The sequence below is a fragment of the Mytilus trossulus genome, chromosome 8 (assembly GCF_036588685.1).
Source record: "Mytilus trossulus isolate FHL-02 chromosome 8, PNRI_Mtr1.1.1.hap1, whole genome shotgun sequence".
NCBI lineage: Eukaryota > Metazoa > Mollusca > Bivalvia > Mytilida > Mytilidae > Mytilus > Mytilus trossulus.
In genome coordinates this window covers 31,135,378-31,207,466 of record NC_086380.1, presented here as the reverse complement: position 1 = coordinate 31,207,466, position 72,089 = coordinate 31,135,378, and the positions used below count along the sequence as shown (strand labels likewise).

General features: G+C 31.7%; 3 protein-coding genes across 5 annotated transcripts in view; 1 reads left to right on the top strand and 2 right to left on the bottom strand.

The window, feature by feature from the left end:
* LOC134680805 (protein suppressor of hairy wing-like) overlaps nucleotides 1-5,045 on the bottom strand; it is a 13,629-nt gene extending 8,584 nt beyond the window's left edge. Inside the window, exons 1-2 of one of the 3 annotated variants that reach the window (XM_063540041.1) lie at nucleotides 4,972-5,045; nucleotides 1-840 (exon numbers count right to left, since the gene is read on the bottom strand). The exon at nucleotides 1-840 is cut by the window's left edge and continues 569 nt beyond it. In XM_063540041.1, the coding sequence (XP_063396111.1) occupies nucleotides 1-817 (817 nt within the window). In that variant the 5' untranslated portion in view covers nucleotides 818-840; nucleotides 4,972-5,045. Of the gene's footprint in view, nucleotides 841-4,857 lie in introns of all 3 variants that reach the window. The other 2 variants (XM_063540040.1, XM_063540042.1) reach the window with 2 other exon arrangements.
* A 12,245-nt stretch (nucleotides 5,046-17,290) lies between these two features.
* On the top strand, nucleotides 17,291-24,491 carry LOC134727575 (putative uncharacterized protein DDB_G0286901). Its single transcript, XM_063591956.1, has 5 exons — nucleotides 17,291-17,295; nucleotides 19,056-19,114; nucleotides 20,505-20,595; nucleotides 21,075-23,468; nucleotides 24,488-24,491. The coding sequence occupies exons 1-5, from the start codon at nucleotides 17,291-17,293 to the stop codon at nucleotides 24,489-24,491; spliced, it is 2,553 nt and encodes an 850-aa protein (XP_063448026.1).
* Nucleotides 24,492-41,903: 17,412 nt separating this feature from the next.
* LOC134727574 (myb-like protein D) lies at nucleotides 41,904-43,759 on the bottom strand. The gene is made up of 2 exons (XM_063591955.1): nucleotides 43,671-43,759; nucleotides 41,904-42,933 (listed from the first exon to the last, which is right to left on the bottom strand). Exons 1-2 carry the CDS (start codon nucleotides 43,757-43,759, stop codon nucleotides 41,904-41,906), a joined length of 1,119 nt encoding a protein of 372 aa, XP_063448025.1.
* Between the last annotated feature and the right edge of the window lie 28,330 nt (nucleotides 43,760-72,089).

Here is a 72,089-nt window from a genome sequence, read left to right as displayed (position 1 = left end):
TATTTGTTTTTGACTGAGAGATGTTAACTTTAGGGTCAAACCCTTCTTGATTGTCCACTTTTATAATGGCTTGCTGCTTTGGTCCTTTATTCTTCATCAAGGTATCATATTCCGTTAAATCGACTGTATTTTCATCATCATCATCATCAAAACATGGGGGCGAATCCTGCATACTTTGATCATATGGTTTTTCATTCCCTGTATGTTCTATTTTCAATTCCTTTTCCTCACATTCTGATTTTTTCAATGTAGTGAAAGATTTATTAGATTTCATTGAAAGATCTAGCGATGTTCCTGATGAGACCATATCTGCTGCATCTGACAATGTTGACAAGTTATCACATGTACCCATGGAAACAGACAACTGGTGGTCATCTTGTCTTGCACTATTCAAAATGTTCTGTTGTATCATGTGACTAACAAATGCATCTACAGCCTTGTCCAGTTGGAATGATTGACAGAGCTTGGTGAATGCTTTAACATTCCTTTCTTCCACGTTTATCTCCCCTGTATATAAATAACGAACAAGTGACTCAACAACTTCCTTCGAGTAATCGCTGCAGTTGATATTTGTTTTTCCGAAAAATGAAACTTTGTCTGCCACATTTACGGACTCATGAAGCGCAGGACTTTCACATATGGCTAATATGACTTTATGTACATTAACTGTACCACTGTTTGTTGTTATTTCTACATCACAAAAACAATTCTTACGCTGAAGTTGGTATAATGATTGTATAATTGTGTCTCTGTATGATGACACTACACACCTCGACTCATTACCATGATTACTTGACATCCTCTTTCTTTTTTCCATTCTCCTTCCTTTTCAATTTCATCCTAGAAAACACAGAAAGAGTAAATTACAGCTAGGTCAAATCCTGAAAAATACTTATTTGAGAAAATTAAACCATGTTTACATTTAGATACTTAACCATGACTACAGTCAGTGTTAATAAATACTTATACATGTACATTTGTAGAAGTACATCCTATTTACCGGTACAGGTAAATTGCGTCAATGGTAAAGTTATTTACCTTATAGTTATTCAGATTTTTTTTATATATACATATATTTATCATTATAATTATCATAATTATATACATGTATACAAGCAAAAAAGTCACACTTTCTTCTTTTCTTCGATATCTCTGGACTAATTTGCTCTGATCCAGTTCTCATTGCAATTGTCTGTCCTTTGGAGATTTATGTCTTTATTGAACTATATGAACAATGAAAATCTATTTATTTGTATACCGTATATATATTCATGATAATCTTCAAAATACTGCTCATAATTACATAAATTATGACATTTGCAAGCATTTTTTGTACAAATGTCATGATCAACATGTTTATGCAATTACTATCATTGTTGAAATAGTGAAATGAAAGGTTAAACTCTAATTAAAAGATTTAAGCAAACCCCAGAAAAATTGTGCCAGGCAGGTTTAACGTACGTATCTCTCAAAACTTGAAAACTTAACATGTCAACATGCATGGTCAAATTTAAATTCTAAATTCAAATTTTATTTTAAAAGTTATCTGATGAAAATAAAATTTGTTTAGATTCTTTCATCTGAAGATTTAATTGTTACTTCAAACTAATCTTCAAAGTTTTAGCATTCCCTTTTTGAAGAATGAAACTCTTAGAAAATATAAATGTAGTTTGAAAAAATAGGGGAAAATATAATAAATCGATCAGGAGTTGTCTCCCATATGACAAGGACTAAACATTGATTATAAAATGTAATCTCTGCAGTGGCTTCCAAAATAACTTGTCTTGAGGTTTTGTCAATTAACTGAACATGGTTTATATTCATGTTACTTTGTTGGAATGTGTATTCATATTTGTGTTTAATTAAATGTACTTAAATAGTAATTCATTTGCTTGCATAATTATAGCTCAAATTGTGGGCAACATGATTTGTTCACAAAATAATTGTTATCTTCAAAATATTAAAAATTGTATAGCTTAATTTTTGGGCACCATGATCATGATCAGTTGAAAAAATAGTCTTATCTCAAAACCTGAGAATTTTAGGGGTTTTAAAATAGAATAACTATATGTATGCAAGTAAATTCTTGGAGAAGATAAGGGGAGATAATTCAAACACTGAAAAGAAAACACCAAATAATTTAAAAAAAATACTTATACAACAAACAAGCATTTATAGAATAACTAACATCTAATCTTCAAATAAATAAAAATGACTTATACAAGTACATGTATTATCACTGTCTGAACTGTTGGCAGTCATTTTTGTAGGGAGACATATTATTTTTTATGACTTGTAAAACATTTCCCATTTCTATTCTCAATTTTATCAATTATTGATGAGGATTTTAAAAATGTTCTGATACATTGTATCTGTCTTCTATTGCATGTATTTAAGGAGAAATTTTGTCATAGTATTATTTTGTCTGATTGATCTAAATACCATGATTTATACCCCACATCTCCTTTGATTATGTTTATTTAAACCTACAATGTACATACATGTATAAAGGTGAGGGCTTTGTTTAAATTCTAAAACAGTTCGGTATTTTTGCAATAGAAAGTAAGGACCAACAGATTTTTTCAACATATTTAACTTATTTAAGGACTGCAAGGAAGAAAATTTAGTAAACAAGTTACATATAATTTAAGGTAAAAAATAAATAAAAATAGAAACAACAACATTTCTTTTATTGTGCAAATGTTTATACTTTATCAATTTTTGTTTCAGAAATATCTTTCTTGCATTTTTTTTGTTCTTTTACATGCATGACATGTTACAGTTCCTGTACAAGGACTTGTAAAAAAAAACTAAGTTGAGTAAATTCTTTTGGATGCCCTCTCTCATGTACAGCTTCATTGTTTTGTTTTAAGATACAGTAAGAAATCTACACAACAATTGTTGATTTAAATGGTGTTATTACATGGAAAATAATAGATTAACAGCAGCATTGGCTCTTCCAGCCAGTTTCAAAAAGGGGGTTCCCAATTAACCTAGCATAAAGGGGGAATCCAACTATAAGATATGTCTCCATTCAATTGCATTGATGACTAAAAAAAAAGGGCTTCCGAACTGCAGAACTGTCCCTTGGATCTGCCATTGAGCAGGAACACAAAATATATAAACTCTTTAATTTAAAACACAAAATGCATTCAACTTTTCTATATTAAATGGAAGCTACATTCATTGTAGACCATTCCTTTCTTACTGCTCAGGTTAATTTTTTCTCTGAAAATAACGATAACGATTATAATATTTGAGAACTCTGAGAAAAAAGTAAAATCACAAAAATACTGAACTCAGAGGAAAATCAATACGGAAAGTCCATAATCACATGGCAAAACCAAATAACAAAACGCATCAAAAACGAATAGACATGCAAGAAAAGAAATATCTTGACTTGCCACAGTTAAATTTCAAAAATTTGACCCTAATGGTTGCTGAAAATGACTGTCAAACCGATTGATGTGAAAGGGTTTTTCTATTTTCTTAAACCAAGTACACCTTATTTAGTCCATTCCGGAAGAAACAGTCATTTATACAACTTCCTGTTTGGGTCACTGGCCGAAAAATGGAGGTCATCAGTAGTGAGCTGAGGGAGAAAAAACTTTAGAAAGTGATCACCAAGAAGCTTGGATATAGTATGATCCACTTTTTTAGAAATTAAAATTGAAGTAAAAAATATTTTGTTTGAAGTATTTACGGTAGTTAAAACAAGTCTCATTTTAAAAAAAGTATCATGCATGGTGAATACACCACTTTCGAGTTCATCCGTCACCGCCAAAAACTCGTCAATTATGCACGCCTTTATGACGTCATTTACCAGATAGAGGGGCTCACCTGTATCCCTGCACTATTTATGTTCATCAAGCGTCTTAGTGATCGTCTTTGTGCAGGATAAACTAGAAATAATGGTTGCTCTGTAGGTACTTACTGACAATTCCCTAATGACAGCAGTGTTGATTGTCAATTTTGAGAATTCAATATGCCGAATAATTCGTACAATATAGAATTATAGTTTTCCAACCACTCGCTCAACATTGGAAGATAGTGACGACGCCCCTAAATGCACAAATGACGGTGATAAAGGCGCGTATAATTGACGATTTTTTTTCCGGTGACAGATGAACTCGTGGTCTATTAGATGGATAGAATAATTGTTTAAACAGGGTCCTAGTCCAAATAATAATGACGTCTTGAAAGGCTATTATAATTTTTTTCTTTGATGCTTACTTCGACTCAGTGAGTAAGGCTTCAAAGAAAAAATTATAATAACCTTTCAAGACGTCATAATTATTTGGACTCAACAGGGTCCCAGATAGCTTCAACTGGATGAAAAAGTTGTACAATTTTAGAACTTATACGGAACGGAAAAAATAGCAATTAGGTGTATTAGAATTCATGGAATATGATAGTCCAAATAATTATGACGTCTTGAAAGGCTATTATAATTTTTTTCTTTGACGCCTTACATCAACGTCGAAGTAAGGCGTCAAAGAAAAAAATTGTAATAGCCTTTCAAGACGTCATAATTATTTGGACTAGGAATATCGAAGTAAGGCGTCAAAGAAAAAAATTATAATAGCCCTTCAAGACGTCATAATTATTTGGACTAGACTAGGAATATGACTGAGGTTTGTAATTTTTTTATGATAAATCTGAAATTGTCCTTTGTCATGTTTGTGATGGGAAATGATCCGATAGTGTTATCCTATTTGTGATTTAATACAGATAGGCAAACAAAATTAATGAATGTATTAAAATATTTCGATTGTCATGATTTCGTTCATATATATCTATATAAAAAAAATGGTGCCTTGTTCAGTACTTCAGTCTAGTCTGACATTTTGAACATACTCAGCAAAAAAAATCGCAGTTGGCATATAATTTGTCAAGTCTGAGAAAGACAACGGGTAATTGTTGAACCTGTGCTCCTTATGTTATAACTTAAATCGTTATGCGGACTCATACACAGAAGTATATATGAAAATAAACTCAGCAAAAAACAGAAAATGTTCGGTTAGATATTTGCCGGAAGTGAGGCCACATTTAAGTGACTCTGTCAAGATTATATCATGACAGGATCAGTAAAAATAAAGACATATACACTATAATGTTTTTAAGAAAGCAACGCACAACTAGTAAATTTACAATTATTTATTATCCTGGGGCTAGTCCAAATAATTATGACGTCTGGGACGGCTATTTTATTTTTTTTCTGGGACGCTTTCCTACGAGGAGGCGTCCCAGAAAAAAATTAAAATAGCCTTGCCAGACGTCATAATTATTTGGACTATCCTGGGGCCTGGTTTTCGAAAGTATCTTATGACTAAAACATGTCTTATGATGGTCTTATGACATGTCATAGTCGTAAGATATGTTTTCGAAAGTGTCCCAAGTTACGATTTGTCATAACTTTTGTCGTAAACTTAAGACCCCTCGCGACATGACTTATGATGGTCTTATGATTCTCAACTAAAATTTTAATCACTTTCATGTATAATTTCATATTAATTGCAATAAAAATATTTGTTGTGTTTCTCAGTAAGCTAAATAGTAAAGATTTAATTTTTCTCAACTACGTGAATTAGAATTTGAATCTCCTGCGACATATGATTTGGAATTATTTTTCTAACTCATGGATTTGTATAATAACTATACTATAGTTATGCTGTCAGTGATCATTATCCTGTTTGTGTAACAAGAAAACTTAACCCAAAAATATCTAAAATGGAGCACTTGTCCATAGAATATGGATCATTTAAACAATTTGATAAAAATAAATTTATTGAAAATTTAACAAATACTCCTTTTCATCTCATTGAATCGATTGGAGATGTTGATGAAGCAGCTAAATATTGGTACAATCTATTTCTAAGCACTCTAGAGAAACATGCTCCTAAGAAAATTAAAAGGGTAAAAAATATCCAACTACCAGAGTGGTGGACTTCTCAGTGATATAGATAGCGCTAGACACCAAAGAGATCATTTTCACAGAATTAATGATATATATAATTATAAGATTTGGCGTAATAAGGTTACATTTTTAGTAGAACAGGCAAGGAAAAAATATTTTCAAAATGCTATTTCAAATTGTAAAGATAGTAAAACTATTTGGAAGTATGTCAAAAGTCTTAATCCTAAAAAAATACATAATAATTAATATCACGCATTTAGAATATAAAAATAATGTAATTCAAAATGATGTTGATATAGCAAATACATTTAATTTGCATTTCACAAATATTGCTGAAGGTTTAGTTGATAACAAATTATGTAATAGTGATGATGGTGCCAATTTTGATACACTCAATAAATTTGTAAAATCAAAGTTACAAAGGGGTAGTGAAAAATTCATTATACCAGAAATGAGTATTTTAGATGTAAATATGTATTTAAAAAAACTTGACAAGTCGAAAGCAACTGGTTTAGATGATGTCGGACCAACTATTTTGAGTATGTGCAGCGATGTCATAGCACCAGCTTTGACATATATATTTAATCTAAGTATCAAATGTGGTAAATTTCCAAGTATTTTTAAAACTGCAAGAGTATGCCCAATTTTTAAAAGTGGCGATGCCTGTAATCCTGATAATTATAGACCAATAGCAGTTTTGCCTTGTCTCTCTAAAATCATAGAACGACATATAGCTAATAGTTTGTATATATTTTTAAATAGCAATGACCTTCTTAATACTACACAGTCAGGTTTCAGACCTAAGCATTCGTGTACTACTGCACTTACTAAATAAGTAGATGAATGGTTAGCAAATATAGATAATGGAGAGATAAACGGAGTTATATTTTTAGATTTAAAGAAAGCTTTTGATCTGGTTAATCATATAATTTTATTGAAAAAACTTGAATATTATAATGTTTCAAATAGTACACTAGACTGGTTTAAGTCATACTTGTTTAAACGAAGTCAACAAGTTAAGGTCAATAACGTCATGTCTAATACTAAATGCATAAAAACTGGTGTACCACAAGGTTCTATCCTGGGCCCTCTGTTATTTATTTTATATATCATTGATTTACCACTTAATATAGAACATTCATTAATAGATTTATATGCAGATGATTCTACATTACATTGTAGAGGTAATGATGTAATTCAGATAGCTTCTAACCTTCAAAATGATATTCATGTTATTGAAAACTGGTGTTTGCAAAATTGTATGAAATTAAATGCCAAAAAGTGTAAATGAATGATTATTGGTTCAAAACAAAGGCTTTGTTTAACTGGAAACAGTTTAGATATAAATATTTCAAATGAACAAATAGAAAATGTAGATTGTGAAAAACTACTTGGTTTATTTATTGACAAAAACTTAAATTGGAATCAGCAAATAGATAAAATGTCAATTACTATATCAAATAGAATCAACTTATTACAAAAGATAAGAAAATATTTACCTATGCATATACGTATTATCTATTTTAATGCTTATATTCTGCCATTATTTGATTATTGTTGCAATATATGGGGAAGTTGTTGTGAAAGTGGAATAAATAAACTTAATAAATTATTAAAGAAATCTGCTAGGGTTATAGTAGAAGCTGACATAATGACATCATCCAGTTTATTGTTTAAAAGTTTACACTGGTTAAATGTGGAAAAACGAATTCAATACCAAAAGGCAATACTTGTATTTAAATCAGTTAATGTCATGGTTCCTAACTATTTAGAAGAAAATTTTCATTTTACTAATAATCAAAACTATAACTTACGTTCAGCTGATGAAAAACTATTAAATCTTCCAAAACCAAAAACAAATTTTTTAAAGAAAACATTTACATATTCAGGTTCTCAAATATGGAACAGTTTACCAAATGAAATCAAAATGAGTGATACACTTGTATCTTTTAAAACAAAATGTTACAAATTTTTCATCAATTGTGCAAATTAATATGCATTTTCATTATTATTTCAATACAATTGTATATTGTGTATACTATAACTCTATTATACTGTTTGTACTTATAACTATGTTATTATTATTTTGAGGACTCTCAGGAAGATTAGTTTTAACTAATGGGATCATCCTCTTGAAATAAAGATTATTTATTTATTTATTTATTTATTTATACATATTATTTCGTTCCTAGTATATTTAATAGTACTATATTAACGTACATGTTCACGGGTATTTCGTTAAGCGGGTACTAGATCTACCGAATCTAAAAAGTATTCACAGTTAATTAACAATGCATGTATGGGGAGGGGAATGATATACGAAAGCGAAGATTTGTTATATATTCCAAACTAAATTTGAACAAGTCATATTTCAATTATTTTTTTTTGTATAAAATGAATGTTCATTATAATGAAATAAATAAAATATTCGTAAATATTAATTAGATATAGGAAGATGTGGTGTGAGTGCCAATGAGACAACTCTCCATCCAAATAACAATTTAAAAATTAAACCATTATAGGTTAAAGTACGGCCTTCAACACGGAGCCTTGGCTCACACCGAACAACAAGCTATAAAGGGCCCCAAAATTACTAGTGTAAAACCATTCAAACGGGAAAACCAACGGTCTAATCTATATAAACAAAACGAGAAACGAGAAACACGTATATATTACATAAACAAACGACAACTACTGTACATCAGATTCCTGACTTAGGACAGGTGCAAACATTTGCAGCGGGATTAAACGTTTTAATTGGCCCAAACCTTCTCCCTTTTTTCTGAAACAATAGCATAACATCACAACATATAAAAACATACGATAAAATATCAATTAGCAGACTTAACTCAATCAAAAAACGTATGATTACACAAAGAACGAATAAATTTGATCTGCGATATCTGAATACAAATGCACAGTTAATTAAATATTAGAGACAAACAGTCATGACCAAAAGGCTATCAAACAAATTCAAACACACTGAGAAATATTTAACCAATCAATGTTCACTTTAGAAAAAAACCCGGTTTTTTATAATCTTGAAGTTTATACAAATGTTGTAAGAATAAGTGAAAAATTGAAGATATTACAAATAATCAAAGCTGGTATACAGCCAAGATCCATATAAATAAAAAATGACAAAAAAGCATTATAAACAGTATCAACAGGTCGAATTAACAAGAAAATACGATTTGAGAGTACTCGCAGTTACTGACAGCTAGTTAAAAGCCAAAACCAATTAATAGTAAAAAATCATGCATCAGAGACTAAAATCGACTAAAACACATCACAGGGATTTAGTATTTTAACGTCATTAATAGTCAAAGAAGACATGACTTGTGCAATGCCAAAAATAAATGTATCGACAGGTAGTAGTATAGTGAAGAGCGACTTCTATAGAAATAAAAGTTAACGTGGCTGTGTCCCCTATACATCTCGCCTCAAAAGATAATGAAATTTAGTTATGTTTTAATTTGCTAATGACAAAATCAATATTAGTGCCAATGTGAACTATATTCAGAGATCTAATTACAATATTGGTACGATAACCCTTACTTATAAGTTTGTTTAAAGGTTCGATGAGTTTACAAGGATCACATAGTGATTTCCTCGCTTTAAGTACAATATTACCATAAAATTTAGGATGAGAAATACCATCTTTAATAAGCTTTCTACAGGTATAGCCAAATTTACTAATCAAATCTTTGTATCTATGAAAGAATTTAGTAAAAGTTTTAAGTAATTTATGGTATCGAAATCCCTGACACAACAATTTACCAGTGATGCATTGATTACGTTCGTTAAAATCTATGACATCAGAACACACACGGGCAAACCGAACGAGTTGCGATATATAAACACCGTATGATGGAACCAAAGGCACATCGCCGTCTAAAAAAGGAAAATTAACAATAGGAAATGAAAAATCGTCTCTTTTGTCGTAAATTTTAGTGTGAAGTTTCCCGTTTGAAATTGAAATGTCTAAATCTAGAAAAGGACAACTGCTGCTGTTTATGTTAGATTTAGTTAAAGTAAGTTCGTTTGGGTAAATTTCTGAAGTATATTTAGAGAACTCTGGATTATTCAACGAAAAAATATCATCCAGATAACGGTAGGTATTTTTGAATGTATCAACCAAATGTAACAATCATGGGTCTTTACTGAGTTTGGTCATAAACTGAGATTCATAGCAATATAGAAATAAATCTGCTATTAAAGGGGCACAGTTGGTGCCCATAGGAATACCTTCTACCTGACGATACACTTTATCGCCGAAACGTACATAAATGTTTTCAAGCAGAAAGTTTAAAGCTTCAATCATATCCTCACATTTCCAGTAAGTGTATCTAGCATACTTTCCTTTTTCGTTACAGAAAAAGGCCTTAAACGAGTTACAGCAAATAAAATTACAATGAGATTTTTCGAAAGACCATTTTATCAAATACAAAAACTTTTTCTTTATAAGATTGTGTGGAAGTGTAGTGTACAGAGTAGAAAAATCATAACTGTCAACAGAATTGTAAGGACCATTGAAAGCATGTATTTTATCTAAAACCTCTAAAGAATTTTTAACACTCCAAAAATAATTAATACCATTATTTTCATAAGCTTTATTACAAAAGTTAATAACCAGTTCTTTGATAGTAGTAAGGGAGGTGGTTAGAAGCACTGATAGATTAGTAGTAGAACACTTACTCGAAGCGGAGATGAAACGGAATTTAAATGGTTTTTTGTGTAATTTCGGTAACCAGTACATGGTAGGGACTTTCAAATGTTCGGAAGATGCTTTAAGCTGGGCAGTGGCAGTGGTATGCTTGTTAACGATTTGACTCTCTGTGGTGCGCACTGACCTGAATGTAGAGGAATTTATTATTTCGTTTTGAAGAACTTTCGTGTAGTATATGCGTCACACCACCACTACATTATTTGCTGCCTTGTCTGCCGGTACGAACACAGTAAGAATGGTTATAATTAAAATATTCATACTTTTCATTTTCATTTTTATAGATATCACTTTTTTATCATTATTTAGAATAATAGAAACCAATATTCACTTATGACAGTCATACGAGCATCATAGCTATGACTCTCTTAAGACAGCTTTGATTTACATCCTATGACATATCATACGATAGTCATAAGATGATCATAAAATATGTCATAAGATGTATCTTATGACATGTCTTATGATACTTTCGAAAACCAGGCCCCAGGTATCCATGTAATATGATGAGTTTATTTACATGTACAACGCACAACGCACAACTAGTAAATTTACAATTATTTATTATCCTGTATCTATGTATCAGGTATCTATGTAATATGATGAGTTTATTTACATGTAGATAAAAACTTAATTATATTGTCAATTATTGGGACAGCAGCAGCAGTTCACTAATATATGTTTTAAAGTACAAATCAAATCAAATATATTTATTCCTAATGGAAGGGTCCAGAATAGATTATTATTTGTCTGCTTGTCCATTTATTTTAAGCCATGGCGTTTTCAGTTTTAATTATTTTTGATCTATGAGATTGACTGTCCCTCTGGTACTGGTATATTTTCGACGGTCCCTCTTTTATCATAAAGATCACATGAATCAACATAATTGTGACCAAGGATTTGTAATATAACTGTTTCTTTGCTCACTGAAAATCTAAATTAGTCAATTTGACCAATTTAATTAGTCATTTTGACTGTCCTCTAGATGACAATGCACTTTAATCATTTTGACTATGCACTTAGTCATTTGACTAGACGCATTTTCAAGCCCTAACGCTCATATTCCTGGCCGCGGTGACCAGGGTACATATCCTAAGTTTGGTAGGTTGTACATGTTCTCTGTTGTGAAGTCCGATGAAAATTGTAAGTTCAAGATGTTCACCTTGATTTCACTGTCACTAAAACAGAGTTCATTTCATTTTAGTGGAGTCACCCCGCAGCTGTCATTCTTCTTATTCTTAGTGTATAGTTATATTTAGGATATCGTTTCTCTCAGAAAAAGTTGAGTACGGGATATTTAGGCGATGCCAAAGTTTGGGATTTACCGTAATTAGGTGTGTACAGTTCGCACCTTTGACCATCAAAACGTTGATGTAAAGGGGTGCGTATTATACATGTTCAACACAACTAAAGATGTTTTATTATTATTTTTTTTTAATTTTATAAATACAAATTATTAGCGTTTTTTCCTTCATTATTGTACATATTTAAGAGTTTTGTTTTTTTTGTTTGTAAATATTTTTCCCCCTTCTTTGATGAATACATAAGTACTGGTGTGACATCTTGAATGAGATAAAAGACAGATTTATCGATCATCTTATAGATGGAATGGATCGTCCAAAAAAGGCAATAGTAGTATACCACTGTTCAAAAAACATAAATCGATTGAGAGAAAACAAATGATTAAAAATTGTTTTATTATCTTGAAATGACGATTTGATTTCCTGTTTGTCCGTGAAACCCCTTTTTCAAAACTATATGACAATGACACATATTGCTTATATAAAACAGATGAGTTATAATGTTTGGGACTTATATATAAGGAATGACGACAAAGTAGCATGATGTCACAAATTTTGTAAACCAACAAAATAAAAAAATAAAATAACTCTGGCCTAAGTGATATAATGGGTATACGTTAAGCCAGTGTCCAGGTTAATTTTGCAATTCATGGAAATTTCAGAAACAGGTCCCATCTTGACACTCTTTAATCGGTATGATTGAATGAATGATTCGTTTATAGAAAAAACCTACATTTTCATCAGCTGGAAGGTTAAATTTAAACCAACTATGATAAAATTCAAATTACAACAAAAAACATAATGAAACCGGTAAGGTTCATGTCTTGTCATGTAAATAATTGCCAAGTAATAACTTTTTAAGGGGATTTTCGATTATGATTTCTTCGTGAGTTATTTGTCCCTGCACATATAGTAGCCTTGCAAATGTGTCACCCCATGGGAAATATAAACTATTGTTAAAATGACTCTGTATGATGAGTCTTTCACATGACTTTATCAACTGAAAAATATTTGTATTTAAAATTTATCGACATAAGTGTTGGAAATGCAAAACAAAACTAACTCTTGTTTAATAAATAAACTTTAAGGCAATAGTAGATAAAACAACGGGTCTATATGTAAGGAGGCTAAAGAGGCCCAAAAAAAAATCCAGATGTCTGCCTTTAATAGAAATGAGAACATTTTTGGGATAGATATATATTATAAGTTATCTTGGTGTAATCAGGGGTGTACATACTTTTACACTGTTGTTGAAAATTCATACATCCTGGGGCACAGCCGAATGGATTTATGAATTTTTAATAACGGTGTAAAATTCCGTATCCCAGATTACACCGACATAACGAATTGAATTCTTGTGAACAATTCGTTTGCTCATTTTTAAACGGGATGGAAAATATTAAAATAATAATGAAAAAATGCCAGTGTAATATTTTGGCAACGATGTTGCTGCGTATTGTCAAATAATTTTGTCTTTATTTTTTTGGAATTCAGAAGAATTTTTTTTTTTTTGAATTTTTGGGAATGTTTTTTTACAAATTTTTGTCTTCAGATTTATCTATTTTTTTATATTTTTGTCTTTAGTTTTGCAATTTTTTTATTTTTTTTTTATTTTTTTGCAACAATTTGTTTATCCCGGGTTGAACAAGGGTGGGGTGTTAATAACACCGGGGTTATAATAAGTTAACCAATCAGATTGCAGTATTTTTGCTGCATAAGAAATAAAATATATATATACTTTATTTTGTAACCGCATCGGTTTATCTTAATCTGATTCGAAACATATGAATTGAGACTAAATTGTAGCGTTTTCATTATGAAAATTGTGCTCTTAAATTAATATCATTGGTCCGAAAGTGTAGGGCCCATTTTGTATCGTTCAAGTACAAATCCGGTGATGTAATCACATTTATTGAAATGATTACAACTATGACACTATGTATTAAGGGATTCTGGTGAATAAAATAAAAAAGAGCTTCGAACGCATATTTATAAAGTATTTTTTGTTATTATGGAAGCACGCATGAAAATATATTAAGAGTTATCTATTGGTATTTTTCAGAACCATAAAAGCAATATAAAACACGATAACGGGACATAGATACAAAGTACAACTGTTGTGTGGAAATAGAAGTTCTCAACCAACCCCCATGTCAGTTTCTGGATGTGAGTCAATATATGAAAAAAGACCTTATTTTAGAAAAAATAAACGTTTATAACTGCCCTTTCCTAAGTTTAAATATTTTAGTTTAACACGGAAAAACTGTCATTTCTTAAATTTAGATATTCCAATTTAACACGGAAAACACTACTCTAAAATTCACGACAAAGGACATGAATGACAAGATTACAAAAATTATAATAACAATAACAAAAACACAACGGCGGGATGTATAAGTATTGAGCCACGTCATATGTATCCATGAAACACAAAAAGTCACACAGACAAAGCACATATTAAGCAAAAATAAAAGATAATATAAATAACACAATGACGAGATGCATAAATACAGAGCCACGTCAAATGGATATCACTAAAACAAACCAAACAGTAAAAGTGATGTTAATAAAGACAAATAAAAGAACACCATAACTCGTTATTTAGATGATAAACAACACCAGTACGCAGAATCTATAATTCAAGACCATCGTGTATTATTCGTGAAGTTGATACGAAATATTTTTCATGTCTGAGTAGGAGCAGCAAGCTCTTGAATACCGAATAAGTTAGGAAATGTATATTAAAAAAATGCAGGTGAAATTGGGTTATTGCTACTAAGGTGGGAGAAACAAAATTAAAATAGTCTCGTTTGTCATAGATTCTGGTACTGAGATGACTGTGTAAGTCAAATTCGATGTATAAGTCTAAAAATGAGACAGAGGAAGCCTTGTCTGTTTTTTGTTTTATTTTAGTTATTGGGGACTATGCCTAATGGTATTTCAAAGTGATAGATTTATAGCGTATGCTGCCATTTGTATGTTGAAAGGCATTGTGAATTATTTCGGTTAGGCGATTTTCCAATTTTACATGATATTAACAGGGTTAAAAGTAAAAACTTTATTTAGACTCAGATTTAAAATTACCCAGCAGTTTTTAAGATCCACATATGGTAAAGACCACTACGCGAGTAAACATATCAAATATTGCTGAATATACTAAAAATACATAAAAGCATATTAATCCATGGGAGGCGCTTTTCATATTGATTATTTTTCTATTTCATCTCAGATATAAAAAGCCACAGTATTTGTTGATGAAATGTCACAATCGTGCAAATGAAATTCAATAGAACAAAACCATTATCATAATTATTTGTCAACAACCTGCCATAAATAACAATTTTCTACTTTTCTTTATTTTTATATTTCAGTAAGTAACATGTAAGGAGACAAACATCAACAATTATTGTCATTTAAATGCCAGCCATAAAAATACGGTATTATATAAACTAATTGCATGTATATATAGCATTCACTTAAGTATTTTTTTTCTTCATTTTTTATCATTACGGTTAAATTTGGAAATAATAACCTAAACAAATGGTATATATAAACATCTGAAAATGTAATTGAAAATTATAGCTTGGTCAGCGCAACCTAAAAGGTAAGTTCTTTTTCTCGTACATATAACTTCATAATTACAAATGTATATATACAGTCAAGGACAAATATCTATTTCGACAAAAAACAAATGATACCTGATAAATTTTATTCTTGAAACAGTAGTACTTGTTAGCGCTTTGTAATTTTATAGACCTAGCCACATTCTTGTGTGTGTCTGTTCCAAGTCAGGAGCCTTTTATGCAGTGGTAGTCGTTTGTTGTTGTGTTACAAATTTGTTTTTCGTTCATTTTTGTACATAATTTAGGCCTTTAGTTTTTCTCTTTCGAATTGTTCTACATTTATCATTTCGGGGCCTTATATAGCTAACTATTTGGTATGGGCTTAACTCATGGTTGAAGGCCTTGCGGTGATCTATAATTGTTATTTCTGAGTCATGTTGTTTTTTTGTGAAGAGTTGTCTCAATGGCATTCATACCACACCTTCTTTTTCAATATCATTTAAGATTTTAAAATTATAATTTGCGTGGTAATTCCGCCATACGCACATTTCGTCTACAAAAAAACTCGTACGTCAATGACGTTCGAATGAAAAACATGTAAAAAGGCGACATAATGTAAGAGGTAAAAATAAATGAATCATTGAGGGCCAAACGTTCCAAAACCATTTGACAAATACAGCAATGCATTGTACAGCTACGGTAATCTATTTGGTAGGAAAGTTTTTGTATTTAAAAAAAATCTTAGTTTTACGTTCAGTTAATTCTTATAATTATGAATGATTAAGGATAAATATCAATGATAATTTAATTTATGTCATCACAGAAGTGGCGGTAATCACTGAAAATCGATCAATACCATTTGTAAGGTAACTTAAAGGTCTTTGTTATGTAATTATTTTCAGCAAAATCTTTATGCACTCCGATATCGTACATTATATTGTCTCTATATTTTTTTTTTATTTGAGTGTTATTGATGAGTCATTTTGGAGACAAAACACGCGTCTTATTTTTGTTTATTTTATTTAATTATTTTTTTCAAATTTTGGATGTTTTCGTGAAATAGTGATATTCCATTATATTTACAACTATGCGTGAACAAAACAGACATTATAGGTAAAATAATCAAAATATGGATACAACAGTCTTTACTGTGTCACAATCTGAAAACGAACAAATATTTAAGAAAAAAGAATAAAAAGCATCCATTTAATTTTAAAACCTCATGCATCGCTTCGCATGTTAGTTAACATATTGAGTTTATTTTTAAAGACAATATTAGTATACCGATGTTAAAATCTCACCGATAGATCACAAAAATACAAATAAAGGTAACAAGAAAAACCAAAGAAAATAGAAATAAGTCCGTTGATCATATAAAAAAGAAGATGTGGTATGATTGCCAATGACACAACTATCAACAAAAGACCAAAATGACACAGACATTAACAACTATAGGTCACCGTACGGCCTTCAACAATGAGCAAAGCCCATACCGCATAGTCAACTATAAAAGGCCCCAATAAGACAATGTGAAACAATTCAAACGAGAAAACTAACGGCCTTATTTATGTAGAAAATGAACGAAAAACAAATATATAACACATAAACAAATGATAACCACTGAATCACAGGATCCTGACTTGGGACAGGCACATACATAAATAATGTGGCGGGGTTTAACATGTAAGCGGGATCCCAACCCTCCCTCTAACCTAGGACAGTGGTATAACAGTACAACATAAGCATCGTGTTGTTTAAGAATGATTACTAAGTACAAACCAAAATGAGGTAAACAGGCATATTGTACTACACATATAACAAAAGGAATACTTAAGGACAAACGTAGCATAAAACAAGTAGTTTAACGTATTTTATTTTGTTAAACAATATTTCAACCAATCATTCAAAACATGAACATAACTTAATTAGCATATTGAATATATTTAAACAAATTTGAAGGTTCATTTAGGAAATAGAAAATTGTGAGTCGTTTTTAATCCAATTTTCCGCAAAAATAAATTGCACCCTATAATCTTTTATTGGAATTTAGTTACTTTCCGACAGGTTTTAATTTTCATTATCATATGTGCAAACTGTGCAAATGAAAGCTGTTTGAAATAGTGTATACAATTTTGTTTTATATTTTATTTAAACACTTTTTTATCAATTTATTCAAAAGCTGTGTATCGTTTCTTTAGTTGACTAGATATAGGAAGATGTGGTGTGAGTGCTAATGAGACAACTCTCCATCCAAACAACAATTCAAAAATCAAACCACTATAGGTTAAAGTACGGCCTTCAACACGGAGCCTTGGCTCACACCGAACAACAAGCTATAAAGGGCCCCAAAATTACTAGTGTAAAACCATTCAAACGGGAAAACCAACGGTCTAATCTATATAAACAAAACGAGAAACGAGAAACACGTATATATTACATAAACAAACGACAACTACTGTACATCAGATTCCTGACTTAGGACAGGTGCAAATATTTGCAGCGGGATTAAACGTTTTAATGGGCCCAAACCTTCTCCCTTTTTCTGAAACAATAGCATAACATCACAACATATAAAAACATACGATAAAATATCAATTAGCAGACTTAACTCAATCAAAAAACGTATGATTACACAAAGAACGAATAAATTTGATCTGCGATATCTGAATACAAATGCACAGTTAATTAAATATTAGAGACAAACAGTCATGACCAAAAGGCTATCAAACAAATTCAAACACACTGAGAAATATTTAACCAATCAATGTTCACTTTAGAAAAAAACCGGTTTTTTATAATCTTGAAGTTTATACAAATGTTGTAAGAATAAGTGAAAAATTGAAGATATTACAAATAATCAAAGCTGGTATACAGCCAAGATCCATATAATTAAAAATGACAAAAAAGCATTATAAACAGTATCAACAGGTCGAATTAACAAGAAAATACGATTTGAGAGTACTCGCAGTTACTGACAGCTAGTTAAAAGCCAAAACCAATTAATAGTAAAAAATCATGCATCAGAGACTAAAATCGACTAAAACACATCACAGGGATTTAGTATTTTAACGTCATTAATAGTCAAAGAAGACATGACTTGTGCAATGCCAAAAATAAATGTATCGACAGGTAGTAGTATAGTGAAGAGCGACTTCTATAGAAATAAAAGTTAACGTGGCTGTGTCCCCTATACATCTCGCCTCAAAAGATAATGAAATTTAGTTATGTTTTAATTAGTATATTATAGAACTCGTTAACGGGCTTCAATATAAAATCTGATACTTTTAAACGAGGTTTAACATATACTCCTTGTACCTGTACACGAGCTTGTACATATACTTTTCATGTTGTATACGAGCTTTCACATACATTCCTTAACGTGTATACGAGCGTGAACATATACTCTGTAATACCATGTTTTATTTACAGCCATATAAACTTTACCATCTGTACGTATTAACAATCACAGCACATTCATCCGCTTGGTCTAGAGAACATGTGATCTTAATGGAAATACAATACTATAAAGTTTTTTTTTTCTATTTCAGAAAAGTAATGACAATGAAGGCCGTAGTACTATTAAGCTGTCTGTTCATGACAGTCAGTGGTAAGAATATTGTGTTGATAAAAATCTAAACTGAAATACACACATTTTTTAAAAACATTCCACAAAGTATTTACGCGGTTAATTTATAATGTGTTTTATGAAAGTATTATATATTTTTCTCAAGAATGACTTCAAATGAAGGTTTACATATGATAATGCATTAAGTCAATTTATATATATCTTTATGACGATTAAATCACGTTGTGTGTTTCCAACTCCAGATTTTACTGACAAAAAAAGGTAACATTAGGCCAGCGAAAGCTGAATTAAGGTGGTACTTAACACTACAGGGAGATAACTCTGTAAAATCAGCTAATCGTTTTAATTATGTTGTGTTGTTAATGGAATATTAAGCTTCTCAATGATCAAAATAAGAGTTTGTCAAACTGCTGTAAAGCCAGTGTAAATTTTCTGATAAAACAGTTGGTTCAAATATTTTGAAAGTTTTATACATTTGTCAAAGAGTCAAAGTAAATACTTTGTCAAAATTTTATGAAAATTAAACGAGCCAAATTAGTTTTAGTTGAGTGTTGGGTACCACCTTAATAGCTCAGTCTATGTGGCTGAGTGGTTTAGAGCGTTCGAAAGAGTGCAGACGATTGTAGTTTCGATAAGCGAATAGTTTGTGTTCGAATTCCAGTGAGGGATGAAAAACAATTGCTTCTATAAATTTGCAGATTTAACATTGTTGTGTTGATATTAAGAGTTATTATACAATATACCAATCAATAAAATTAGGGCGGGAAATTGACAAAATACATATCGTTAGAAAGACATCTCAGTTGCATGTGGTTTAATGCAAATAGTTCATTATACCTTTGGCATATAACAAAATGAACGAGGTTTCTGAAAAAAAAATTAGCGGGTGCACATAGCGACCAATCAGATTTAGTCATACTGTTAAATCTGAATAAAATTTTATATTTAAAAATTGGCTAATCCCTTAAAATCTCTTTTTCTCGGCCACACTTGACTTTTGAAACAATAACTCTGTCATGTCACATTTTTTATACAGGCAAAATAAAAAGACGATCAACTTTTCTTAAATTCATTTTGACCCACTTGCAACTTGAACTCTCAATTTGATTATAAAAACATTAAAGATTAACACATATATGAGTTATATGATATGGCATGGATTCAATTTGTTGTTTGTAAGATTGTACAGAATACCAATTAGAATTTAAAGGTTGGAAAATGTAACTTAATTTTAACTAAAATAAGCAAGGTCAATCACTAAAGCCCGGTGACACTTCTGAAGAGTCTTTTAGTGTGTGTTTGAATGACAAAATAAATTTAATACTCTTACACGAAATCTCTGCAAAACTTTTAACTTGTTTTACATTTTTTTTTAAATGAATACCAAAATACAACTTTACTGTTTTTTTAGGACAAACAATTCTAAGCAGAAATACAGATCTTGGAGAAATAAATGGTGAAAATGATGATTTTGTCAGTGATACCTTTATAAATTATCTCAGGTATAACCAAAGTAGCATCAGTTTTTATTCAGCGTATATAAGTAACAGTTTTTACTTTTTTTTTCATAGCTTAATATTTTTTAAATGTTATTACTCTGAAGCTTTATACAACAATATTGAAAATCTCGTAAAGGCTCATTCTGTTTTGCTTAAAAAAAGCCTAAAAGATCAATATAGTTGAGATGTAGGTAGTTTAGTTTCTAAACCCAGTGAGTTTTATATACTGAATACTAAATAATACATACAAAATAAATTGAGGGTGAAACAATATCGCTTCCTAGTGTGGTATTTCCCGGGCATTGACAATTTCTGTCCTTCAATTTAGGAAGTTTTCCTAAAATATATAAGAGTTTAACTGTCTTCCGGGTATCTGTCGTCCCTCTTTTTTTAAAAGAAATTAATGTGATACATTTCGTTCATACTTAGTTGTCTGTTTTATAACGGGTCGTATGAACACATTTATTTTCATTCTTCATCAGGAAACGTGACTGGAACCTTGGAAGTGGTAACAACGGAAATGGTGACAATGGAAACACGAATCAAAACGTTGGTAATTCGAATACAGGAAATAATCAAGAAACACATGTCGGAGGAATAGGAAGCAGCAGAAGCCGTGGAAGGAAACGTGACTGGAACCTTGGAAGTGGGAACAACGGAAATGGTGACAATGGAAACACGAACCAAAACGTTGGTAATTCGAATACAGGAAATAATCAAGAAACACATGTCGGAGGAATAGGAAGCAGCGGAAGCCGTGGAAGGAAACGTGACTGGAACCTTGGAAGTGGGAACAACGGAAATGGTGACAATGGAAACACGAACCAAAACGTTGGTAATTCGAATACAGGAAATAATCAAGAAACACATGTCGGAGGAATAGGAAGCAGCGGAAGCCGTGGAAGGAAACGTGACTGGAACCTTGGAAGTGGTAACAACGGAAATGGTGACAATGGAAACACGAACCAAAACGTTGGTAATTCGAATACAGGAAATAATAAAGAAACACATGTCGGAGGAATAGGAAATAGCGGAAGCCGTGGAAGGAAACGTGACTGGAACCTTGGAAGTGGGAACAACGGAAATGGTGACAATGGAAACACGAACCAAAACGTTGGTAATTCAAATACAGGAAATAACCAAGAAACACATGTCGGAGGAATAGGAAGCAGCGGAAGCCGTGGAAGGAAACGTGACTGGAACCTTGGAAGTGGGAACAACGGGAATGGTGACAATGGAAACACGAACCAAAACGTTGGTAATTCGAATACAGGAAATAATCAAGAAACACATGTCGGTGGAACAGGTAGCAGCGGAAGCCGTGGAAGGAAACGTGACTGGAACCTTGGAAGTGGGAACAACGGAAATGGTGACAATGGAAACACGAACCAAAACGTTGGTAATTCAAATACAGGAAATAACCAAGAAACACATGTCGGAGGAATAGGAAGCAGCGGAAGCCGTGGAAGGAAACGTGACTGGAACCTTGGAAGTGGGAACAACGGGAATGGTGACAATGGAAACACGAACCAAAACGTTGGTAATTCGAATACAGGAAATAATCAAGAAACACATGTCGGAGGAATAGGAAGCAGCGGAAGCCGTGGAAGGAAACGTGACTGGAACCTTGGAAGTGGTAACAACGGAAATGGTGACAATGGAAACACGAACCAAAACGTTGGTAATTCGAATACAGGAAATAATAAAGAAACACATGTCGGAGGAATAGGAAATAGCGGAAGCCGTGGAAGGAAACGTGACTGGAACCTTGGAAGTGGGAACAACGGAAATGGTGACAATGGAAACACGAACCAAAACGTTGGTAATTCAAATACAGGAAATAACCAAGAAACACATGTCGGAGGAATAGGAAGCAGCGGAAGCCGTGGAAGGAAACGTGACTGGAACCTTGGAAGTGGGAACAACGGGAATGGTGACAATGGAAACACGAACCAAAACGTTGGTAATTCGAATACAGGAAATAATCAAGAAACACATGTCGGTGGAACAGGTAGCAGCGGAAGCCGTGGAAGGAAACGTGACTGGAACCTTGGAAGTGGGAACAACGGAAACGGTGACAATGGAAATACGAACGAAAACGTTGGTAATTCGAATACCGGAAATAATCAAGAAACACATGTCGGAGGAATAGGAAGCAGTGGAAGTCGAGGAAGGAAACGTGAGTGGAACCTTGGAAGTGGTAACAACGGAAATGGTGACAATGGAAACACGAACCAAAACGTTGGTAATTCGAATACAGGAAATAATCAAGAAACACATGTCGGAGGAACAGGTAGCAGCGGAAGCCGTGGAAGGAAACGTGACTGGAACCTTGGAAGTGGGAACAACGGAAACGGTGACAATGGAAATACAAACGAAAACGTTGGTAATTCGAATACAGGAAATAATCAAGAAACACATGTCGGAGGAATAGGAAGCAGCGGAAGTCGAGGAAGGAAACGTGAGTGGAACCTTGGAAGTGGTAACAACGGAAATGGAGATAATGGAAACACGAACCAAAACGTTGGTAATTTGAATACAGGAAATAATCAAGAAACACATGTCGGAGCAATAGGAAGCAGCGGAAGCCGTGGAAGGAAACGTGACTGGAACCTTGGAAGTGGGAACAACGGAAATGGTGACAATGGAAACACGAACGAAAACGTTGGTAATTCGAATACAGAAAATAATAAAGAAACGCATGTCGCAGGAATAGGAAACAGTTGGGGCCGTGGAAGCAAACGTGACTGGAACCTTGTAAGTAGGAATCACAGCAATAGTGACTACGAAGACTACCGCAGCAACTTTGGTAATTATGTGAATACAAAAAGAAATAAAGAAACTGTCGGGAAATGGATGCCAAAAGATAAAAAAAGGTAATTTGTTACAAAAAAAATAATTTTTGTATCGAGTCAAATAACAATTGAGAAGTCGACTTAATCAGATGGACATCCCTAACAAACCAATTGTTTACTTCGAAACAAAGACCTGGTATTTAAAAATGTACTAGATATTTCTATCTTTGTATTTGTTTCGGGTCTTTTTATACAGTTTTTATTTGAGTTAAACCTTCAAGTTGATATTTTTTCGTATGTTTTTCTATGTTTACTTTAGAAAACGTCTCACTTTAGGCTAGGGTCATTTTGTCTGTTTTATCCCGATTTTTGATGAAGTTCGTTTTGCAAAGTCGGATTTTGTCTTCTTGTATATTTGAACTGTTAGTTTGTCGTTTGGTGGTTTGTTTTCCTGTTTTGCTATGGCATTGTCAGTATACTCTCGATTTCTGAATTTGAATCTCTCGTAGGTATTCTTTGACGCTATTGTACGTTGGGTTATCAAGTTATATTTTATTGTATTGTTTAAGTCTTATCCAGTCTGTGTTCAGATATTTCAGTAGTTGTACATGTTTTTATACTTATCAAAACAAAACAACAATGATGTGTATAAAATATGGGGAACAGTCCTTGGTTGTCTGCTTCGAAATTAATAAACAGTACTTTGTCAACAACAAGAAACAATATCTACAAAATACTTTTAATCTTAACAAGACTAAACGTTTTGAATTGCAATCTTTACAGATGGGATAAAGACCAAAAAGACTTAAATTCATTTACTGTATAGAATATACCATAAACAATGTATAGTTGATCATGAATACCAAAAAGCGTTACAATATTGTTTTGGAAATCTAAGTGAATTATATCATTTTTTTTTTAACAAGACGCAATCCTTTATCATTGTTTATATTTATAATTCATACTACTAGTATATATTTTGTCAACTAAAGAACAAATCAAACAACTGTTGTTTAGTTGGTAAATATGATGATATTTAAATGTTTTGTAAAACTAAAAATACAATATTGGATTCTATTTAATTGTTTTGTGTTTTACAGGTAAAGAAAGGAATTAAGGACATTTAACACCAGTCATCACTTCTTTGTACTTGCGATGCAAATATAGCCCATATAACTGAACAGTATACTTGTTTTGTTTATGTATTTTTTTTTAGCTTAGAAACATTCAATATGACATTCAAATTATACTCAAGAGAACTAATCTGAGAAATATAGACTTATACACTACTATATATCAATATATTCTTTGTATGACACCTAACCCTATATCATCTTAGTAGTTTTGTCGCATATTTAGAGAACTGTATAATCCGTGTTATATTCTGCTGAATACTTGCTTTATTCTAATAAAATTTAATTTTATATAGTATAGTTTATTTTATTCCACTGCATGTCGATGTTAATAGCGAAATCAGCATTTGATTGGTTGAAACTTTGACACGTGACGTCAAACAAAACTTCATATTCACCTCTGAGTATCATATTCCCCTCTGACATGTCGAGACCAACTCGTGCGACGTTATGCGCGGTTTATGTACATAACGTCTTGAACTTCTTATTTTCTAAATAGCAATAGCAAATATCATTATCGTGTTCAAATTTGTTTTCAGACGTTAAAACAAAAAGACTAATTAAATAATCAATGTGTATCGTACTGTTTATCAATATGTATGTCGTGTTCAGTAATATAAACAAGCGAATAAGTCTGAAAAAATGCCGGTATGCAAACTAATATTTGAAGTTCAGATAGCTTAGGCAGTGGAATAAAACATTCATTTCCCTTGGCTTCGGGAGATATGAAGATTTTTTCACCCTCGAAAAATCATATTTCCCTCGGGCAGAGCCCTCGTGAGATATGAATATTCTTGGGTGAACAAATCTTCATATCTCCCTCAGGCACGGGAAATAAATGTATAGTGTTTACTGTTATTATTGCATAAGTGTTTTACTGTTATTATTGCATAAGTACAACGCTCACGGTTTATCTATCAGTCTTCCTTCAACACGTGACGTTTTCTTTTCCACCATTCATTTAAGCAGTTGTACAGCTTACTACTTGTCTTTTGTCTACAATATTCTACCAAATGTGTAAGCTAAAGGCACGCAAAGAATATCATACATTGCTCATATTTCTAGCTATAAAACTTTGGTTGACCCATCAATTCCTCCGAGATTGAGTGTACCAATACATGCAATAGATAGACGAATATGTGGTATGAGTTGCAATGAGACATCTCTCCATCCAGATCGTAATTTGTAAAAGAAAAACTTTTTAGATCAAAGAACGGTCTTCAACACGAAGTACTGGCTTACACTTAAAAACAAGCTATAGAAGACACCAACCGGAAAAAACAACGGTCTAATCTATAGTAAAAAAAAAGAGAAACAAGCAACGGTTATTAACCACATCAACTTGCAACACCCACGTGAAATCAGGTGTCTGACTTAGAACAGGTGCAAACAAATGCAGAGGGTTCAAACGTTTGAATAGGTACTAATCTTCATCCGAACCTAAATAATAATTTCAACAAGACAATTTCCATCCATGTGACAATTTGAAAAAGTAAACATTTAAAGGTTTAAGTACGAGCGTCAATCCGGAGGCCTGGCTCACATCAAACATCAAGCTATATGGGACAGCACACACGACTAGTTTAAAATATTCAATCCGGAAAACCAACGGCCTAATCTATAGAAAAAAAAAACAAGAAACGAGAAACACGTATCAACCAAATCAACAAAAAATAGCCACTGAACAAGGATTTCCTCAAACAAATGCCCTGGTTTAAGCATTTAAAGTTGATAAATAGTATACCGTCATGTTGGATTAAACAATCCCTATACACAATTATTTGGATTCGAGCGTCACTGATAAGTCTTTTGTAGACAAAACACGCGTATGGCGTATATGCAAAATTTAGCCCTGGTATCTATGATGAGTTTAATTACAACCACCAGGTCGATACCACTGCTGGTGGAGATTTATGTCCCCGAGGGTATCACAAGCCCAGTAGCTAGCACCTTTTAATGCTGACATGAATTATCATTGATATGGTTATATTTATAGATTAACTATTTACAAAATTTTGAAATTTTTGAAATATTAAGGCTTTTCTACCTCAGGCATGGATAACCTATGCTGTATTTTGTAAACATTTTAGGAATGTTGGTCCTCAATGATCTTCAACTTCGTACTTTATATGGCCTTTTTGTCCATTTGGACTTGAACGTCACTGATGAGTCTTTTGTAGACGAAACACACATCTAACGTATATACAGAAATTAGTTCTGGTATCTATGATGAGTTTATTTACTTCAAGTGAATAATTCATTAGGGATGTGTCCTTGCTTCTTTTGATACTGTAAACCAACTTATTTTCGCGACCGATTTATTTTTGCGACTTTCGCGAGTAGAAAAATAACGCGAATATAAATCGTCGAGAATATGTCAATCTTTGATCTTTCTTTAATAAACTTCATCAAGGAAATCAGATAATCGCGAAATTAAATAGCCGCGAAGTGGTCAAGAAAGAGTAAAACGCGAAATAAAGTATCCGCGAAAAAAAGTTGGTTTACAGTATTTCAAAAACCAAAGTGGCTGCTAATAACTAATTATTTCAATTTGATTAATGATTGAACTAAACAAAATCACGTTTAATAACATTACCGGTACCAATTGTTCTGCACCAGATGTGCATTTCGGCAATACATGTCTCTTCAGTGATGCTCGCGGCCAAAATATGTGAAATCCAAAGCTTATATAAAAGATGAAGAACTATAATCCAAAAGTTCCAAAAAGTATAGCCAAATTCGTGAAAGGAATCAGAGCTTTGCATGAGTGAGATACCTTCCTTAATTTATAATATTTTAAACATTTTGCAACAATTGTTTTCATGTCTCTTAACTTATGTTTTAGTATATGTTTCTGCAAAATTCATAATCTTCGTATCCCCCCATTTGCTTCGACATTCTATCAACAGTTTAGGTTGAGATACAACAATTGTATAAAAATAGTTTCACATTATCCAGTTTTATTTTCTCCTTTCATGCCCAAATAAATAACCATTCGATGACAAGGATTTTGTTACGAACCATTGCATAAAAGAAGCAACTACTATAATCTAGCGACCAATAAAACAAATCTTGACGGAGACAACACGTAAACCTTTTTATTTCATTACTTATCAGTATTCAAGATGTTTCTTTTCCATTCCCGTCCACGATTGAGAACAACGACAGCTGTTTCTGACTATTTACATGCAGTTCGATACGGCATTTTCAACAATTTAAATGCGGATATAATTGAACTGAGCATTAGATTTTATCATACGTAAAAAAAATTATCAACATGTGACCTGACAGCTGCTACCGACGAACAAAAAGCAAATCCGCTGAGTCATGAATATTTCAGTAAGTTTGAAACAACTCGACTATATTTACATCTTCTTATATACAGGACCTCGTCGATTCGTAAACACCTTTTACTTCTTGGTACCTTCATAATGTCGCATTTAGAAAATGAACACTCTTGAATAATTGAAATGACTGTATAAATGTAGCTAATATACTTTGATAGCTTTACATAATTTTATTCATCAGTAAAGATACACCAACAACAGGTTGATATATCTGATACAATGCCGTATCTAACTGCGCATGCATGCAAGTAAAAACAACTGACTTTGATTATAATAGTGGAAGTACGTAAAGAAACAAATCGCACACAAAAGCAAAACAGTTTAAATTGCTGTACACCATTACAAATTCATATACTTGAAATCAAAACTATTAACGACATTATAACCCCATGTATTGTTAACCTCAATTCAGTTAAATGTATAGTTTATTTAGGTTGCATCACTCAACAAGTAAAACCGATATTTATCAATTTTAAAACAAAACCACTTAAGATGAGAACCATTTTATATTTATAAGAGACTATCACTATCATTAGGACAACCGGAAGCGTCTTAGAAATGATTTCGGTGTTCTGTGATACGGTTTGATAGACACCGTTGGATTTGGCTTCAATGCTGCTAAGTTGCATTTCTAACATTCTTTGAATGCCTAAACTTTGTTCCACAACATGAAAGGTAAAGGTTTATTTCAGATTATTTACTTTCATTTAAGTGAGATACCAAGAAATGATTTAAACGTCAAATGTAAAGTGAGTATGACACAACTGCTATCAAATTAGAGAATTAAATTAAATCATCATATTTGAAAGCAATTAATCAAACTATCAAACAACCTAGCATTCTGTAAGATCAAAGCATACTTTAAATAACTGTAGATCCAAGTTGATTTGAAATTGTTTTTAGAAGTAATTAAAGGTGACTATCTGAATTTAATCAAATTGTTTTTTTACTATTATTAAATTCTTTAATTTCACAGCAATGAACTAATCTACTAAAAAGACTGGATATTTTTTAGATCTATAATCGATTTAGTTAGATAAACTGATGACTAAATTTGAAGCTTTAGACTAGTCGGGACAGGTCAAAACTTGGCGATACAGGTCGAAACTGGTCGATTCAGATTTATTAAGTAAAGTCGATATCTAGTCAAGTTTAGTTAAGAGCAGTAAAGTACTGTCGAAATTGTTTCGAGACTAGTCGAGTAAAATGTGTGCTCCATTATACTGGTCGAACACAAAATTTAGTCTTTTAAGATTCTCTATTGAATATTTAAAAAGAGGTCATGAAGATTTAAAACCTAAACTGCGAATCAAAAATGAAGAAGCATGAGACTCTTATATCATGTATATGGAAAATTCCTTTGACTAAATTAAGCTTAAAAGAGCAAATTCCCCATCCACCTGAATAAAAAATACATATCAATAACTGTAACGGAAGGAAAATTAGGAAAAAGCAACTTTTTTAAATGACCTGTATAGATTAGATATAAAAAAGAAGATGTGGTATGAATTCCAATGAAACACCTCATCACACGAGAACAAGAGACCAAATAACTTAGAATTAACCACTATATGTAACCGTACGGACTTTAACACTGAGCTAAACCCTTTACCGCATTATCAGCTATACATGCCCCGAAATGACAATTTAAAACAAATCAAAAGAGAAAACTAACGTCCTTAGTTATGTACCAAAAAAATAACGAAAAACAAATATTCAACAGATAAACAAACGACAACCACTGAATTGCCGGCTCCTGACTTGGGACAGCAACAAACATGCAAAATGTGGCGGGGTTTAATATGTTAGTGAGATCTCAATCCTTCCCTATCCTGAGACAGTTGTGAAACAGTACAACGATATTACGAACAATAAAAAACACCATTCGAAGGATAAAAATACAAATACTAAAATTACCAGTTACTTGTACACCCCAACGAAAAAACAACTAAGTACAGATTTGTGAGTACTCGCAGTTACTGACAGCTAGTTCAAAGCAACGAACAACTAATGAAAAATCATGAATCTAAGACTACATTATCAATCAGCACACATCCAACATTCAATGGATTAAGTATAATCAGTCGGAGAAAGACATTACTTTGTGCATTGCCAATATACATGTTAAATAAAAACTCATCGGCTGGTAACAGTTTTCACGAAATAAATATGTATCAACAAAAATATTATTTTGTGTACTGTTATTTTTTTTAAATATAAAAAATAGAAAGAAAATTATGAAAAAATAGATAATCATTAACAAAGGGTTGTAGTAAAAAAAAGACATGCACCACGATATGATTCATTCTTCACAAGTTATTTGCTTACAGTCTTATAAACACAAAAATCAGGATACGAATAACGGTATACATTTTAATTTTAGAAATTTTTAGCTCTTAGAGGTGTTTATCCTTTATGTATCTTTGCTGATACATTCTGAAAAAAAGTTATTTAAAGCTGTTATACATATAGTATAATAAAATATTAAGTCGTTGTAATAGTTCAAGAGTGTCAATTTTTAAATGCAGCATTTTTCAGGTTTATCAAAAATGATATATGTCTAAGAATCGACAGAGTACTATATATAAGATGTATCTATAGATTTAATTCTAGTCGAGTTGTCCCAGAATCATTGATATATATGTATATGAATCAACGGCTTCAATGTTGAGCCGTCGGTTGTTGACAGATCTTTAGTTAGTGAATTTCGCCCAGTTATTGACGCATTTGTATATTATCATATCCGACTTTCAATTTTTGAATAGATACATTTTGTATGGACATGAAGTTAATGGATTACGTACTAGTATTTCAATACAAATACAGTCTGTTTTATTAGCTAAGGAACACTATTTGTTTTACACAAATACAAACCAGTATCCGTACAATTTTATTTACACGTTGTAAGCCATGCCGTATCGAACTGTCATGCAAGAATACACAGTCTTTGTTTTGATCATAATCGTCGAAAGGTATCGATGGAAACACTTGTAAACTAATAAACAAGGTTGACTTCGTCCACATTTGATATATTGTCCAGTAGATTATAGTGTTTTTCTGCTTTTATCCAATGGTTCGTAACAGAACGCATGACATCAAAAATTAACTTTATTTGAAAAGAATAAACAGAGACTTAAACTGGATAATGTATAACTATATTTGTACATTTTTTTTATCCCACCTTAAATGTTATGAAAATTGGAAGGGTATAAAACAGATAGTAGGAAAACAAAAGACATTGACAAATCGTCCATGACAAAAAATCTGTAAACTGAAAGAAAAATACCCACAGATAGATAAAACACACGCAAGAGCAAGGAGATAAAATTACTGTTCACCATTGCAATATCGTATATGTTTTCATTTGTAATTACACCTTATGTAAGAATCCGGGATTTTGGTTGGTTGATAGCTAGTGTACTTTTCACCAATTTGCTGCTATGAAATGAATATCGTTCATTTTCAACGCCGCCGGGGTATTTGCCAAAAGGATATGCCTTTTTTACCCTCTCTGCCGTGGTATTTGCCCAAAAAATACCCTATCCGACTGGACGCTTGTAACGTCACGATCATCAATGCGTTTTTGAACATAAAACATTCGGTGTAATTAAACAGATATACTAGAAGCATGTTCTTGAGGGGTATTATCGAAAAATATCAGTCTTGAGAATGAATTTCCCTTGCCTTACGGCTCGCGAAATTTAACATTCTCTCGACTGGTATTTTTCGCAAATACCCCTCCTTAACATAATTTATCTGTTGAAAATCAAACCTAATTTAAAAACGACATTGTAACCGAATATATTTTGTTAGTTGTACACGGTATATCACTCAATATTGAGGATTCGCTATTGTCCAGTACAACTTATACCATTTCCAGTTTTAATTGTGTTATATTGATCTTCTGGTTATTTAGTATATGATTTTGCAAAACATATACTAAAAGCCTTTAGCTAAGAGAAATGAACAAGATTTGAACGTGTTTTTGTTTGGTTAAATTATCAATTAAAGTGAAATGATAAAATAATAACTCGTTATTGGCAGCAAATTTGGTTATGGAATGTCAAAATAAGCAAGGACACATATGGAGAAGACGGAACTTAGTTGAAAAACATATGTGTGATCCATTTACTTTGAACAATAAAATATGTTTAAACTAAGAACACATCGCTGATGAATCATTCACTTGAATTGATTTTGTACTGGGAATGCACAACCTAAGATGGCGGTTTATCATAAATCTGGCGTAAAACATAAGAGCTTTATTTGTTTTACGAAACCTAAGTTAAGCGTATTGATGTGGTTCATAAGTGTTTCTCGTTTCTATTTTTTTATGTTGAGTGAAACTGTTGGTTTGTCGGTTTGAATGGTTTAAACTACATGTAGTCATGTGTGGTGTCCTTTGTAGCTTGCTGTTCAGTGTGAGCTTGGGCTACGCATTGAAGACCGTACTTTGACCTTTTCAGGATTTCTATTAATATGAGCCAGGCATTACCTGTAAATGGGGACGAAGTCTGTATGAAATATTTTTTTGTAACTTAAATATTTGTCTAAAAAACCAACGGAAATACCGTAACGTTTCCGATTTTGGTTCTGTTGTTAGAGATTTTAGTTGTGACGTTATTTTAGTTATGACGTCATATGCAATGTAAACAAAGAAACGCTATCATCAGGTAACGTTTTTTCATATCAATTTTCCCGAATTTTTTTTTTATTGAATTTTCTACTGTTATTTGGAACTTCGTCCCCATATAAATTGTGACTTGGATTAAGAATTGACTCATTGCAAAAATATTTTTTTAAGGTAAGTGTGAACGTTTAACATGTGAAAACCTGCTGCATTTGTTGCACCTGTTCTGAGTCAGAAATCTGGAGTTCAGTAGTTTTTGTTTTCTGATGTAGTTCATATTTAGATCAAAGATCCCAGGCTTATGATTAAAGACGCAAAGCGCACGTTTCGTCTTCTTGTCAGTGACGCCCAATTTAAGGGAACAGTGAGGACCCAAATTTCCAAAAAGTTGTGCCTAGTAAGGGTTTTAGATGAGAAAATCCTTGGTATTTTGAAAAACTCACACTTGATAAAACAGGAAAGTTACAAAAATGACCATACAAGTGATAATCCTATCAAAACCGAACTACTGGGCTGGAGATACCCCCGGGGAGGAAATGTCTACCAGCAGTGGCATCACCATAGTGGTGTAAATAATTATCAAAGTTCCCAAGCTTATCATCAATACGCCAAACGCTCGTTTTGTATAGACAAGACTCATCAATGACACTCAGATAAATAAAAATATAAAGCTAAAAAAATACAAATTTGCAGAATATTGAGGACCCTAAATTTCCAAAAGATGGGCCAAATACAGCAAAGGTAATCATAAGTGTGTTTTTTTTAATATATATTATACCATTGGTTTTCCGGTTTGAATTGTTTAAACCAGTTACGTTTGGTATCTTTCATAGCTTGCTTTTTAGTGTGAGCCAGGGCTGCATGTTGAAGACCGTACTTTGATCTTTGAGGGTTTACTTTTACAAAATTTGACTTGGATGGAGAGTTCTTCTACTTTAAGTGTTTAGCGATCCTTCAATTATTAAAGATTATTCGCCGGGGGAGTTGTCTCATTGAAACTCATACAACATCTTCTTATATCTATTGGTGTACTCATTTTACGAACAATTAGTGGGTTAACCTAGTTTTGTAGATACAAACATGAGGAACTTATGATATTCAAAACGTTCCTTTAGCTTACACATTTGGTAGAATATTGTAGACAAAGGAAGGAAACAATCTGTACAGCTGCCAACACAAATGGGACCACAGAAAAATCGAAGGAAGACGATAAATAAACCGTGAACGTTGTATATATGCAATATTAACCTGATAATAAACTATACTATTTGAAATTCAAGTTTATCGGAACAAAGCAAGTATTCAGCAGAAAATAACAAAAGTTATGTATTTCTATAAATATGTGACAAAACTATTAAAATAATATAGGGATTTATGCCATACAATAGAAACTATTAAAATAATATAATGTATATATTACAAGTATTCGTCTATCTTTCTCAGATAAGCTCACTTGCGTATTAAATAAATGGCATAATGAATGTTTCAAAGACTTTGTAGGTCCTTCAGTGCGTACTAAATCTTAAACAGTGATACAACGTGATGTTCAAAAGGTCCTTCAAAATCTAACTTTTTTCTTTTAGTTTCAAATAAAAACCAAAACAAAACATCTACTTATTTCAAAGTGTAAAATAATTTTAAATGAAAAAGACAAACAAACATGACATTTGTTTCAGATCTACAAAACTATTAAAAAAAGGTCAGAAAAAAATTCATAATACTTCCGCATAGGAATTTATGAAATAAGATGCATTATATTTAGATACACTCACAACGGATACCTTTCTCTTTTATTTCGCGGACAACTTTTATTTCAAAAATAACAATGTTGTATTCAGATTGAATCTAGAGGCAATAAATCATTGCGCACTATCAAAGGTACCAGGCTGATAATATGATGAAATTTAGATGTACACATAATACACCCTTTCACTTAGCGGATTAATATGTGCTATTGCATTAACACAACTATTCGCTAATTGTTATCAATAATTCATATCAATAAAGACCTTTCTTACGAATTCAAATTACCTTAAAAAAAGGATAGCAGCTGCCCTTTCCTTTAATTGCCTTTTAAAGAAATGTTTTATAGTAATATCTGAAATCTAAATTTAATTTTAAACATCAGGCTGAATACCTTTTTGATCGGGGAAGGTACTATTGTTTGAATGAGAACTAAATGCAATCATACGTCATTAAACAGAGAACATGTGTTGAAAAATTAGGTAGTGCTATATTTGAAGACAAATCGGTTAGAGCAAAACCAACACTTACATGGAGTAGTTATCTGCTGAAAACATACACATTAATAAAAAAGGAACTAAATATGAATTTGTTAGAATATCTACATATAGTGAAATAATGGTACATTAAAATTGTGAATCATATTCTACTTGCAAGCAACAAAGTGAAAAAAAAGTGTATCAAAAATCAGTACACAGTTCGGTTATATGTGATATATTTGAATCGTCGGCAGAAATAATTCATTACTGGTGTTAAATGTCCTGACTTCTTTTGTTTCCCTGTAAAACACAAATCAAATAAATAGAATATCTAAGTTTCTATCAATGTTTAATTTTTACAAAATGTTTAAATGTTATCATATTCACTAATTACCTTACCAGTTTTTTAATTTATTTTATTAGGTGACAATATTTATTTTGCATTAAGAAAATATAAACAATTCAGTCTGGTTTAAAGTTTAAAGTTTGAAAAACAATAGTGTACCGTTTATTAGTATTCGTGATCAACTATACATATAATATTTAATCTATATAGTAAATTAATAAAATGGATATTGAACGATGTGGTATAAATGCCAATGAGCAACTTTCCATTCATGTAAAGATTTATAAATTAAAGTAAACAATTATAGGTCAAGGTACGGTCTTCAACACAGAGCCTTGGCTCACACCGAACAGCAAGCTATAAAGGACTACAAAATATTACTAGTGTACAACCATTTGTGTTTGGTGTAAACATCATCATAAATAGACTGAAACATAAAATGATAAGTCCTGTTTAGATTTAAAAGTATTTTCTTGTTGTTGAAACAATACTGTTTATACATTTTCAAGCAGGAAATATATTATAGGTAAAAAAACTACTGGAATGACAAAGACTTGATTAGTCTTAGATCTTCTTAGAAATCAAAACAAAAAATATCTTGACAACTTAACAAAAGTCAAAATATACTAACGGGAGATTAAAACGTATCAATCGACAGTAAAATAACAATGCCATAGTTAAACAGGAAAAAGAAATCAAAAGACAAACAACAGTACACAATATGAGACAAAGACAATGTTTTTTGTCGTCCTTCCTTGTTAAATATTTGAGATTATGACATGGGGTGACTGCTGTACCCTTATTTTAACAGTTTTATCTAGTGTGACTGTTTTGTTCATGCATCGTTGTCAATATAATAGCATTGGATGAGACTGTTATAAAAATGAGAGGTGGAGCGCCAAGAAACCATGTTCAATCTACTATTTTCAACATACGTGTATGCGGATGCCGGTACCTGGTCAGGAATATTAAAGTTGTTGTCCATTCGTATGACATGTTTTAAATATTTAATTTTGCTACACTTTCAATTTTGAATTTTCCTCGGAGTGTAGAATTTTATGGATTTTGTTTTTTTTCATACATGTTTTTCGAAAACGAACAAGCCATTTCACAGAAAAGAACTGAAACCAAAGACGGTTCGTTTTATAAAGTTTTCAAGGTAATTAGTATTGTATTGTAGACTAGTTTTGGCTTTCTAGACAAGTGTCTTGATAACCAATTCTTGACTGTCTTAAATGTGTCTCAATCAGTCATGACATATTCTTGACTAACTTGATAATGTCTGAATATGTTTTTACATATTCCTGACATTCTAAATAGTGGTTGAATAAGTCTTGACACATTCTTGACAGTCTTAACGCTGTCTTACTATACCTGTATCTCGACACATTTTTGACAGTCTTAACAATCTCTGGACACCATCTCAACAGTATAAATTGAACAAAACACATTCTTCCCTGTTTATGACTTTCTATTGCTGTTACTATATGCTTATTTATTAAACGTTAAAACTTTACTTTGAAGAATCAAGGATTAATTTTGTATAGTACAACACCATTTGGGCACACCTAAGGGGACATATCAGAATGACCCCCAATTTAGTTTTATTTTGATTCATTTTCTTTTAACTTTTAACAAATTGCTTTCACCTGGAATGTATGTCACAGCTACTGACAAACAGCATTTATATATTTTGCCGTTCGAAAAACTGGCAGACAAATTTGCTTAAGTAAAATGGGTTACAAATGTACTTGAGGCATATTTCTGTTACATGTAAAAATTGACAATAAGGGTCGGTTGATTACAAAACTTTACTACAGAAAAGATGATTGTGAACTTTCCATTTGTAAGTAGCAACATTCCAGCAGCAACTGCGTACGGTTATATAACTCCTAATCGATACGATATTTCCGTGCTTGTATTTCCTATGATGATTTTCGTGATAAAGTGTTGCTGCACACAAGGAAGCTATTAAACCAAGAGTTCCAAATGGTGAAGTTGATTCATCCATTCGTAAAGCTAACAGACGCCATCACGAGTTGGTAGACCGTTATGGAAAAACCGTTACACAGATGATTTCGAATATGTTTATAACTACAATCCCGTTCTATTTAATGAATGTGACCTATTGCTTTAGACTATTTACTTGATCTGTTATTACAATAGCTACAAGACAGGTGCCACATGTGGAACAGATTCTGCTTACCCTTCAAGATCACCTGAGATCACCCAAAATTTGTTTAGGTGTTCGTGTTGCTTATTCTTTAGTTTTCTATGTTGTGTTTTGTGCATATTGTTGGTTTGTTAACGTTTTTCATGTTAAGCCATGACGTTGTCATTTTATGTTCGAGTTATGAGTTTGAATGTCCCTCTGGTAATTCCGTCCTGATTTTTTTCTCTCAAGATTTCTTCGAACAAACACAATACTAACCTGTCTGTTTGAGATCCATTGTATAGGACCAATAATAGAAAACTGTATTTATGAAGGGTCCCATCAATGATATCTATAGAAATTATTGATGGAACCCTTCATAAATACAGTTTTCTACTATTCCTGCAGAAGATAATATTTTTTTGTGAAATTATTCAGTTAGTTTTAATATTTAAATATTTCACTTAATAATTTCAATGAAGAAAATCTATTTTAATTCATTATTTAAATGATGATTTTCATTTTCATCTATCAACAAACTTTTCATATTGCAGTGGCTTGGTCAGTCAACTGATAAGTTGCATCGCTGATAACAGGTACATTTGTAAACCAGTAATTTGCAATATGACAGTTGCGTCTACCATGAGGTGTTGAATACCTTACTTTTATGAGGATCATCCTTTCCACGTGTAATACTTAATATATATTGCAACAGATAAAATAACACAACCTTTCAATCAAGAAGAATTAGGATACAATAATACTTTGCTATTTATGAAAAACAAATTTTGGTAAAAAAATGATTTACCTTTAACATTTAATATGATGCATGTGGAAGGAATATGTCTACAGTGACATTGGTTTTAATCATTTAGCAATTATTTATAAGAGCACCGGTATTATTTTTTTCTAAAGGTAGACTACCTAATAATATTAAGTTTAATTATGAAGATATTGTACTAGAAATTGTTAATGAGTTTTCTTATCTAGGTCTCTTATTCAGTAGAACAGGAAGTTTTTTAAAGGCTAAAAAAGCACAAGCAAATAAAGCGATGTGTGCTATGTACGACGTTATCAAAAAAAGGCAGATTGCACAATCTTTCTATTGAATGTCAAATTGAATTATTTGATAAGATTGTTAAACCTATTTTAATTTATGGGAGTGAAGTCTGGGGTTTTGGTAATAATTCGGTTATAGAAAGGGTTCATATGAAATTCTGCAAACTTTTGCTTAAGGTTAAAAATTCTACACCTAATTTCATGATATACGGAGAATTGGGCAGATATCCTATTAAATGAAAACAAAAATTAGCCTAACCTAATTGTCATACATTTTTCTGAAGCTAATCCATCCTCCCCCTCACCCTAAAAAAACCCAAACAAAAACGGAATTAAACGCGCACACAACATTGAAACTTTGAAAAAAATCAAAATATCTACTTACCACAATAGCTGACTCGACAGATGTTTCATTTTCCGTATCTTTAACAGGTACATGTATATATCAAAAGGTTCACCAGCTAATATAAATTTATTATAGGATACGATCGCTGTATAACATCTCTTATATTGTGTAATACCTCGAAAGCTTTTGATAGGGTATGGCATAGTGGCCTCTTAATAAAACTAAAAGCGTATGGTATTGATGGAAATCTGTATAAATGGTTTGAAAGTTATATTTCAAATAGAAAACAAAGCGTTTTTGTTTCAAATGCCTATTCGCCTTTTGATAATACTAATGCAGGAGTTCTGCAAGGCTCTGTATTAGGTCCCCTACTATTTCTTATTTATGTAAATGACATAGCTGATAATTTGACAAGTCTAACTCGATTGTTTGCTGATGATACATCTCTTTCTTATTCCAGCAATAACGCTTACACTATAGAGGATGTCTTAAACAGCGATTTAGAACAAATTTCAGTATGGTCTAAAGATTGGCTTATTAACTTTAACCCTAATAAGACAAAGGCTATGATATTCTCCTGCCATACTTCCCCAGATGATATTGAAATAGAATTTCAAAACCAATTAGTAGAATTTGTCTCCTGTCATAAACACTTATGGATTACTTTTGATTCCAATGGTAAATTCCATACACATATAGAAAATATTTTAAAGTTTGCAAGCACGAGATTAAATGTTCTTAAAAAAAATTGAAATATGTATTGAATAGAAATTATCTTGCTCGTATATATTTAACTTTTATAAGACCCGTTATGGAATATGCATGTCAGTTATGGGATGGTTGTACTCAACAAGAAGCCGACAATTTAGAACATGTTCAGTTAGAAGCAGGAAGGTTAGTAAACTGGGTTGCCCGTGTTTGCTAGTCGGGAAGCTATATATTTTGAAAATGGCTGTCAATTGCTTGTGGACAGAAGAAAATCCAGAAAGTTCAATATGTTCTATTCTTTACATAATAGGACTGCCCCTTATTATCTCTGTGATGTAATGCCCCCGCTTGTTGGTCAAGTATCTAACTATGATTTGTGAAACAGTAACAATTATGTAGTACCCGGTTATAGACTAGACATAACTAGAAAATCCTTTTCCCCATCCACTACTATTGAATGGAATAGCCTTCCCCCCGACATACGTACGTCCAAAACATAAATATTTTTAAACGAAAGATGAAGTCCAAATTGATACAGCCACCTTCCTATTTTAGTTGTGGGGATAGAAAACTTAATATTGTTCATACACGTTTGAGAAATATGCGCAGTTCTTTAAATTCAGATTTACATCGTGTTAATATTAAACCAAGTCCCGCACGCAGCTGTGGCCACCCTGATGAGGATAGTATACACTATTTTTTAGAGTGCGCTCTTCACAACGAAGCCAGAGAAATACTGTTTTCAAAATTAGAAAGTTATGCTATATCCATTGAGCTTCTATTATCTGGTGACGGTGACCTTTCTTTTCAGCAAAACAAAGACATTTTTGAGTCCGTACAATCTTATATCAGAATAACACAAAGATTTAAAACAATCAAGTAACATTCTAAATTTCAACTTTACAACCTTTCACTTCAGTCTAGTTGTTTCATTATTATTCCTTATTATATTGGTTTTTTTTTTCTTTTTTCTTTTTATTATTATTTTTGTTTGAAGTATGTATTACATGCATAAGTACTATGTTGTGGTTTTTTTTTCGCCATTATCTAATGTACTTTGTGTTTATATTTATATTGGGAGAGGACATCTCTAATGTTGTTATAACTTGTGTCCAATCCCTTTTGCTACTTTTGAAAATAAAATATGTTTAAATTAAAAGGTTATTCATATTGTTGTCAGTTATAAATAGATAAACAAGTTGAAATGATAGGATTTTTTTTTACTGGGAACTCACTTTTGTCCCATGACTGTATATATATATATATATATATACAACTTGTCTAAACATCAACCCAACAATGTTAGATCTGTAAATTTGCTTTCGCAAATTTTTGGTTCTTCCCTCGCCGGGATTCGAACCCATGCTACTGTGATATCGTGACACCAAATCGCCTGCACTGCAGCCGTCCCGCTAGACCACACGACCACCTGGGCTCTCAAAAAAAGAGCTTTCGGTGGGCATGTGTTACCTTTCCACGTCAGTTTTAATCTAGTGGCGTACTACAGTACATGATATATAAGGCATGAAGATATATATAGGTAAATTTGTCCTAGATATTAACCTGCAAGTTTCTTCATTTATTTTTATATGCGTTTATGTCATCGTTTAACTTGACATTTGCATTTTTAACACACAAAATACCATTGAAATGCTGAAAGACATATTTATTATGTTTCAGTTACTATTATCCGATAAAGAAAATTACGATTATCAAAGAAGAAAAATACCATAGAGTTACGATTATCATACCGAATTTTTCAACGGCAATTTTCAAAGCGCTCAGACGATTCCAGTGCACCGTTACGATTCAAATATGATGTAATGTTATAAATAAACCTTGCAGCTGAGTAACTATTGACAAAAGCATGCTACATTTAAGAAAAATGAATGTAAAGATTTTAGCTATATCTACCGTCGCCATATTGGGATAATCGTAATTGCAGTTACTATTATCTCTTTAATACCAATGATTTATAAGAGTCAGGAATACCAATTTGTATTTATTAAAAAAGCAACATTTAAATTCTTTTATATCAGCATATCCACATTCGAATAGTGAATATTATGTTAGATTTCATAGCTATTTTTGTTCGGTAATAAATATGTATATACCAAAATTTTTAATTATTTTTGATGCCCAACTTTTTTTGTTGTTGTAACAATTGTAACACCAGTATAGCATATAAAGAAGAAATAATGATACATTAAAGTTATATCATGTGTATTGGTCATGATTTGTAAAACTGAGAATTGTCAAGTAAGTTTAAAATATAATTCAAAATGTTCAGACTATTTTAAGCCATACTGAGAAAAAACAGCATGTCTAGAATCTGTTTAAAAAATTCAACACAGTATTTAAATTCAAGACCATACTCAGAATGTCAAAAATTTGTCGAATAATTTTCAAACATATTTAATATAAATGATAACTTTTCAAGAAATAAAAAAAAGGACACAAGTCATAAGTTTGGAGAATGTCCAGTAACTTTCATGCCAATTAAGATAAACATTTGTTTTGTCACAACTTTTTTTTAGTTTGAACTACGAATTACCTTATATAGCTGTTTCTATTTATTTTCCAACCTTATCTGTTTCTATTACATTTGTATCTGTATTTTTCATTGCATACGAATTAGAAATGTTGCTGTTGTCGTTTGCCTTGTGACCATTTCTGTTGTTTCCAATTCCAAGAATCCAGCCAAGTTTCTTTCCATAAATCCAGCCAAGTTCCTTTCCAAGAATCTTGCCAAGTTTCCTTCCAAGGCTCCTGACATTTTCTATTCCTCCGACATTTGTTTCTTTATTATTTTCTGCATATGGACTACCAATATTGCTGTTGTCGTTTGCATTGTGACCATTTCCATTGTTCCCACTTCCAAGAGTCCAGCCAAGTTTCTTTCCAAGAACCCAGCCAAGTTTCCTTCCAAGAATCATGCCAAGTTTTCTTCCAAGGCCTCTGGCATTTCCTATTCTGCCTACTTTTGTATCTTTATTATTTTCTACATGCGCATTACCAATATTGCTAGTGTCATTTGCATTGTTTCCATTTCCAAGAATCCAGCCAAGTTTCTTTCCAAGAATCCAGCCAAGTTTCCGCCCAATAATTACCTTGCCAAGTTTCTTTCCAAGGACTTTTGTATCTTTATTTTTGTCTGCATACGAGTTACCAATGCTGCTGTTGTTGTTGTTTGTATTATTAAAATTTCCGTTATTTCCACTCTTAAGATTCCAGTCACATTTACTTCCATGGCCTGCGATATTTTCTATTTCGCCGACATGTGTTTCTTTGTTATTTTGTTTATTCAAATTACCAACGTTGCTGTTGCCGTTTCCATTGCTATCATTTCCATTGTTTCCACTTCCAAGATTCCAGTCACATTTCCTTCTAACGCCTCCGACATTTCCTATTCCTCCGACATTTGTTTCTTTATTATTTTCTGTTTTCGAATTACCAACGTTTAGGTTTTCGTTTCCATTGTTACCATTTCCATTGTTCCCACTTCCAAGGTTCCAGTCACGTTTCCATTCACGGCCTCCGATATTTCCTACTAATCCGTTACCATTTCCGTTGTGTCCACTTTCAAGATGTGACCCACGTTTCCTTATAAAGATTAAGAAAAGTTATGTTTATAGGCCAGGTATAAAAGAGACATTTGCGGATGCGTGAAAAGTATCACATAAGTTCCTTGCAAAAGGAGTAAATGCTGGATACCAGAGGGACATCAATTTTATAAACAATTTTGGGAAACGCTCCTAAAATTGAATGAAAAAGGTTTGCAGAAAGTGTCAATGCCAGGAAAATGCCTCACGCGGAAGCAATATCATATATTTTTTAAACATCGATTTATTTTTCTATGTTTTTTTTTTTTCTTTCTATTAATATTGTTTTCCCATTAAAACGTTTCATCTCGCTGCAACTCAGAAGACTGATGCACAGCGGTTGTCGTTTGTAAATGTAATTAATACGTGTTTCTCGTTTCTCGTTTTTTATAAAGATTAGACCGTTGATTTTCCCGTTTCAATGGTTTAACACTTAGTCCAGTAACTTTTGGGCCCTTTGGAGCTTGTTGTCCGTGTTGAAGGCGGTATTTTGACCTATAATGGTCTACTTTTATAAATTGTTATTTTGATGAAGAGATGTCACATTAGCACTCACACAACATCTTCCTAATGTTTATGTAAAACACTACTAATTAGACAAAATTTATCCCTTTAGAGTTGAAGGCTTTAAATGTGAAAAAAAATAAAACATATACGAGCTTCATTTTTTTGTTAAAGCATCAGAGTAATAAAACTAATTTGAATTGTTAATAAAAGCTAATACAATTTTAGTTTAACCTGAGATCATTTATAGGAAAAACAATGGCGGAATCATCACTGGCACCATTTATTTCTCCAAGATCAGTATTTCTCTTCTGAATGCCCATTCCTAAGAAGTTTACAGAAAAGTAGTTTTTTAGCTTTGGAAGACGCAAAAAAAAAGTTAAAAATTATGCAGAGATTTGTGTAAAAGTCTAAAGTTTATTTTGTCTTTAAAAGACACACAAACAGACTATTCTTAAATGTTATCGCGCTTTAGTGATTGACAATGTTCACATTAGTAATTTAGTAACATGTCACAACCATATAACTATGACCCCCTCAAAGGAGTAAGGATGACATACTGTTATTCTACGTTTCTTTTTCCGTCTTCTTATTATGGCACCCTCAAGGGAGTTTGGATGACATACTGTTATTCTTAACGTTTCTTTTTCTTCTTATTTATTTTCTTTGTAAATGGTTGTCATTCGCCTAGCAATGGGGAAAGAGTTTTGCGATTTTGCTTGCAATGGCAAATTTTTTATCTGTAAAATCTTGCAAAAAGATGCATGCCTTATCATATAACTCATTCATGTGTTAATCGTTAATGATTTTTAAAAGAATAGATAAACTATAATACTTTTATATGAAAAAATTGTAAATTAACCGTGTAACTATTTTGTCGAATGTTTCTAAAAATGATTGTAATACAAATTGGTATACGTATTAATATAATATGCTTACCACATACTGCCATGAACATACAACTAAATATTACTATAGCCTTCATTTTAACTAGCTTTCTGAAATTGAAAAAAAATGCAATAAATTATTGCATTGCCCTTACGATTGCATGTTCTCTAGACACAAACGAAAAATGTATTTTGCTTTTCAATACTTACATGTGGTATACATGCAGTGAATATGGCTGTTGAACATGTGATAGCAGAGTATTTGTGCAAGCTCGTATACAACAATACACGAAATCACGGGTTTAAAGAGGTATGCAAATGTTAGGTAAATGCGTTCAGATACCAACATTTACATATATTTACAAACCGAGAGAAATTTATGAGATCTTTACATGTAGTAAATATAAACATTTCTTGTGATATACCTTTTTATGGGCGGTTATAACAGACCGCGGTTTATAGAATAAATTAACGCATAATTCAAAACCTCATCAGATATACCAGTATTGAAATTTTATATTTACTCCAGACGGGCGTTTCGTCAACAAAAGACTCTTTAGTGACTCGAAAAAGAAAAAGTTTAACAAGCAAAGTCTTTTTGAAATTTTACAATCTGCATATATTTATAACCATCTCAATAAAATTGAGAATGGAAATGGGGAATGTGTCAAAGAGACAACAACCCGACCAAAGAAAAAACAACAGCAGAAGGTCACCAACAGGTCTTTAATGTAGCGAAAAATTCCCGCATCCGGAGGCGTCCTTCAGCTGGCTCCTAAATAAATATATATTAGTTCAGTGGTAATGAACGCCATACTAATTTCCAAATTGTACACAAGAAACCAAAACTAAAATAATACAAGACTAACAAAGGCCGGAGGCTCCTGACTTGGGACAGGCGCAAAAATATGGCGGGGTTAAACATGTTTGTGAGATCTCAACCCTCCTCCTATACCTCTAGCTAATGTATAAAAGTAAACGCATAACAATACGCATATTAAAATTCAGTTCGAGAGAAGTCTGAGTCTGATGTTAGAAAATGTAACCAAAAAAAATAAACAAAATGACAATAATACATAAATAACAACAGACTACTAGCAGTTAACTGACATGTTAGCTCCAGACTTCAATAAAACTTTCAAAAACTTATGTATTTGCATACCTCTGAAAATGGAAAGCTTTGTCACGTATTTGTCTATGTTGTAAACTCATCAACTTGTTTCTCGAATACAATTCATCAGGTAACATTTGTTTTTGTCAAATTAACTTTTTGTTTTGAATTATAGTTATAATAATTTGTTATAAAGTTATATGTACAAGAAAAATAACTTACATTTTTGTTAGGACTGACTGAGCTTCAATTTCCAAACTACAAATTCAGATGTTTATATTTACCATTTGGTCTTGTTATTATATACAAAATTAACCATAATGATTAAAAACGAAATAATTTGTAAGTAATTGATATATATACATTAATTTATTATATAATACCGTATTTTTATAACTGGATATAGGAAGATGTGGTGTGAGTGCCAATGAGACAACTCTCCATCCAAATAACAATTTAAAAATTAAACCATTATAGGATAAAGTACGGCCTTATTTTTGTTTCTTCAAATAAATGACAATAATTGTTGATGTTTGTCACCTAACATGTTACTTACTGAAATATAAAAATTAAGAAAAGTAGAAAATTGTTATTTATGGCAGGTTGTTCACAAATAATTATGATAATGTTTGGGTTCTGTTGATTTTTATTTGCACGATTTTGACATTTCAACATCAAATACTGTGCGTTTTTCTATTTGTTACAGATTCATTATCCCAGCTATCAACACTACTTTAATATACACAACAGTAAAAAAGATGTTCATGAAGGCCGTTTCAATTAACGAAAATAAATATAACAAACTAGGTCAATGTCAGAAAAATATCAACTTTTGTGTACGAGGCTGAGAAACTGGGGAAGGGCGAGGTTCTACCGAACTCTTTCCAAATTTTGCGTCGAGTACAAAAAAGTTGATATTTTTTTGACAATGATCTAAAATTGTTTTTGTACTGCAACTTAAATAAATAGATTCATAGCTATTTAAATTGTGACACAAATTTCAAACTTTTTTTCATCCCTTAATGAACCCCTGACTGTGGAAAATGTTTTCCATGATGAAATTGGCATTGCACACAATATAGTTGTGTTACTATATCAAGAAATAAACATAACTAGTTACAGTTTAAAACATTTTACTCGTCAATATATCTGAAAATAAAATTTTGGACCTTTGCAAGTGGACTTTTCTTTTTGTATTTAGAAGGTTATGAATTATTTCTACTTCATACGAGTATTAAAGAATTCGGTCAAAAGGTGTGAACAATATATTATTGCCAACTAGACTACCGACGACTGTCTGTTGAAAAATCAAGCCTCCAAACTCAACAAATATATTGTCGATTAAAGATTCCAGCTATTTAATAATATCATATTCACTGTACTTTCTGATAGAGACAGTGTGGTTCTTCACAAAACAGAATTATAATATCACACCAACGAAATGTATATCTATGATTTTATAGCAAAAGCTCTGTATATTGCGATAGTGAAGCAGATCGTTTAATTGAGCAAAGGGAAGAGTAATATAAATAGATGTAGGAAGATGTTGTGTGAGTGCCGATGAGACAACTCCCCATCCAAATAACAATTCAAAAAATAAACCATTATAGGTTAAAGTACGGCCTTCAACACTGAGCCTTAGCTCACACCGAACAACAAGCTATAAAGGGCCCAAAATTACTAGTGTAAAACCATTCAAACGGGAAAACCAACGATCTTAAGCTTAGAACAATCAAAGACTTTCATGGTTAAATTACAGAGTTTGTGATATGAGATTAAGCAGTAGATCTTTTGATTTTTTTAAAATCCACATCTGATTTGCGCCACTGGATTAATGAATCTCAACACAATATTTTGAAGGCCTTCTTTTAGTGTAGAAAGAAGGTGCACAATAAAGTATTGTATATGGAAATCAAAATTGGAGAAACATTTTTAGTAAGATTTCCTAAAAATCTAGTTATGGATCGTTCCTTTTTACGGAGTTTTACAAAGTTTTGCTTTAAAGTATAAAATCGGTATATTTTTTCGTTTTCTTTAATATGAGAGGAGGCCAAATATTTTATTTTGTAACGTTTCATCATTTGAAAATTGTGTATAAGAATAGGCATGATAACAATTTTGTACAATTCACAATGAGTTGATAAATAATTACTTTTGATAGACACAAGATTTTTTCTATCTCGTCACTTAGTTCAAGAGGAGTATATAACATTTATTGTAAATAGAAAGAATCAAAGAAATTTATTACCGTAGTCCTGAAACTTGATTTGATCTTAAACCCATTTTAGTCAATCATATTGTGTTTTGTAAATGAAATTTATATAATCAGAATATATCATCTTTTTCTTTTTCATAACAAGTGATATCATTGAATGGAATGTTTTTTTTAAAGGAGTAGGTCAAGTAAGACCCCTTTTTAGTCCCAACATATAGCAGTTTTACAAAACTGTTAAAATGTATACTTTAAGTTATTTATTGGACAGTAGAATGCTTCTGGTACATAAAGATAGGCTGTTTTTGACAATACGATGTACATATATCGAATACTAGCACCATTAACTCATGCTAAATTACTGCAATCTTCACAATTCTAGCATTTTGGTTAAATTTTGAACGGTTTCCGTGTAAAACGAAAGTGGCCGCATTCGTGTTCATCCAAAATATTTAAATATAAGTTGTATTTGATGATAATACATAACATATATAAAGGTTGAGGATGAACACGGATGCGGCCACTTTCATTTTTGACAAAAAACATCTTAAAAGTGACATTTTTCGGCATATTTGGTAGATTTTTCATATTTGAGCTTGAATCGGTGCGTTTTTAATGACTAAATTAGTTAAAATCTTTCACATAAATTAATTGAATCAAATAAAAACGGCACTTAAATGTTTAAAAGTGGTCAACATCTTTCGTCTGATGAACTTGAAATTTGAGGCCAAAATCGGTCCTTACCGAACCTACTCCTTTTGTTCCATCATCAATATCGCATGGCTTTTAAAATACCTCTTCATTTCGCTCGAGCTCATTGCTAATTAATTACACCATTTCAATTTCTGATTCAACGGACGTCTTTTAAGACTGTGTCTGCATACTTTCCATTATATAGTCATACCCGTGATAAAGATAATCTGGTTTTGAAAAGGAAAATAAGGTGATTTATTTACGTTTAAACCACCGTTTATTGATATTCATCTAATTTCTACACATTTTTTTTACATTTTCAGTTCTCCATTTAACCGTTTACGGTTTAAGTATGAACTTCTCAACTTTAGGGTAACAACACTGTACTGTTCAAATTTTCATAGTTACCAGAATTATTTTTGTCATGAAATTTATTTTGGAAACGGTCTACCAAACGGAAGATATGAATTTTACAAATTCGTCTTGATTGGAAACTGATAACAATCATTTACTTGTTGTGGAAAAAGAACAACTATATTCCATTTTTTTTTTATATATGATTACTTATAATTTGAAACACACCATTCTCAATAGACGTGTTTGAAAAGTTGACACTTCTGCTGGCGCTTGTGTTGGATGGAAGATGAATACAACATAATGTGGGAACTAATTATATATTTTGTTACCTGTAAGGGTATGTTTGATACTGCTAAGATAAATCTTAACAATTGTATTTATCACAGAACGCAGGAGAAGACCATTTTTTTAAGCACCAGGACAGATTTAATAAATACATTTTTAGATAAATTAATAATATAAGGGAATAATTAATCTTGTTTTAACATCTTTTGAAAATAAGATTAAAAGGTAAAGCTGTGTGTATACAAAAGCCAAAAGGAGACTCACACAAAAAACACCCGTGATAATGATGAAATGTACTCTCGTATTGGTTATCTGTGAATTTGATTGACAATCCATGATCTCAAGTTGTTAATCTAATTCGGTTTGATTATTTGTGACCTCGGAATTTATCTATGCTATAGGATTTACAAATATATGACCTAGGATTGATAATCAATTATCTCAGATTGATAATTAATTAATCTAATGTCCCATCATACATATTTTTCTGTCCATAACACACTTGTTGGCACTCTATATTCAACATTATGCCAGGAACTTGACCATACTTGGTTCATATTTAGACCATATGAAATCTAGAATCCTAATAATTTTCAAAAACAAAGGTCAATGTCAAAGTTGGAGTTTGTTTTGTATCCTTGTTTTAAGTAATCTAGAGTCGTCATAGTTTGACATAATTTGACTTAACGTGGCATTAACTTAACCCTTGTGAAAATCCAGAGCTCATATCATTTTTACGTTTAAAGGTCAAAGGTCAATTGTCCACCTATGGTAACGTGCTATTAGGGACACCAATTATGACGATTAATGCCGAAGTAAAACAAAGAAATTTAGCAGAAAGTGTGAGTGTCGACGAAATACACTCTTAAGGTAACACGATACCGAATGGCATATCTCCCGATTTCCAAACTTTTTGGCATACGCGTTATTTGCGCCGAGTTACATCGAAATATGTAATAAAAAATGGGGGTCACCATTTTTGTTTTCTTGGTATTTTTATTGCAAAACGTCGATTTAGGCGACAATTTTACTTAGGTATATAGGGGAAATGCCTGTTTTTCGGCTAACCTTTTTAGATTTTCAAATGGATGGCTATGTTCTTATATACGGAGAACAACAAAAAACTAACATAATATTCAGAATTACAAACTGAATTCATACATGTATAGAAAATCATATGTCACCATCCTTGTTTTTGAGATAAATGTCTTCAAAATTGATTGATACCCTAAGAATTTGACCGAAAACGTGTGACGTTATTGAATACAGAATGTAACGTTATTCTCCTCAGAGATATGAAAAATGGGAAACACAAAATGTGTCGGGATCTGAAGGGTGTTTATTTTATTTTCGTTTCCCCTGTCAGGTTTCCGTAAATTTCCTAGTAATATGAGATTCTACTGATATAATTTATTTCGTCTTGCACAAAGAAATTTCACTAACATGAATTTAACATTAATCTCGTCTATCTTTTACACTTAAAAATAACATGACATTTTTTACGTGTGATTCATTTGAATGACCGAGTTTTTAACTCCATCCTTTATGACAATGGTGGTGTCCTTGCTTCATCCATGCAGAAAAATAGTACTTTAAAAATTTGATTCTGTTAACAGTGATATAATTGCTCTGTTTTTATGGTTGTTTAACGTTCAGTGGCAGATAGTTCATGCATGATAAATATTATAAAATATCAAAACTGAAAGAAAAAATCAAAACTTATATTCTTGACTTGCTACGTACATTTGTACATTAGTATAGTGTACTTTGCGTGGTGTAAATGTGTGAGTTGCTTGCTCAGCAAGTCGGACAAACATTGCAAACTGTATGCAAAATTTCACTATTAGTTCAACAGCCTGTCATTTGTGGAAAATTATTTAATAAAAACAAATCTTGAGATTATAAAATTGAGAATGGATATGGGGAATATATCAAAGAGACAACAACCCGACAATAGAAAAAAACAACAGCATATGGTCACCAACAGGTCTTCTATGTAGCGAGAAATTCCCGAATGGCCCCTAAACAAATATATACTAGTTCAGTGATAATGAACGCCATACTAATTTCTAAATTATACACAAGAAACTAAAATAATATAATACAAGACTAATTAAGGCTAGAGGCTCATGACTTGGGACAGGCGCAAAAATGCGGCGGGGTTAAAAATGTTTGTGATATCGCAACCCTCCCCCAATACCTCTAGCCAATGTAGAGATCATACACCGGCCGTATGCATTCTTTATAAGTAAAACAAAATGCGAAACATAAAAGCTCAAGCTGTAGGAGATGTCACTCGGAGTGTGTACTCTGCAGGCCTTTATAATTTATCAAAATGCCTAATCAAGCAACCTGTCATGAACAAAAAAAAATATGGAAATCCAGACGATATGCGCACCTTTAAAAGACATGTACACAATTCAAACCTGAAGCAAAAAGACTATCAAGTGTGGGATTGACGGTCGAAAACCTTTTATAATTCTGACAATGTATATTGCACATAATTTTATATTTATTGTTTGTATCCTACAATTTACTACCAAAGTTTTATGAATAGGGATAAAAATATGGTCACTTGGTCTTCTTCCGACCGGCAATAAAATGCTTCCAAAGTGAGGCGTCCATTTGGCTGTGCGGGATGTATTATTTATTGTTAACATGCATAAAATATTTGCCACTGGACGTAAAGTTACCAGCAGTCAATCCTACAATTCAAAATCGCCACTTGAAACTAATAGAGCACGCAACATCATATTGTTTCACCCGTGTAAATTCGACCGTCAATCCGTGGCAACATGGGGATGGATTTAATCAGACTGTCACGGGACCTGCTTTTTTCATTTTTTTTTTGCCGAATTAAGTTCCCATGTATTTCTCAGCCTACGTTAACTTGTTCAGGCTTCATTCCGATGTTGCTGTCTATTCCGTGTAGACTTGGTATGTAGGATTACAAATCTCGCACTTTATTTTCAAAATATTTCCGAAACTATATCGGATTTACTCTGTACAGTACAATGAATTTCAGAGACTTTTTATACTGGAACATAGAGAAAGATATTCGGCAAAATAACCAAGTAAACCACTTTCTTAACATTCCATACAAACAAACTATTTTTTTATGAGTTGCAAAGTCTGCTTGTATTGTGCATTATTCTATCCATATTATCATCCAGATATATTTCCTTTTTCCCTTTTGCCCGAGCGGTGTTTTTTACGAACATTTTAACCCGAACTAATAGATGTACCAACAATTCCCCGTGTTTTTTTACACATCATCCTAAGTTTCTATAGATTAGATTTCTACTTTCAAAACAAAATTTCATGGGAATACGGCGTTCATCATGAAAAAGTATTTGTTGCACACGTATATAAAGAATAAAGACTTGTGATAAAACTCAGTCTATTATATGTAGATAAATCGTTCAGATGCTTATAATCAAATTTTAAAGAAACAGAATATTTAAAAGTACATTTGTAAAGTAATACATTTTTAAAGATTAACAATGAGCAATAGTAAAAACATATTAACATTTTCTTCAAGTTTTCTTTTTTTTCTTGTATTATTGTATTAAATGTTTTAATCTGTCATTGTATTGAGCTTGTCTATCCTGTTTATAATAAAAACAAATCGCTGGTTCATAGCTGTCAGGATATAAGAAGTTTCAAAGTCAATTTGGTCAGGTCAAGTTTTCTAACTCTTATAAATATGTTTTTCATTTTTTTCCTTTTATTTATTAAATATAAGTTCTCATCTTGCTGGGTTCCAAATTTCAAGTTAATCTTTCCAACAATAAAAAAAAAGTATTTAGCATTTTCATTTCTGTCAGGACATTAGTCAAACTCCGTACAGTAATCGTTTCCGTTCCGGAACTATTTTCCTTTACTCCATCAAGTATCCAGAAAAAGTTACCATTAAAAATGTCACATAAATACCCAATATTTTTTTGATAATTTTATCACTTTGTGAAAGCAAAACCTGATGCATTGGCTTGAATGTGTGAACGTTATTCCATAACGTCAGGAATGATAACTCGTGGCGTAACGTCATTCGGTATCGTGTTACCTTAAGAGACTTTCATTGAAGTTTTGGACCCTATTTTCTAATGGAGACAACCAAGGATCGAAATAAAACGTACAATGAATTGATGTCCCTAATATGGTGTTTAATACCGCTGAGATAGATATTAGCATTGCATCTATTACAGTACGTATTAGAAGATCAATTTCTTTTTTTGAAGAACCAGGAAAGGTTGAAATATATAAATTCATAGATAAACTAATATTAGTGAATAATTCATCTTGTTTTAACATCTTTTTTATAATAAGGTAAAATGGTTTAGTCGTATATTTAAGAAAGCCAAAAAGGACACACATATATAAAATTATTGATATTAATTGTATTTGACCTCGAATTGGTTATCCGTGACCTCAGATTTTTTTTATATCTTTGTTATAAGATTGACAATCCATGATCTCAAATTGCTAATCTATTATCTCAGATTGATAATCAATTAAACCAATGTCCAATCATACTCTTGGAAGCCGTTGTTATTTACTTTTAGCTTTCAGTAACTGTAACTATTCTGATATTGGTACTTTGTGGCTATTGTCTTTTTTGATATTTTTCTGTTAATATAATTAGTAATGCTATTTTCAACTGATTTTTATAGTATGTACTTATGATGTACTGTTACAACTTTTACCACTGTCCGAGTTCAAGAGGAGGATTCAGCGCTTACGAAATATATGACCTAACTATATTATATATGAACCTGTCACACACCAGCAGCCAGTGATTGGCGTTATATTTAATTTAAATGTGCACACTGGTAGTAAACACAGCAAAAAAATAGATAGAAATAAGAAAACTGAAAATAATACCCCACCCCTGTTCATCTGTAACAAGACTTCAAAAAGGTATCCATAATTTTTAATTGTATTTATCATAATCATATGTCTATATTGAATAATCGTATAAGCTTTTCTAATAATTTTGATTTTAGAAATAAAAAGTTTGAACGACATGTAAAGAATGATCAATAGAAACTTTGCTTCAGTTGACATTTGACAATCTTAGATTCAGTTGACATAGTTCCCCGTAGCTACAATCTGATACCAAAACATATTTGATGTATACCCTATAACTGGCTTTCATTGATGTAATTCAAGCGGGACAAAAGATGCCAGAGGGACGGTCAAACTTATAAATCAAAATTAACTGACAGCACCATGGCTAAAAATAAAAAAGACAAACAAAATTACACATGACACAACATAGAGAACTAAAGAAAAAGCAATACAAACCCCACCAAAAACTACGGGTGATCTCATGTGCTTCTGAAAGGTAAAGAGATCTTGGTTCATATGTTGCATCCGTTGTGTGGCTCATGTTATAACAAATCCGGTGAATAGCCTTATTTGGTAAGTCAAAAGGGAAGAGGATTGTAGTCAGTCACGACTTGAGGAACATATCCGAACTCATCTGTTAAACGGTTATTCCATACAGGTCAACAAACTCTTGATGGCGTCCGTAACATATACGAAAGGATGATTTCAACATCACCATTTGTTACTCTAGATTTAAAAGATTTCTGGTGAGCAGCAACCATCTATCAAGAGAATCATGATAGGAAATAAAGCATGGGGATATCGTATCAATTGGGATATATATACCCTGTATGTAGATCAATCGGACCTTTGAGCCCTATTGTCATCCAGTAAAATAACATTTATTATTCCAATGTGTTTTATCCTCTCTCCAACAAAACTCGAGGAGTACTTATAACTTAACCCCTGGTCTGTCTTTCCGTTCGTCACACACTTACCCTTTATGACACTAATGTATGCGTGTATTTAACATTCATTGATCAGGTAATGTGAAGTTATCTTAGTAATATTGAAAAAAAAGATGAATTACCCTTTGCATAAAGTTACCTTTATAACTGTGAATTTGTCCTAGTACTACTTCAGAGGAATCTCTGCACATAATCGTGAGATTGATAAACAAACACTTATTAAATGAAACCCTTGTCAATACATTTTATCATACAATAAATGTTTAAGTGTTAGCTTCACTCTGGATAAATACAATATACATGTAACACTGAAATGAACTGATGAGAGATGCATGTACATGTACAGTTAAGATGGGGTCAGCAATTGTAATTCAATTGTATATAAAGATGGTTGTTTCGTGTATCAGGATTTAAAGGTGCATGTTTATGGCATATGTATGTGTATATTTGTATGTGGTTTTTTTTCTTTTTTTTCTTCAATTGTATTATTGCATGTACCTGTGTTGAAAAAAATGCTTTGTTGTTATTATGTTTTTTTTTGTTTCTTTTTTTCGTTACTTTACTTTCTTTTATTTAGCATGGGGATTATAAATTAGCATGTTGACTTTTATTATTATATATGCTATTCTTTGGTATACATTGTCTGAGAATTTGTATATCTTAAAAAGGAACAATACACAAATTAAAAATTAAAACGTGCAAATTGAGGTACAAATGAATTTTCACAGAACTTTTTGATACATCTTTCAGTTTTACTTTAGCACAAAAATATTTGCTCATTTTATTTATACTATGATGCTCTCGACACTTTTTTTGGGGGGGTTGGGGGTAACTCTAAGTAAAAAATTGAAACATTGGGAAAACACTTTTACGTATAGATGCACATGTGTATGGTTTGTTGATTCTGTTTGGATATATTGGGGTTATATATATTTATATTTATTATTATTTAAGCTATTCTTGTTTAACCACTTGATGTATTATGTCGACTATAACTATTGGTAGTGTAAACTGCAGGGGTTTATCAGAAACAGTTAAAAGAATTGATATATTTACAAAACATAAGGACTTATATGATATAACCATATCAGTAGACACCCATAGCACATCTGAAAAAGAAAAACAATGGCTGCATGAATAGGGATATGTGGGGAAATTTAGTTCTTTTTCTAGTAAAAGAAGAGGGGTAGCTGTTCTTTTCAGAAATACTTTTGAATTTAAAATCCATGGAGAAACCATAGACTTGTCTGGTAATTTTGTTATATTAGATATCACCATTCAGGACTATCGTATAACTTTGGCAGCAATATATGGACCGAATAATGATGAACCAGCCTTTTTTGACAACATAAAAAACAAAATATCCCACTTTGGCAACTCATCAATTGTAGTCGTGGGTGATTGGAATATTGTTCAAGATTATGAGATGGACACATTATATTATAGAAATGAAAATAACCCCCAGTCAAAAGCTAAGATACATGAGGTTATGCATGACCTTGATTTATTAGATATATGGCGCCTGCAACACCCTTTTGAAAAGAGGTACTCATGGAGGGGTCCAAATCGCAAACAAAGTCGTTTGGACTACTTCATGAATACCTCTGATATAGAAGCATTTGTAATTTCATCAGATATAGGAATTAGTTATAGATCGGATCATTCTCCAGTACTTATTGATTTAATTTTTTCAAGCCAGATTAGAGGGAAGGGAACATGGAAATTTAATAACAGTCTTTTGAAGGAAACTGAGTTTATTGAAAAAGTTAAAGGGGATATCAAAACTGTCATTGAAGAATATGAGTCTGATCCATCTATTGATATTGAGACAGAGGACAAACAGTTTAATATAAGCTATCAGCTTTTATGGGATATGATTAAATTGAAAGTTCGTGGATATGCAATCTCATTTTCGTCTTTCCGGAAGAATAACAAAATAATAAAGAAAAAGAATTATTATACAAGATATCATTATTAGATAAAAAACTCATAGAGAATAACTTCCCATCAGTACAACAAGAAAGGGAAGGATTGGAACTAGAATTAAAAGTAATAAGAGAAAAACATGTTAAAGGGATAATTACAAGAGCAAAGGCAAGATGGCAAGTAGAGGGGGAAAAAGGAAGTAACTATTTTTGTAATTTGGAAAAAAAACATTATACAGAAAAAATTATTCCAAAACTTATTTTGGAGGACGAATCTGAGATAACAGATCCATGTATTATTAGAAATGAACAAAAACAATTTTATAAAAAATTGTATACTAGTTCTAACCCATTGTTACTTGAGACTCACAGGAACACATTTCTTCAGCATGACAATCCTTTTATTACAAAACCTATTGAGGAAGAGGTGAAATCATGTGAAGGACCTTTATCAGTACAGGAATGTCTGTCTTCTCTTAAACATATGAAGAACTCTAAATCACCTGGTATAGATGGATTCACTGTGAATTTTCTAGAATGATATTAAATTTCCACTAGTAAGATGTTTAAATGAGGCTTTAGAGTATGGAAAGTTCTCTATCACTCAAAGACAGGGACTCATTACCTGTATACCAAAGGAGGGTAAGTCAAAGTTTTATCTTAAGAACTGGCGATCTATCACACTGATGTGTGTAGACTATAAGATAGCTACAGCCAGTCTAGCAAATAGATTTTAAAAAGGTCTTGGTAAATATAATTAGTCAAACACAAAAAGGTTTTCTTAAAGGTAGGTATATTGGCGAATGTACTAGATTAATTTATGATCTAATGGAAAAGATGGAAGAAGACGACATTCCTGGACTTTTACTTTTAGTCGATTTTGAAAAAGCTTTTGACACAGTCGAATGGTCTTTCATATATGAGGCTTTGCAGTTTTATGGATTTGACCATACATTTATAAATTGGATTAAGGCTTGCTACTGTGATGCTTCAAGTGCTGTGTTGAATAATGGTTATATTTCAGATTTTTTTTTCATTAAAAAGGGGGGTCCGTCAAGGGGATCCTCTGTGTCCTTACCTATTTATTTTAGTGCTAGAATTACTAAGTGCAGCTATTAAAAATGACCCTGCGGTTGCAGGTGTAACAATTAATGACTCTGAATTTCTGTTGAGTCAATACGCTGATGATTCTTCCGTAGTCCTGGGTGGTAACCACAAATCCCTAAATCAGTGTTTATACTTGTTTGATAAATGTTCAGAATGTGCTAGACTTAAGTGTAATGATGACAAAACCGAAGCCGTATGGATTGGGTCAAAAAAGGGTAGTATGGAAAAACTTTTGCCAGAAAAAAATCTTGTTTGGAACCATTCTGGGAGGTTTAAACTACTAGGTATATGGTTTGAACTTGCTAAAATGGATAAAACTCTATGTAATTTTACAGCCAAAATAAACAGTATCAAGTCATTACTCAATACTTGGACTTATAGAGAACTGACATATATTGGGAGGGTTGTAGTTATTAAGACTTTAGCACTTCCCATTTTGGTCCAAGTTCTGACTGTCCTTCCTAACCCCCCAGAAGGGGTTTTGAGGGAGATTCAGAATATATTTTTTTACTTTTTATGGAAAGGTAAACCTTATAAAGTGAAAAGGGTAGTGATAATGTCCGAACATTGTAATGGTGGTCTTAAGATGCCCAATATTTATTATTTTTGCTATAGTGTAAAAATGTCTTGGCTGTATAAATTATGAGATCCCCAAAACTACTCTCCTTGGAAAGTCTTGCTACTTGGTTATATACAAAAATTTGGGGGGGACAAGATTTTACACTTAAGTTAGGAAGGTTTACTTTATTTAGCAGAAAAAGTTAATCCATTTTGGCATGATATCCTGGTAAATTTTTCCAAGTTAAAAAATAAGCTTAAAGCTGAAAACAATACTGAAATTTTGACCCAGTCCATATGGCTGAATCCAAACATCAAAATAGATGGCAAGATGATTTTGAGGTTCAAATATGTTAAAAATAGTATATTCTTCATTAATGATCTTATGTCAGTTCAAAACTGGAAATTATTAAAAATAAATTATTAGATAAAGTTAAAAAGGAACCAAAATCTTGTAAATTTTTCTATACATTATTTTTGGAGGATAATAAAGTGTTATCTTTATCTTCCCGTGAAAAATGGGATAGAGATTTAGATATGTAGATTGAGGATTGGAATGCTATTTATTCCATGCCCTTCATCATAACCAGAAACTCTTTTTTGCAAAACTTCCAATTTAAGATTGTTCATAGGATTCTACCATGTAATTCATTTTTATTGAAATGTAAATTAAAAGAAACTGAACTTTGTACTTTTTTGTTCAGAAATTAAAGAAAATATTTTTCACATTTTTTGGAAATGTAATGTATCACAATTATGGCATTCTCCTGCCTTTCAGTGCTAAAGAAGTCATTTTAGGTGTGTCTGAGGATTTTATCAACAGTAAAATAGTTAACAATATTTTGTTATATTTCAAATATTATATATACAAATGTAGATGTAAGAACATATTCCCCACAAAATGTGGTGTGGTAGAATATTTAAAATATTGGATTAATATAAAAAAGTACTCTGTATGTTTCTTAACCCCTGTACAAAAAGTAAAAATGGATCAGAAATGGCATTTTTTAGAAGCAGCTTTTATTTAATTTAGTTGATTAATTAACAAAATCTTTTTGTAATATTTATATCTATATCTTATTATATCCATATGACTTAATTGATTTATCAAGTATTACTTTATTTTTAAAATGTGTATCGAATACTGTAGTATGTAATTTCACATGTTTCATCATCAAAAATAAAATAATTACAAAAAAAAAAAGTTACCTTTATAAGAACTCGATTAACAAGGTCTAGCCGATATTTGTTTCTTCAAGTTTTAATTTTAGATTTGTGACGGTTATTCTTCCACTTTGCATTTTGACTTTTTAAAGTTTTAATTTTAGCTTAGAAATCAAAACTTGCCTCATACGTTTGTTTTAGGTAATGCATGAATAAAACATATGATACTGTGATAACATCTTTAATTTTTTTTATATTTATTAATAAATTGAGAATCGGAATAGGGAAATAAAGTAAATATGTCAAATAGAAAACGATTCCACCAAAGACTAGAAAATGGCCAAAGGTCCCTAATGAACTTCATCAGAGCGAGAAAACCCTTCTTCGGAGGTAAACTGCAGCTATGAAAGAGGGACGAAAGATACTAAAGGGACAGTCAAACTCATATATCTAAAACAAACTGACAACGCCATGGCTAATAATGAAAAAGTATATATGACACAACATAGAAAACTAAAGAATAAACAACACGAACCCAATCAAAAACTAGGGGTGATACCAGGTGCTACTGAAGGGTAAGCATATCATGCTCCACATGTGGCACCAGTCGTGTTGCTTATGTGATTAACAATCCGGTAAATAGTGTAATTTGGTAGGTCACATCCATGAAAGGTAAGAGGATTGTAGTTACGACGTAAGGAACATATCCGATATCAATTGTGAAACGGTTATTCCATAACGGTCAACCAGCTCATAATGGCGTCCGTGAAGTTTACGGAGGGGTGATTTATAAAAAGAGTCCATATGAATGTAATAAATCTGGTGCGACGGAGTTTAACGATATTATGTTACACAATGGCAGGCGATACAATTAATAAATGTAATTTGTGTAGTTTTGTTGATAGAGTTGTTTTGTTTTGTCTAGTTTGAAACATGAGGGAAATAGGCGTATTCCAATTCAGTAGTCAAAGATATACTAAGCAAGGACTAATTCGTTAAACAGACACACATCAACTATTTGAAAAAAAATCAAAGGATCAACAGAAACACTGAGTTGCAACAAAAACAATCGCCAACATTAGTACAACGCATTTTTTGGTAACAACTACCGTTTGCTAAACTTGGTACAAGATATTTAAGGATTGAACCTTGTTGTATAGCTTACATGGTTAATTATGCTTGCACACCGAAAACAAAAGATGAAAAATGTGATTGGTTAAATTCCATTGATTGAAATTGTCTTACATGCAATGAAATGTACTGAACAGGATAAAACTTAACTCGGGCCAGTATTTCTGTATTTGGAACAAAGATAAACTTTGCAAAAGTATTTTTAAAAGATTAAATTTAACAAAGACTGATAAATGAAAAGCAATGGTAATTTCACAACTTCTACAAAATGTATCGCCTAATAGAAGCATTTACACATTTATCGTAGCTAAAAAGAATCAAAGGCAAACAAAAAAGAACAAACCATTGGTGCTATATTTCCAGGAAATACATTTCTTTTTATCTATCTCGTTACTTTTTCGTTTTTATTTTTAACGATAGATAATCCAGTTTAAAACATGAAACTTGTTTTCCTTCCCCGCATGTAATGAATATCAAAGTGTGTTGCTGTATGTCGTACGAATACTTTCCAGTCGAGAAACGAAGGTTTTTTTTCATAGAAAATTATATAAAACAAACAATAGATACATTCTAACCCCTGCTGAAAATACGCATCGCTAGTCTGATGGATAGTACATTTTTTTGCTGATTGACTATTTTATGCAAAGAACGATCGTTCACAACTAATGCAAGTTTGCTCATAACGCTACTTTTGAAATAAATTTCAAAAAGGATATTTAATCTGTAAAAGTATCACAAAAAACAAGCCGCAAATTATATTCGAAAAGGGAAAGTCTATTAACTGAATTAACCACACGTCAATATTTTATATCAATCCTAATAGAATTTGACCTTTTTATCTGTTTGCAACTAGCCATGTACGTTCGCCTTCAATATATATATTGAGGTTACTTACATACTTACTGCCCATTACGCCCATTGCGTATGGGGCAGCAACGAAGTTTCTCCACATCTGTCTGTTTTCTTCCAGCTCCCCAAAGTATGTTGGAAATTTGCCAACTCAGACTCAGCTGTGCGCCGCCATGTTATTCTAGGTCGTCCTCTGCGTCTCTTTCACTCTGGGGTCCAGACCATTGCTGTGTTCGCAAGTTCTGGGGGTATTGAGGTATATAACCTGAAAAGATACTTGTTATGTTAACATAAATCAACAATCTAAGTGAATTGAAGTATCTGTCCCTTGGCGCCATTTTTAATGTATTAGTTGTGCCATGCAATAACAAAGCGCAGTTTTGATTGAAACGTGTCAAATTTCGCCAAAAATGTTCTTGTTTAAAATCAACAACGAAAGGTGCCATATGTGAAGCCACATGTAGAGCCACATGTGGAGCAGGATTTCCCGAGTACCTCAGACCACCCCTATTTTTTTAGTTTTCGATGTTGTGTCATGTGTACTACTGATTGTCGGTTTGTCATGAGATCATTTTCATTTTAACAATGGGGTTGTCAGTTTATTTTCGATTTATAAATGTCCTCTGGTATTTTTCGTCCCTCTTTTATTTCACGAATTTAAATAAAATAACATTTTAATCAAACTATGTAGTCAAACTGCTTCTGAATGTATGTTATCATTAACACCTGCTTATTATCTGCTGAAGTATAAGTCATTGGATTAATTCTTCAAATAATGAACGTTTTCACTTTGTGTTTTAAAAAGGGATGTCAAAAAGACAAATTTCAAAATTCCTTTATGAATGTTTTTATATATTTTTCGTGACTTCGTTGTTTCTTTGTTCTGCAGTTTTATAGTTAATTATTGTATTGCGCAATATCAATCGACATGTATTATCTACAGGGGAGGTAAAAATATCAGCCTAATGATAAAATTTTAATTGTGCACTTTTAACATGTTTACGACCGATCATTTACGTATGTTCTCCTTTTGTCAGTCTGTTAGTTATTCATTTTGGATATTTTGAAAGAAAAGAGCTCCAAGTAAATCCAATCCATTTAAAGGCTTCAGTAGTACATTGCTGTTCAAAAGTAAAAAAAATCGAGAAAACTGAGGGAACGCATCATCTATTACAGGAAAACAACAAAACAGCAGAACACTGTAGTGCCAAAAAAATAAATAAAAACGACAATGCAATATACATTTATGTTGAACATAGAAACGAACTTTTCGATAGCAACTGTCTTATTCCTGATTTAAAACCGGGTGTTTATTTGAACTATTGATTGGTTGAATCTGAGTTTGTAGCTAGTCCAACCTCCCGCTTTAATGCAATGCTAAGTGCACCGCTGTGGAGACAACATTAAAAGACGGGAATATAGCATGTTAAGTTAAAATAAATGCAAGAATACCCAAAACAGAGAAAAGCATAAATAAATATTATTATGGTACAATTCGAAATGTAAAATTTGTTTTGAAAAATTTTAAAACAAAATGATCAAAGTGTATTGACTTTCTATAATCAAATGAGCTGTAATACAACTTCTTTGATATAATTTATAATAATGATAATTCATTAAACAGATAACATGTAGCTTATGGTTTATATACACTAACACATACCTTGATATCTTGAACAACTTCGTTTTACCAACGGTAGTTTGAGAATAATTTATGTTTAGAAATGACGATAAATTACGCGAGACTATATTGACCAGATTCTACATTAGGGGAAGACTTTAAGAGGTCAGGAATATTACAATTTTTCTCCATTCGTTTGATGCGTTTTGTTTAAAATTTTGCAATTTGATAAAGTAAATATCTTTTTGAATTTTTTTTTGGAAGTCGGTATTTGTTATTTTGCATGTTCATATGTTTTGCATTAACAAACTTTAAAAATACAAAAACGGCTGGTCAACGCTTAATTCGTTAGAAAGCTTCGATGCACAAATAGTATCCTATATTATGTTTTAGGTTTATGTCAGTGTTTTATATTAAAAACAGATGTCTGCTATGAAACATGTTGATAACCTGGAAAGAAATTTAGTCGAAATTGAGTTATACTTTCGTTGGATTTAATCTGATGCTCTGTCCGTTTCTGTGTGTGTTACATTTTAGTGGTATGTCGTTGTTCTCGTCTTATATTTAATGCGTTTCCCTCGGTTAAGTTTGTTACCCCGATTTAGTTTTTCGTCCATGGATTTATGAATTTTGAACACACGTATACTTCTGATGCCTTTATTTATAATTAAAAATGAATAATTAATCAATATTTGTGATTGCAGTTTATCCACTTTCCACATTTTGAAAAAAAAACAGTCCTTATTCAAGCAGTTGTTCAATTAACGAAATATTATCTAACATTTAATAGTAGTTTAACAGTAATTTGATAATAGCAACAGGAATGATCAGTGTTTTAAATCTTTTAATTCATTCTTGAACGTTACTGTTGAATCTTAATCCGAACAACCGCCTCGAACGCATGTCGTCTATAATATGTTAATATTACAGACGATTGAATCATATATGTCGTATTCCTGACCTGTGCAGGTTTTTCCTTAAGTATAAGTGTAGACAAAATGGTGGAATACGCTTGGTTTTATAGCTAGGAAAACTACTCACTTGTATGCCATTTGCATAGTTACTTTTATATTTGACATCTGTCAACCTGTTATAAGTCAGGAATCTGTTGTACAGTAGTTGTTGTTTGTTTATGAAATTTATACGTTTTTCTCGTTTCTCGTTTTTATACATAGATTAGAGCGTTGTTTTTCTCGTTTGAATGGTTGAACACTAGTAATTTTTGGGCCATTTATAGCTTGTTGTTCGGTGTGAGAAAAAGCTCCGTGTTGAAGGCCGTACATTGACCTATAATTGTTTACTTTTTTTAAAATTGTTATTTAGCTTGAGAGTTGTCTGATTGGCACTCACACCACATCTTTTTATATCTATATGCATAAGCAAACAGTCATCTATTCAAAGTAAGTTATATTATTTTCTTTACTATAGAAATTATACTAAAATATGAATTGATAAAAATCAGTACATTTCAAATAGTCAGTGTTAATCCTTTGTGTAAAGTTTTGTTTCTCCTTGATCGGTTACAATGCAATAGTTTTTACAACAATACATACTTATTAATAAGGTAGGTTATCACGTACAGAACACATGTTCGTTTTTAAATACGAATGTATTCTCCATAGAAGACAATTAGAACAAAACGCTTCCGTAATTCAATACATGTCAAAATTTATATGTCATTTCTATTTTTAAATAATAATAATATATTATAAAAGAAAACCAAGGACAGTTAAATGATTTAAATTTTCCTAACGAACATATTGAAATAACAACAACCATAATTGAACAACACTAGGTATATGTCAATTTATACAAATCAGTTATAGGGAAAAACTGTTGATGCTTCATTCAGATTTTTTTAATTTGTCAGAATTATGAGACAAAACCAGTATCTAATATTTGTGCTATCTACACATTTCCTTAGCGGTGTGAGAAAAATATTTATCATCACTGTCGATATATCTGTTTTCAGCAAATGATTGGTCGAAATTTAATTATGACATTACATTTTCTTGATTTCTTCTGAATATCATATTGTAATCCCTATAAAAAGGCGACCATGTCTGGAGACATCATAGTAAACGAAGAAAACATTCTGAAAGTATTTAAAAAAGGAAAGATAAAAATCATCATATATTACGACAGTCCTTGAATCTCAACAGTTCAGTTTCATTTTTTTAAACAACTTGCGAGTCTCGCACTTTAAAAGTTAAAAAGATTACGACACCGAGTGGAGAAATATAGTAACATACTTATTGTAGTGATTGAATCTATCTTTACATATAACAACATACCGTTAAAAGTATGACCTAAAGAGCTAGATGAAAAAAATGCTCTCCCCGATTACGAAATGAAAAAAAAACCTAAAGTAATTTACGGCATCGATGTTTGAAAACAATACCATTAAGCAAACAATTTGTCCCAATTTTTACAGAAAGTGATACGAAAACAGTACGAATAATATAGCCTGCAGACCAAAAGATATCCGAGAACAATAAAAAAGAGATAAGTTTTTTTTGTAATAACTTAATATAAGATTTGAATTGTCTAAAATCATTTGTAACAGAATTAACTTTGGCTAAATTCTTATTTATCATTGCTACAGAAAGACAAATCCTTTGAGGCTTTTTTAATCAAGATTTATTTTTAAACACTTTTTTAGCTGGTACTCAACACCTTCACTTAATTAGTTTGCCTCGTTTAAATTTCATAACATTTTGACGAAGTATTTATTTAGACCCTTTGACAAAAATGTAAAAAATTTAAAATATGTGACCCAAACAAATAATCAGAAAAATTACACTGGCTATAAAGCAGTTTGACAAACACTAATTTTGATAATTGAAATGCTTACTATTTCATTAACAACACAGCGTTATTAAAACCTTAAGCTGATTTTACAGAGTTATCTCCCTCTAGTGCTATGTACCACCGTAAGCAATCGATCGTGTTTCGCACATCATTGAAAAGATACATACGCAAATGACGAATTGAGCTACATGTACCCACACTTGACGATAAATTAATATCAAACTATAAATGTGAGACCTTTCTGATTCAAAATCGTTTTTCTTTTAAATGTGATTTTTTTTAAAGTCTGAAACAGAAAGAGTCGCATTGCATTTCTATGAAGCTATATTACTTAAAAATTTACAATGTATAGAATAAGATATTTTACTTATCATAAATTAGTTCGATTCCTATATTCGCTATTTCTTAAAAAATCATTTACTCTATTTCAAATATAATTAACCAAATAGTTGTATCGTGAATTTTATATCAGTCACAAAATGAATATGCGACAATTGATACATATAAAAAGAAGATGTAGTATAATTTCCATTGAAACAACTTTCCACAAATGACCAAAATGACACAGAAATATACAATCACAGGTCACCATCCGACCTTCATCAAAGCCCATACCGAATAGTCAGGTTTAAAGGCCCCGAAATGACAATGTAAAACACCTCAAATGAGAAAACTTACAGCCTCATTTATGTAGAAAAAATAGACAAAAACAAAAAAGTAACGAAAGAACCCGTTATCGTGTTTTATCATTTTCAATGATATTCTTATAACATGTTTAAGATCATGATCAAGAGTATTGCACACAAATTATATGCAGATTGTTTCTTGGTTTTAATTAAATACAGAACTTTAGCTGATATATCTAACTTGCTAAACTTTCTTTTTTTGTTCATTTAGTTTTGTTTAACAATAGCAAAATATCTGCTTGTGTGTGTCACTAGGAATAGTTCGACCATGAACATTCAAACTATGTAATTGGTTTGTTTAAGAACATAACAGAATATTATATTGATATCGATATATTTATAAGTATGAGTAATGTCAAAACAGTCAACTCAAGTTTCATATTATAAAGTTTTTGTTTAACAAAATGTTGTCCATGAATTTGTATTCTTTCCTAATTTTGATGTACATTTGTTTCTTTTCGAAAGGATTAGCAGATAATGGTTAGTATCAATAGATTGTAATAAAAAATGTATAATAGATATGATAAGTGTTCATTTTGTATGTTTGTGATTAGCAACTATTTACAATTATAATTTAATTAATCATAATCCTTATAGTTGTATTACAGCTTTGTGTATTTTTGATCAACTACAGGAAAATGTTTAAGTATTTTCTTTTTTTTATATATAGATAACACGTTATTGCTTATATCGGATTCACACACTATTAGTATAATTGACACATCTACCTTGAAAGAGACTATTGTTGCAGAAGGAAATGCATATGTCTTATATTTAGACTTCCATTACAGAAAAGGGTTAATATTTTGGTCTGATTATTCAGCAGGAACTATATCCAGGTATGTTATTATAAACAATTTAACTGAGGACACAGATACAGAGACAAAAAGAGCGATACAGAGACATGCAGTAAAATATTTTTTAAAGGACGTTTAAAATGCAACTTTTCTTTGCATGCGTAAATAGTAATCAAAGGTACCAGGATTATAATATAGTACACCAGACGCGCGTTTCGTCTACATAAGACGTCAGGCATTTTATTTAGTGCTGAACCGTTTTTTTAATAATGATATGACTAAACTTCGGAGAGATTCTGGGACTTACAGCTTTTCTCCTGATTTTCGTTTATGTTACACATATTGTTCTGTCTATAATGATGATGGTGTATACAAATGTATGAATTCTTTTCGATACAGTTACAATTGATTACATCAATATTAATAATTACATTATCATTTTTTGTGTAGAATGAGATACCCTTCTAATAAAAGTACCACTGCAGAAGTAATCATTCACAGTCAAACTCCTGCAGGCGTTGCAGTAGATACAGATAACGACGTTTTATATTGGGCAGATCGGAATTTGCAAACAATATCAAGATCAAATCTAGATGGATCAAACACTCTTCTCATTGTTTCTACGAATAGTCCAGAAGATATAGAACTGGATATCACGAATGGGTAATATTATAATATAACATTTAACATGTTGCACAGCTTTTTATAATGCATTTGGGACAACATATGATATTCATATAAAGTAAACCTTAATATATCTAAAAATAGAAATGATAAACAATAGATAAAAATATACAACTGAAAGGGGTATATAAGTTTTTAGAGTTCTGCTAAAACGTGTGCATGTACTGCTTACAGTCGCATTCAATTATTTGCTTTATATCATTTATAAATTGATCAATCTTGACCATTTCATTAATGTGTTTCTTTCGATATTTGGTTATCTGTACACATTTTAACATTTACTATCTACATACAAGATAAGTTGCAGTGCTGACGTCCTCTTTTAGATTAAAGATAAACAATAAACAAGAGAGTTAACAGTCAATGGTCCGAAACATTGATTTCCCAGACTTATCAAATTAAGGAAAACGAGGGAGCAGGTAAATACATAATTGCATCCCAGACTTACTTTATATACAGGGTTAAGAGCTAATATATCCCTTAATGAGAGCATATTTAAAATGTACTACATATAATGATCACACTTGTAATTATCCCTTTTTAGCAAACTACAAATTGTAGATTCTGTCTAAGATAAAAATGTCAGTGTTCCAGCAATTAATGTTATATTTTGAATAACCTCATCAGATATCAGGACTAAATTTAGTATATACGCCAGATGCGTGTTTCGTCTGCAAAAGACTCATCAGTGACGCTCGAATTCAAAAAAGTTAAAAAGGCCAAATAAAGTACGAAGTTGAAGAGCATTAAGAACCATAATTCCTTAAAGTTTTGCCATATACTGTCTAAGGAATTATTACTTGGAATTACTAAGCCCACTAGCGACATATTCTTACAGTTAACAATCCTTAGTATTTCTAAACATGTGCTATAATACACCAAGTTTACGCACCTTCAAAAGATGCCTGCATCAAATCAATGATCTGATATTTGTTCATCATTTGTTCTGTTTGTTGTTGCATACTAACAGGAAGTGTTAAGTTATACCCAGTGTCTGTTTCGTTTAGAGTTCAAGCGTCTGTTTTAAATAATTTTTTCGATTTTTTTTCTTCACGATCTCATAATTAAATTTACCCGCACATTTACATCTTTTATGTTTGCGTTTCACAATCATGTGTATATTATTTCTATATTATGACAATGACTTATTCTGTTCCTTTGTTCATTTAAAGATATACTGCTCGATATTGATTTTTCAGAAGAAAGTTGTACTTAATATACATTTGCTGAGACGTACATGTACACAATGTTAAATCGAATGACTTTATTCAAAACCTAGGGGATATCTCATGTGCTCCGAAAAGTGTGACTATTAATAAGTTTGGAATTCCACAAGATAATATCGTAGAAATTCAGGTTATATGGTCTAACTTTTAAATAATACATATGTATTTTTTTTTAAACAGGTGGATATATTATACATTCAATAGTTATAATGCAATAGGCAAAAGCAAAGTGGATGGAAGTGAAATACAGACGATCGTAGACAATATTGGTACAACTCAAAATTTGGCATTGGGTACATAAATATATATTCACTAAATGCGACAACATGTTATTGCTCTTAAATATTTAATTTGCTCTCATTGTACTAGCCAACACCAAGATAAGTAGAGAACTCGTACATGTATTTCAACCGTTTTAATTGATACATAGTAACTATAACGCTTTTTTTTTTTATTGAAGTGACAATTACATACTAATAATACAATTTATAAATGTGAATGAATCAATTGAAGGAATATAAAAACGTTATCTGTTTTCCTGTTCTTTTTTTTTCAAATTTATAGATTTACTTATTTTTGCAAACAACTTTGTTTAATTGAAATATTTATTGTTATATTATTTTTATTGGAACAAATATATAAAAAATAAGTATTGCTCCTTGTGGAATAAATGGTATACAGTATTTGTTCCAATAGGAACAGCTATTATGACAATGTTTAAAGCCAAGTTTCTTGGGAAACTTAACAAAATGCAGTCAGGCGAAACAAATATATATTGACATATTTTGTCCTTTTTAAAACTTTTTTTCAGACTTTTACGAAGATCGAATATATTGGACAGAAAATGGTAATCGCATAGTAAGATCAGCATTTTTCGATGGATCTGATTCTAAAATAATAATAGATGGCATATCTGTTGGTTATCCATTCGGAATAGCAACCACTCAGAGTAACGTTTACTTTTCTACTTGGAACAAGGGAGAATTATTTCAACTTTCTAAGACCAATGCATCAGCTAGTAATCGTCTTATCTATACAACTGGAACGATAAACCTTATGAGCATCAAAATCTTTCAATCAACAGGTAAATATATATAACCGCAATTATATTTTCTTCCTTGGTAACTTATTATGCTTATTACTGATAAAATTGAGACTGGAAATGGGGAGAGTGACAAAGCGACAACAACTGGACCATAGAGCAGACAACAGCCGAAGGCCACCAATGGGTCTTTAATGTTGCGAAAAACTCTCGCATCCAGAGTTGTCCTTCAGTTGGCACCTTAACAAATGCGTATACTAGTTCAGTGATAACGGACTGAATATACATGTATCCTTATGTTGTCTTATATAAGCAAACAAATCAAGATATTATCAACTCATATGTTTTTATTTACTCGAGGATAAAATAACTATAATGCCAAGTGAAATCAATTTTTGAAACAAGTCAAGGTTTAACACAATCACTTAACAAATATTCAAATTGAGAACAATATAAAATAAACCTATTACTGAAAAACGCGATTTAAACTGCGTAATGAGCCCTATTGAGTTAATTGGTACACACAGTTATAAACCAATGTTAAACTTAAACTGTCATGTAGAATTAAACAGCTCCTTATCGACAATTTTTTTTTTTTTGAAATCATTAGTCTTATATTATTTCAGACCTATTCACTATCCACTATCGGTCAATTCAGTTGTTAAAAAATAAAAACTGTACTTGTACTGTCAATTTCAGTCTATTATACCTGTCATTGTATCGTTCATGGACTGTTACATGTATTTTGTACACATACAAAGCAAAACATTATGTATTTTCGTAAAAGGTACTAAACAGTACTAGAAAGACTGCAAATATCACGTCTTAATTGCGCTGAATTAATTACAAATCAAATAATCAAACAATTTAAAATACTCCATTTTCTAATGAAAATTTGTTAATTTGCTGCAGTTGATTAGTCTCAGAATTAATAACAATATTAATCTTCCCCAGTTTCTTATTCTTTCTTTCATAAAATAAAAAATTGTATAAGGGAAGTCGTTTTCCTGGTATCAGGATTGTAATTTGTATTTACTTTGGATATTCTTTGAATGAGTTAGTAATCAGACGACAACAGGAGTGAAGGGGCAGGGTGGACATTCAAACTATATTTTAAGAAATATCGTGTGGAGTCTTTAAGGTAATATCATACTTCTATTTGATCAAAGTTAGTGTTTGTCAAACTGCATTTTTTTCTTCATTTTTGATATATTTTATCAAAGGGTCATAGTTAATATTTTGTGAATATTTTATGAAAATTAAACGAGCTTAATTAGTTTAAGTCAAGGCCTTAATTACCACCTAAATTGGCAATAGTAGTTGTATTATACACACACACATGTATGTGTATATAAACAAGTCTAGACCGTTGGTTTTCCCGTTTGAATGGTTTTACACTAGTAATGTTGGGGCCCTTTATAGCTTGTTGTTCGGTGTGAGCCAAGGCTTCGTGTTGAAGGCCGTACTTTAACCTATAATGGTTTACTTTTTTAATTGTTATTTGGATGGAGAGTTGTCTCATTGGCATTCACAACACATCTTCCTATATCTACTTAATTAAAGACTACGTTCAAACATATGATTGCGTTGGATAAAAACCGCAATTTTTATATGTGTGCATGTAAAACAAATGTCGTTGTAAAAGGGTCTAAATAATGCACAAACAACATTTTCCAAACGACAAAAAAAAATGAAAAAGTATATTTAAACAA

Bases quoted from the DNA above. Each gene is read 5' to 3' on its own strand.
- LOC134727575 (XM_063591956.1), top strand. The intron at 19,115-20,504 runs GTAAGAATATTG...CTGTTTTTTTAG, and splicing joins TCTGTTCATGACAGTCAGTG to GACAAACAATTCTAAGCAGA. The intron at 20,596-21,074 runs GTATAACCAAAG...ATTCTTCATCAG, and splicing joins ACCTTTATAAATTATCTCAG to GAAACGTGACTGGAACCTTG.
- LOC134727574 (XM_063591955.1), bottom strand. From the start codon at position 43,759: ATGGGCATTCAGAAGAGAAATACTGATCTTGGAGAAATAAATGGTGCC. The intron at 42,934-43,670 runs GTTAAACTAAAA...AATCTTTATAAG, and splicing joins TTTCCTATAAATGATCTCAG to GAAACGTGGGTCACATCTTG.